Source organism: Haliotis rubra, unplaced genomic scaffold (assembly GCF_003918875.1).
Source record: "Haliotis rubra isolate DU_JTF1 unplaced genomic scaffold, ASM391887v1 Scf689, whole genome shotgun sequence".
Lineage (NCBI taxonomy): Eukaryota > Metazoa > Mollusca > Gastropoda > Lepetellida > Haliotidae > Haliotis > Haliotis rubra.
The window spans coordinates 210090-279269 of record NW_025767400.1 but is presented as its reverse complement, the minus strand read 5'-3'; the positions used below and the strand labels follow the sequence as shown (position 1 = coordinate 279269).

The 69180-nt window shown below is 42.8% G+C and overlaps 5 protein-coding genes and 1 long non-coding RNA gene across 6 annotated transcripts; 3 read left to right on the top strand and 3 right to left on the bottom strand.

Moving 5' to 3' along the window:
- Positions 1 to 3140: 3140 nt before the first annotated feature.
- On the bottom strand, positions 3141 to 20507 carry LOC124258245 (U3 small nucleolar RNA-associated protein 14 homolog A-like). The gene is given in 18 exon segments (XM_046692312.1): positions 3141 to 3462; positions 5057 to 5156; positions 6666 to 7079; positions 7081 to 7209; positions 7212 to 7813; positions 8773 to 8850; positions 9453 to 9576; positions 10675 to 10769; positions 10927 to 10998; positions 11000 to 11053; positions 11812 to 11844; positions 12560 to 12638; positions 13013 to 13023; positions 14484 to 14578; positions 16927 to 16994; positions 18061 to 18134; positions 19145 to 19219; positions 20373 to 20507. Coding segments are annotated over 17 exon segments (2352 nt in total). The 5' UTR covers positions 19202 to 19219; positions 20373 to 20507; the 3' UTR covers positions 3141 to 3195.
- Positions 20508 to 25511: 5004 nt separating this feature from the next.
- LOC124258244 (extensin-like) lies at positions 25512 to 26225 on the top strand. The gene has a single exon (XM_046692311.1). It carries the CDS (start codon positions 25512 to 25514, stop codon positions 26223 to 26225), a length of 714 nt encoding a protein of 237 aa, XP_046548267.1.
- Positions 26226 to 33504: 7279 nt separating this feature from the next.
- On the top strand, positions 33505 to 34989 carry LOC124258242 (extensin-like). Its single transcript, XM_046692310.1, has one exon. It carries the CDS (start codon positions 33505 to 33507, stop codon positions 34987 to 34989), a length of 1485 nt encoding a protein of 494 aa, XP_046548266.1.
- Positions 34990 to 39085: 4096 nt separating this feature from the next.
- Positions 39086 to 49240, bottom strand: LOC124258252. The gene is made up of 6 exons (XM_046692322.1): positions 49070 to 49240; positions 45107 to 45795; positions 43491 to 43617; positions 41593 to 41758; positions 39679 to 40396; positions 39086 to 39191 (listed from the first exon to the last, which is right to left on the bottom strand). Exons 2-6 carry the CDS (start codon positions 45145 to 45147, stop codon positions 39134 to 39136), a joined length of 1110 nt encoding a protein of 369 aa, XP_046548278.1. The 5' UTR covers positions 45148 to 45795; positions 49070 to 49240; the 3' UTR covers positions 39086 to 39133.
- LOC124258256 lies at positions 47309 to 59710 on the top strand. The gene is made up of 3 exons (XR_006893550.1): positions 47309 to 47416; positions 54857 to 54866; positions 59697 to 59710. It is a non-coding gene; the product is annotated as an uncharacterized LOC124258256 (long non-coding RNA).
- On the bottom strand, positions 55887 to 68698 carry LOC124258251. Its single transcript, XM_046692321.1, has 6 exons — positions 68534 to 68698; positions 64789 to 65484; positions 63667 to 63793; positions 58444 to 58609; positions 56552 to 57269; positions 55887 to 56064 (listed from the first exon to the last, which is right to left on the bottom strand). The coding sequence occupies exons 2-6, from the start codon at positions 64863 to 64865 to the stop codon at positions 56007 to 56009; spliced, it is 1146 nt and encodes a 381-aa protein (XP_046548277.1). The 5' UTR covers positions 64866 to 65484; positions 68534 to 68698; the 3' UTR covers positions 55887 to 56006.
- Between the last annotated feature and the right edge of the window lie 482 nt (positions 68699 to 69180).

Genomic DNA, 69180 nt, shown 5'->3' with positions numbered 1-69180 from the left:
ACTGACGGTGATCGTACTGCTGAGATAGCTGCGAAAATCTGGTACCAAATTACGCCATCTTGCAATGTCTTCCTTTGACCCGTCCGTGTGAACGTTTACGTCAAGAGAGTAAGTAAATAAGTAAAATTGTACTCCGCTTTTAAAAATATTCCAGCAATTATACGGTGGGGGACACCAGAAATCGGCTTCACTCTTTGTACTCATGTGGGGAATCGAGCTGGGGTCTTCGGCGTGATGCGAACGCTTTTACCACTTGACTACCCCCAACGCCCCTTACGCCAAGAGAGGTGAACGTCTTATATCGTGACGGAAGTTTGCACGTTTATGCGACACATTAGTGAGAGTAATGGATTTAACGCAGCTTTGAACACACAGTATTTCACTGAATCCCGGCATTTCGGCTTAGCGTGCAAGGACAACCCAAAGTGCCTCTGGTCATAGACGTTCAGCCACGTGAAAACATCGTGCAAACTGTAGTGCGGACACACCGGGACTCCTACAAACAGGGCAGTCTCAGTTTTCAGGTAAATGACCTGATGTGGATCTGGTATTAGCATTTCTGGTGCAGATCAAATCGTCCTTATACACAGTGGTTTAGTGTGTCATTATAGTGAGATTAACGTAACGAAGTGTAGAATGTTTTTAGCGTGTCAGCTCGATGTGGGAGTGAGTGAGTGAGTGAGTTTAGCTTTACGCCGCTTTTAGGAATATTCCAGCAATAGCACGGCGGGGGACACCGGAAATGGGCTTCACACATTGTGCCCATGTTGGGAATTGAACTCTGGTCTTTGCCAACGATCACTGACTTGGTTGACACATGTCATCCTATCACAATTGTGTAGAGCGATGCTCACTGGATTGTCTGATCCAGCATAGGCGGATCGGGGGGGAAAGGAATGCGCACCCCCCTTTTGCAATGAAAGTTTATCAAATGACCATTGAAACTCTCGTGAAATCGAGATAAAATGAACACACGCAAACACACCCCACCTTTCTCAAAAAGCTGTATCGGCCCCTGTCCAGACTCTATTATTTACAGAACGCCGCCATTAAGTTGCAATAATTTGCTGATTGCGCCTTAAGCAACAAACAATCCACAAGAAGTCCCTAAGACTGCGCAATACAACCGATTTACGTTCCTTCCATGTTTCATTTGTGCCAAACGTTATTTACATTTTTGTTATGCCATCATTAAATGTTTTTATTTAAGCCTAATCAAGCATAGTGATTTTGTTGTGGTTTTGCTTTATAAATCAAGCATTAACTCGATTATAAGTAGTTTTTGTTTTAAAAAAAACTAACTTCTTGCAATATATTGCAATACATATCTCAATATATGCTTTCGCATCGCAATATATTGCTTTATGAAAATTCTCTGCAATACCCACCCCTAGAAGTCCTTGAGCCTGACCAGTTGAACCACTAGATCACCAGTGTACCTAGCTCAGAGTCTAATCTAGCCCCTAACCCTCACTTGACTTGTGTACATGCACTGATGTGCCCATAAAATTCATGTTACCATAAATCCAATTGAATGTATCAGGAAGTAGAGAATGAGCACTCCATCATTGTTTGATCTGACACCTTTGACTCTGAGGTTGTGCAGGTACTCGAAACTAGTGAGGCAGGTGGTGTTGTTTAAATATGGTCAAGTACCAGCTACCTTACTCCGGATAACATATCCCACTACACAGCTTGCCTCAGTAAACAGGATGTTGTCAGTGTGCTACAAGTCGACAAGTGTTTTCCTTGTGGGACAGATTTATGCCTGTTACACACAATGCTTGATTAGGAGAGTACTAAAGAAATAGTGGTCCGAAATCATTCTGGATTTGTGATCCAACCAGATTGAGAGCCTTTTACACAACTTTAGTGCAAATTGGTGGTGTCCATGATCATTGACTCCTGCCAAGGCCCTTCAGTCCATTTGGCCACTTTAACATTGTTTCTAGTGAGTTTAGTTTGACGCTGCTTTTAGCAACATTCCAGCAATATCACGGCAGGGGACACCAGAAATGGGCTTCACACATTGTGCCCATGTGGGAAATCGAACCCAGGTCTTCCGCTGACGAGCATAAGCTTTAACCACTACCCCGCCGCCCTACATTGTTTCTAAATCTGGGAACGTGAACATTGCTAAAGGTCTCATCCTCATTTTGCAATGGCTGGCTGAATTTAGTTTTACACCGATTTTAGCAATATTCCAGCAATATCACGGCGCGGGGACACCAGAAATGGGCTTCACACATTGTACCCATGTGGGGAATCGAACCCGGGTCTTTGGCGTGACGAGCTAACGCTTTAACCACTAGGCTACCCAACCGCCCTCATTTGGCAATGGATGGGTTCAGGATGTGTTTCAGGCATATCAGGAAGTGACTGCTCACACTGGAGAAAAGCCCCTAGTGATGTTGGCACTGTTACTTGACCAGCCTGATGAGTGAGTCCAACAAGCTTGGGTATAGTGTTGGATTTATCATCCAAAACTGTGTTCTACTAGAGATATTGCTTGTGCGAGACCAAACGACTGTCGTTTTGACAGTAGATTTTGTACAATGTCCTGACATCATCAATTACATGACACACAATGCTATGACATCACAATGCATAGGGGATCCAGAGAGAGGTGTGTGTGTTGCAGGGGTGACACCCCCAACCCCCAATTTGTCCTGAAAGTTTATTAAATGACCCATGAAAATGGGTGAAAATGAAGTGTGCACCCACCCCTCTTCCTCAATAGTCGCACACCACCCCACCCCAAAAGCTGTATCCAGCCCTGCGATGAATTGGCATCGCTGCACTGCAAGTTTAATAGCAGTACCATGTTCAGAGATGTACATGAAAACTAATGAAGAGTGATTTTTCCTGATAAATAGAATCTCACCCTCGTGTCTACTGATATCAATTATATCAACACTGGTTGATAGCAGTAAAAATATCCTTGGCACGCCTCAGATATTTGTAACTTTATCAACTCATGCTTCTGGAATACCTACATAACTTAACTCTGCATTTGGAATTGTGGCGCCACAGACAACTGTGCCATTTTGTAATGACTATCATCAATCGGTTTGTACAGGTATACCAATCCAGGTCTTCCCTTTATTAATCATTCAGTATATTCAATCAAAACAATAAACTGGACTTTTTTTGTTTATTTATTCAACTATATACAATTTTCTTTAGATTTTTTAATTATTTTCCTTTCCTTTTCCTTTTGCCTGACATCTTATTCCCAGTTTGGCCAAACTTCATTGACTCAGTATTTTCAGACTGGTGTTTCTCTTTCTCAAAGATCTCCGATTTGTCAATGGGCTTGATAACAGAGCCCAGCTTTGTCAGCACCTTGGGTTGGATCATCTTGCGGAAGGCCGTTTCTGGGTTCCAGTTTTTCCCAACAGGTGCTCTGATGCTTTGTTCAAACTGTTGAGGGCTGGTGTAGGGGAATGGAAGTCTGGACACCTACAAGTAGAGTGTGTGAGTGTGTTTCAAAATGTCACCAGAAAAAGATTTTGAATAGACAAATGCCACTGTGTTGAAGATGAAGGGACCTACATTGTTAGTTCGAGTTCAAAATGAAAACTCAAGAAGGGATGCACAGGGACTGAGGTTTCTGTACATTCACTTCATTACAGTTCAACACAGTGAATCTCCGACCGCATCATACCAAAAGACGTTAAAATATGGTACTTGTTGGTCCCTGCCTGGCGCTCGGCATTAATGGGTACAACAAGGACTGGTCGGCTCGGAGTCAGTATAATGTGTCTGAGTGGGGTATTCATGCTTCACTGTGGCATGGTATCTCAGTGGGCTAGCACTTTAAAACCAGCTTCAGTCTGAGCTAGTACAAGCAGCCGCACATACACATATGAGCGAAATATTCTCAAGTACGACATTAAACCCAATTTCACCTCACCTCAACACAGTGATATATGACTGACAATAATCCAAGGTATCGCTCAGTTTGAGTAAACAGTGTGTTATGCTCAAGACCCTATTATCACAGCTGCATCATACGGAGATTTCACTAAAATTGATCTTCATCAACAGATCCTTGTCACAATAGGATACAAACAGAATGAAGTGGAGTGACATCTCATTATATGACTGCTGTGTAGATTGATGCTCATGATGACAGTCAGTGGATTGTCTGATCAGGATTCAGCTAATTACTGACTGACGTCATATGGCTGGAATACTGCTGATCACAGTGTTCCTTATTTTGTTCACTGATGTGTGAGTGAGTGAGTGTTATCTTACACCTAATTCAGCTAAGCTCCAACAATATTTTCCATCTTATATCATGTGAGTTTAGATTTACACCGCTTTTAGCAATATTCCAGCAATATCACGGCGGGGGACACCAGAAAATGGGCTTCAGACATTGTACCCATGTGGAGAATCGAACCTGGGTCTTCAGCATGAAGAGCGAACGCTTTAACCACTAGGCTATCCCACCGCCCCTCCCCAGCTCATAAAGAGAGATAGTTTTATGCCAATTTTAGCAATATTCAAGCAATATCACGGTTGAAACACACGAAATGGGCTTCACAGTAAATCACACATTGTACTCATGTGGGGAATCAAACCTGGGTCTTTGAAGTGACAAGTGAACACTTAAACTACTAGGCTAACTTGCAAAGAACCAGAGATCAAGAGCACAAGTGTAAAAACAGTATCTCAGATGTCATGGGAGATGGGTATGTCTTTGCTGAAATCTGCATATATATATATTTGTGATTAGAATCCCGGATCCAGGCATAGTCCGGGAACTGCCTTAGGTGGCTGAGACACATTCCATCATAAACATCTTCAGTCACATGACATCCAGCAGGTGCCAAGTTTGTCTCAATCCCAGGTAATTCCAACACACAGAAGCTGCAAGGGCTAAAGTGGGGATTGTGGACACCATGTCCGAGAGTGAACCATCAGCCATTGCAGTGCAGGTTATATCACTCACAATCTCTGTCATATTTTCTAATGCTTCAATTTATTAGAAAACCTACATGCAGGAGGTACCGTGTATTGACTCATCCGAGACTACTCCCCCTCGTACCTGATGTTTTGCGATGGCGTCGTCCAGCTTCTCACTGATGATGACATTCCCCAGATGTCGATCTCTCCTCGGGGCAGCATCAGGACCCTTCAGTGTAAATCTGAACACAAACATGGTGGCCGTCATCAATCAGCTCAGACAAAAGAAAACATCTGACACTTTATTTTGTGACCCCCAAAACAGCAAATTCTGCATGACTGCTACGTATTGTTGGAGCATGTTAGGAAGATAGGAAGAGGGCTATTTGTGACAATTCTATAAGTTGAAAATGATAATATGAAAATGATCAGACATATTGCAATGGACTTTTTTCTGTTTTTATTCACCTATAAGTGTTGGTTTGTAAAAATCTACAGATGAGTACGTTCATGACCTAAGTTATGTTTGTACTGATTATATCCTTCAAATCAGCATGGGTTCAAAGACCTACTTATGTTCAAATATAAGAAAAGCACTCATTGAAAACCTCTGAAAAAAACTTTTGCAGTTTAGCCTAATCATTGCTTTAAGTGCTGTCCCAAGTCCAAAGCAGAAGAAGCAAAAGTCTATTTCTTAATCATTATGAGAGAGTGAGTATGGTTTTACGCCGCTTTTAGCAATATTCCAGCAATATCATGGCGGGGACACCAGAAATTGGCTTCACACACTGTACCCATGTGGGGAATCAAACCCGGGTCTTCAATGTGACAGGCAAATGCTTAAACCACTAGGCTACCCCACTTCCCCTCAACTTCTCTGATACATTCCATGGGGTTTTGTAAAGTTTTCTTTATTTTTGTAAGTTATTCATTTATTATTGACCAGGAAGGGATCTAATTGGGGTCACTGAGAGAAAACCCTTCTGCCTGATAGTCTTTGCGTAGAATCGTGATCTCAACATTGCCAACAATCTAGCACAATATATAGCTTGTGGAAGTTTTAGGGCATATGTGACAGGGCTGTGTATTACTCATTCAAGGAAGTACTAATGAGTGAGTGAGTGACTAATCCACCCAAGGCATACGACCTTGTATGGTTGTCATCACCTCAAGGGAGATAACCAGTGTCAAACTTATTTGTTCAGTCTGATTATCTGTCAAGGAGCCAGAGCTACAGATAACATTTTGGGTCATTGCTTGTGTTCATCTCAATTGGGTATGCTTATTTTCCTTTCAGTAACTAAATACATTGTGCTCACCTCACTCAGACTCACTTGGGTATTTTGCCATTTTCCATTAATTTTAAAAATATAATAAAGTTTACCGGTAAATGTTAGTGTTTGTTATTTATATTTGATCTGTAATACGAGAAACAATATGAAATACTGCAAGTTGTCAAGTTCATGTCCTGAAATAGAACCTCTCAGTATACCTCAGTTATTTTATCTATCCACCGGTACGCAAGCTAAGATTTGACCTTTTCGTGTGTATGCATGTAAGATCACATTTATTGAGTATTTGCCAAAATTCAAGAGTACTTGTACGAAATAGACTAAACAGTAATTTACCCAGATACGCAGCTTATCTGTACCTCTGAGGAGCTCACTGATGGTGTGAAGAGTTTTCTTGTACAACACTCAATATCAACTACATATCTCAGGATATAACAGCAATAAATCAAAATACCATACCTCTTCTTCTTCTTCCTGGATGGTTTTAGTCCCGTCCCTCCCCACTCGCCCCAGCCTGGCAGCGTCAGGTCAATGCTCTTGGGTTGGTCTCGGTCTACAATGTTGGCCTTCTCCTTCGTGAACTCATCGACCACATCATCGTCAGCAAATGCCTGAGCAATTGTCATCCTCTGCTGCTCTTCTGGGTCCATCCCTCCATCTTCGTCTGTGATGATGTCAACAGCAGCCGTGTGAGATAGCTTCGTCTCCAGGGTAAACAGCTTCTTGGGGTCCACATACACATCTTCAGTTTTGGTCTTTTCTGTGGGTCCACTCTCAGTTTGCACCTTCTTTCCCCCCAATTTAGAATTTCCCTTCTGTTTTCCAGTCTCCTCAAAGCCTCCCTCCATATCCTCTAATGTCTTTTTTTCTGTTGAGGGACAGATCCATCAAATCCTCATCTTCATCTTCCTCATTGTCCTTCTCCTTAGAATTTGTTTCACCCTGATTAGACTTCTTTTTCTTATTTTTCTTTTTCTTTTTTTTCTTACCACTTATTTTTTTTCATCTGATTCTAAGGTTTTTGCAATTTGTAACCGTGACTTACTCAAATTACCAAAAATGGAACCTATGGTATCCCCTATCCCACTGTCTTCCCCCACTGCATCATCAATACTCTTGTCTACTTTCTTCCTCTTCCTTCTTCTTCTCTTACTTTTTGTTGAAGCTAGGACTTCTGTTTTTTCACCTTCACTCTCAGATTTTCTCTTCTTTGATTCCAAACCTGAACACCCTGTTTTAGAGAGATTACTAATATCATTATCTTCACTCTCATCTTCTTCTTGCACATCCTGGTCTTCCTCCAGCTCCTCTTCCTCTGGAGCATCCTGTTGTTCCTCCTCTTCACTGGTTTCTCCCTCAGACACAATGTTTTCCTGAGCGGTATTTGTAATTGTACCAGGCTTTTGAAACTCTGACACTTTAGGTCGTGCAGTCATCCAAGGGTTATCTCCCCTTGTCATGCCCAGTTCACTGACAATCATTTCTCCTTCCTCATCGCTGTGTACGCTGACGCCTCCTTCGGAGTCACTGTTGCTATCCTCCTCTAGCTGGGTCTTCTTGGTCAGCTCTTTGTTTATCTGTATCATGCTCTGTACAGCTTCTCGACTCTGAAGGAGAAGAGGTAATCAATGTAAATCATGGGGTGAGAGAGTGAGTTTAGTTTTACACCGCACTCAACAATATTCCATCTATATGGCAGCGGTCTGTAAATAATCGAAGTCTGGACAATCCAGTGATCAACAGCATGAGCATCGATCTCGCAATTGGGAACCGATCAAGTCAACAAGCCTGAAACCCTATCTCGTTAGTTAGCCTCTTCACGACAAGCATGGGTTGCTGAAGATGAACATTCTAACCCGGACCTTCACGGGTAGTATATCATAGGGCACTTGTGAGATCCAACCAAACATTCTTTCCCAGTTTACAGAAATGTTTCTCAAATTACTTGACTAGACTTTTGTACAGTTACGTTTGTTATTTAACACTCATCCATATTTCCGCGATATGAAAGTCTATAAATAATCGAGTCTGGACCAGACAAACATTAGTATTTTTGTCTGTTAATTTTATAATACATACATCAAAGCTATATCACCTAATAACAATCTTAATTACAAAGACAATACCTATACTCAAATATGACACATTGTCTCTGTAACGAGACACACTGGGATGGAAATTTGCAGTGTAGTCGAACCTTATCAGCAGAGTTCCTAAAATCAATTTTACTGTTTGAATGATCTGCTTTGTTTGATCTGTTGTTTGATCTGTTGTTTGATCTGTTGTGTTTGATCTGTTGTTTGATCTATTGTTTGATCATGATGATGGCCAATGGTATCTGCAAATGTAACACTTTTTTTGACACATAAAACACAGCTGACTTCACATAACACATGAAGTTATAAGCACCTCTGTTGATGTCCAGGGCCTCCTTTCACAAAGCACTAAGGTGATCTTAAGTCACTAAGGTAACCTTAGTGCATTGTTAAAGAATGGGAGTTATGGTTAACCTTAGAAAAGGTTGCTTTGTGAAAGGAGCACCTGGTAATCACTTTGATCTACTTACCCTGTCATCATACTTGCCGTATATCTTCTGTCTCTGGGCGAACTTGCTGCCACCTCTGTGTTTCAGTGTCATCCGCTCCTGCAACACCGAAATGACATTAAGGCCAAGAAATATTCTTATTGGTTCATCATCACCAGTGTCACTACCAAGCAGAAGCTTGTTCTGTATCATCACCAGTGTCACTGCATCTAAGAAGCCTGTTCTGTATCATCACTGTGTCACTACCAAACAGAAGCCTGTTCTGTTTGCTCTCACTCAATCGCCATTCTGCATCTAACACCCATGTACACTGCATCTGCTCTGTCTGAACATTATCCCATATCCTGTCTCTGTCCCAGCACACACTCATTTCCCATCTCACCCCCCAGTCTCCACCCTACCCAGTGCCACACCCTGTCTCCAACCTACATCTGTCTCTACCCTGTATCCACCCAATCCCATGCCACACCCTGTCTCCACCCTACCCCATGCCACACCCTGCCCCATGCCCCTCCCCCCATACCCTGTCTCCGGCTCCACCCTACACAGTCTCCACCCCCACCCCAAATCCTATGTCTACACAACACCACTCTGTCTACAGACAACCCTTCACCCTGTTTTCATGCCCCCTTGCAACCTGTCCTGAACTGTCCTTTCAATGCTTCACACCGGCCCCTCATGCACCAAGTTCCTGCACCCACCTGCACTCTGTCCCTGTCCAGCTGCTGCAGCTTCTCCACGTAGGCCTCAGGGTCAGTGCGCTGCAGCTCCTCCATCCGCGCCTTCTCCTGCTTCAACTTCTCCTTCTTCAGGATACGGTGATATCTGTGGACCACCAACAGCTTGTTAACATGAGGTCATCACCTCCACACCCATGACAAATGTTCCGATGTCGTGATAACAAACAGTCAACAGTATTCTAGATATGAAGGTTGGCTGCCCGCATCATTCAAACAGGCCCCAAATTGAAGTGAATGCTCCAAGCTATTGATTGAAGTGATCTCAGCGATACGCCTGTTAAATTATGGGAGTTATGATCATATAAGCACTAAGATCACGAACGAAAGGGACATAATAACAGGGATCGATACTAACACAACCTGTCTGAAGGTGCCATAGATTTTGTAGGAAAAACTAACTGTGGGAATCTTTACAAGTTAACACTATTCTGGGTAGTAAATGCTTGTGAGTCAACTGTATCACTGTATGAAGATGTATTCATATGCTCTAATAATGTATGTAAATATTCAGAGGAAATAATTAAAAGACCCATGAAGATCGGGGTTAGAACTGGTCTTCAGCAACCCATGCTTGTCATATAAGACGACTCTACGACGATCAGGTAGCCAGGCTCGCTGACTTGATTATCCGTAATTGTGCAGATCAATGCTCAAGCTATGATTACACAATGCCATTTTAGAAAGTGGTCAAATGTAACTTATGTTATATTTGGGATTACACTTTCTTTGTAAGTTACAATTCTAGTAGCTGAGCGGGTTAGGTGGCTGACTTTGCGTGCTGGCAATTAAGTGCTGAGGGTGTGGGTTCAAATCCCGAATGAGACTCAACCCAAGAAGTACTAGAATTTGTACTTTACTAAGAAAGGGTAATCCCCAATATAACATAAGTTAAATGCTGATGCTGTTGATCACTGGATTGTCTAGTCCAGCCACATAGCTGGAATATTGCTATAACAACAAACAAACAATTACAGGATTGTAAATTTTATAATAAATTGTATATTACGCTTACGGAGATGATTGACAGGTGCTGATGTCGGAGTGGGGTCAGAGGTCAGGGCGAATCAGAGGCCAGCAAGATTTGATTCAACTAAGCCTACAGCATGTTTCCACACATGGTCGTAGAAGAAGAAGAGAGGTGCATACCGTGAGATAGGATAAGTTTAAAAATTAGCTGATTTACTTTTTACTCTTGATCTTCTTCTCCCGCTTTGCCCTTGCCTGCTTGTATGTCAGCAGAGCCCGGTACTTCTGTAGTTCCGCTCGTCTCTCTCTCGCCTGAAACATCACCACCACCCGTAGAGGAACCTGTACATCAGCTACCCAGATGGTGGGTATTTGAGCAAGGCATTTAAATATGAAATGTGTAAGAGAATTGTCAAATATTTGCAGTGACAAATATTCATATGCACAAAACCAAGAAACAATAAACTACCTCCTCCAGACTCATGGCACTGAGAGCCCGCTCCTCTGCTGGAGTTAATTCCTTGTCATGGCTGCCAAGCGCTGTCACTGTCTTTCTGTAGCAGCGCTGCGATCTCGATCTCAGGGGGTGTGCGGGGCTGAACAAAGCACAGTCATAAATAATGCAAATAATAACAACAACACAAACACCACAGCACAGAAAACCGAGTCATCTGACTGTCTCTGCAGGACAAAGAGAGTAAAAATCTCCAGTCATGAAATTGAGAGTGAATAAGTGAATTTCATTTTAGACCTTGTTTTGCCATATGGATTGTGACACTATGAAAACAATGTTGTACAATCAGGTGAAAAGAGTGAGACCACTAAACAATGCTAAACATTCCAACCCCAATCACAGCAATCATGAGATAAAAATTCTGACACAGAATCCCATAGAGCCATGTTAACCTGAAGAGCTTGAGACCGTTGAGACCAATAATATACTGACTGAAAACAAATAAGGAAACACATGAAAGTACAAGTGTTCATTTATTCTTTTTCCAAGTTCTTTCACAAGCTTTGCATTGCATTGCGAGTGAAAATCTGAGAATAAATAAAGGAGCACAGAGATGAAGTGGTGTTGCCTTATTTATTTCCCTCAGTATGTTCAGAGCTACATGTACTGTAAACTAAGAGGAATGTGATATCAGGCAACAAAGCTTAATCAGGATTGCATGGATTGTGTTGGTCCATCATTCCAGGGAGTCCAAGGAGTATACTGACCATGCGGTGAAGTGAGGTGAGTTTAATGCAACGTAAGATGACCCCGGACCCATTTCCCCAGATCCTACTGACTATCTTCATGTAGCTACCTTAAATCTGGTCTTGACTTGGTCTGTAGTCTGAAGCTTCAAGCTGGGTTGTTGCAGGGGAACGAGACCTGCTCGGCCTGAAATGGATGATGAAATATGTTACTTGTTAACCAGTGTGTGACTCACAGCATTATCTCTATTCTGGTGTGCCTGCAGTGGTTTAAGTAAAATGACTCCACAATGCTGTGGGATTTTCTTATAACAGAAGTAAGCTGAGACACAGATCCTGAGTTCATTTTAAAATTAAGAGTGAGTGAGTGAGTTTAGTCTTATGCAGCGACTTCACAATTTTCCAGCTATATGGCGGCGGTCTGTAAATAATCGAGTCTGGACCAGACAATCCAGTGATCAACAGCATGACCATCGATCTACACATTTGGGAACAGATGACATGTGTCAACCAAGTCAGTGAGTCTGACCACCTGATCCCGTTAATTAAGCCTCTTATGACAAGCATGGGTTACTGAAGATTAATATTCTAACCTGGACCTTCACTGGTACTTTTTCACAAAGTTGACAAAGTAAGATTTAATTTTAGCTTCAGTTAAGTAGTAGCACTGCAAGGACAAGTCTTCTCATCATGTACCCATGTTGGAGTGAGTGAGTGAGTTGTGTTTTACATCGCTTTTAGCAATATTCCAGCAATATCATGGCGGGGACACCAGAAATGGGCTTCACCGCGTTGTACCCATGTGGGGAATCGAACCCAGGCCTTCGGTGATGAAGCGGGGCGCTTTAACCACTAGGCTACCCCACCAGAGGCTACCCAGAGAATCAGTGATGGGTGCTCACCTTTCTGTTCTCAGCGACAACAGAATTCCACTTGGTGAGGTCATCCTTGGTCTTCTCGTGAGGCTGTCGTTCTCTGGATCTGCAACAGATTACAATCAGGCTCGGTGAACTGAAACCTCACGGCTTCCAACATCAACACAATGTACTGGTAAGAATAACATCTGTTTAAAAATATTGAAAAAGAGTCACTTTAACAATGTCATAGCGATTCAACTTCATGGGAGGAAATCTTTCTGTGTGTATTTAGTTTTCACGCCCTTTAAGCAATACTCCAGCAATATCATGGCTGGGGACACCAGAAATGGGCCACATATTGTACTCATGTGGGCAATTGAACCTTTGTCTTCTAGGCGACCAGGGAATGCATGAACCACTAGGCTACCCTACGCCCCAAAGCTTTATATAATTTGCCATTTGGGTATGGTGCTGACAAGAACATAATCAGGACGATACCTGGATGTGATCTAACACCAAGTAGAACAGTTTAAGGGTGAAACATTATTTCAAACTGGCAGTTCCAGCAACACAGAAACAAACCATTTAAAACCCACTTTGTTTTTGTCATTAAAGTTGTATTTTGTGTATGATTTCAGCAGACAGTGGACACCCCAATGACACAGAAACAATATCCCAGTTTCACACAGACTTAAACAAACGGCATAACTAGAAATGGCTCCTGACCAAACAGCAACATCACCCTTCAAGGGAAGTAACTCTACATATAGACTAGCATCCACAACAACTTAAGTTAAAGAGACCGTTCATAATATATGGCTAGTGGGGTGATAATGATTTTTATGGCACAAGCATGTACAATGTTATTATTTTATTACTATTATTATTACATGATATTTATATAGTGCACATATCCACGTGACTGAAAATACCAAAAGTGCATGCTCAAGGCACTGGTATTTCCCTCGATCTTGGATGTCAATCTCAGCGGCACATCGTTGATTATCAATCTCAACTCCCTATACAACTCTTGCAGCCACTAGAGCATTGAGTTTCACGGCTTTCTCCCATCCTTACCAGGTACCCATTCACAGCTGGGTTGTGACACATAGTCACACTCACAGTACTTTGTCCAAGTTACACTGCACTTTGCTGTACCCGCTTGACTAGGTGTTTGCATGTATTCATGTGGCCACCATCTGGTCATCTACCAACGGATTCGTGGGTTCTTTTAAGTGCACAGGTTTTCATTGTACTGTACACTAGGGCGTTGTGACAACACTCAAACAGTCTGCACACAAGAGTTGACTCCAAGGTTTTTACACCCGGTCACAGGTGGCTTGATCCCGACACTGCAAGCTCGATGGATCACTAGCCTGACGCTTTAGCCAGCTCGCCCACGCGCACTCCCATAATGTGAATGAAGCCCCCAAAAAAATTTTGTACAAAATCAATGACCAGCACACACACACCCCACCACCATTTACATGTGTTCAAAATTGATGACACCCTCTCCCACCCAACAAAATGAGTGACCCCCTTAAAATCATCATCATCACCCCCAAACACACCCATAAAATTTTGAACAGTCCCTAAGGTTCAAACTGATTCCATCACATTTCTTTTGGGCACATCATCATGATAATACTCTATCCTCCTCAAACTTATACATATTCCATAGTTTCACTAAATCTTTGGATTAAAAGGGGCTGACTAGAACTTCATATACTTTTGCCAAACTGCAGCCAAATCACAGCAGGAGATATACATGAAATCAAAACCTGGCCTAACACAATGTCTGACAAACTATGCCATTCAACTTGCTTGGATCAACAAGGAATCTGACTGGTAGATGTATTCAAACTGGACTAACGACTTCTTGTTGCGCCATCAAAATGAGCATGGCAGAACACACTGACCTTTGTTTCCCTCGACCTTAGACAGTGGAACAGGGCGACCTTGGTTAAGCCTGTGGACAGCTTCGCAGTTGCTTCTTTAGTTCCCCATGACTTGTTGTGTTCTGTAGGCTGCCGATCAGCTCATGTAGGCGCACCTTCCTCTCAGCTAGAAGTGAGTGAGTTTAGTTTTAACGCCGCTTTTAGCAATATTACAGCAATATCATGACAGGGGACACCAGAATTGGGTTTCACACACTGTGCCCATGCACAGGCCCTCGTAATCTTCTTGCGAGGATTTAAGATTTTATAAAATATATAAAAAAAAAAAATTGAGATGACCCCTCGACTTCGAAATGCTTCACAATACAATACATTATGACAAGGCCGGACACTTCGGTGCACCCCAACCGACTGCTTTGCCGATTGCTTTCACGCTAACATCACATGCAATCGATTAAAACTGGATGTAGACATAATCATGGATGATTGGCCTATCGAGCATCACTCATGACACCTACCAATCCTTTATTGCTATTTCTGCAAGTCGATTGAAAGCCGATTTTGACCCTCAACTGAACGATCTTGACACAAATGGCTGACAATATATCCGCACAAAAGCGGGGGTGTGGTTGAAGCAAGCCCTCTGGTTGGTCAACACTGCTAAATCTGCACATTTTTATAAATTCTTGGGAATTTTACTTTCATCGACTGCTTGACTTGAAAGAAATGTAAGATTGTTTTCCAGCAATGGCTTCTCAAAAGAAAGCATCATTTGTAAATGTCTCCTTAACAAACATCAACCAACCATGAGGGCCTGTGTGCCCATGTGGGGAATCAATCCAGTCTTCAGCGTAACAAGCTACGCTTTAACCACTAGGTTAACCCACCACCCCTCAGCTGAAAGTAGTCAGTATTTGTGACATACATCTAGCAATATCATGGCAGCACATACTTTATCAAATCTGGGCCAGGCAGCCGTTGACAGCCTGATCTGTGTCTGACATTGTGAGGGTGTGATACATACAATGTTGGCTTTCAAGGCCTAACAAGGTAACCAAGAAACCTTTGTCCTTTGGTGTATCCTAAAGCAGTACACGCTAAGAATGACTTAGATGGTCAGACTTCGCTGACTTCGTTACTTGTCATTGTACCCCAATTGTGTAGATTGATGCTCAAGATGTTGATCACAGGATTGTCTGGCCCTGACTTGATCATTTACAGATCGTTAAGCCATGTAGCTGGAATATTGCTGAGTTTGGCGTTAAACAACAAACCAGCCAACTTCTTTGAAACCATGTGAAGCTGTCTTGTGTACAAGTGACTGGGGTAAACAAGCCACTAATGGGAGATAACTCATATAAGACTAAATTGTCTACTGAAGAGGAACTTCAAGACTGCTATTGATGGCTTTCATTTGGATTTTCATGTCTGACATAAATGTATCATCTTATTCATCACCACCGTGTCAAATATTTTCATTAGATTCAGAGCTGTTGATCCACAACTTTTCACTGAGTAAATAAGCAAATGTCAGGTAGCCTGGGGTTACTTGAGTGAGTGAGTGAGTTCAGTTTTAAGCCCGCACTCAGCAATATTCCAGCTATATGGCGGCAGTCTGTAAATAATCGATTCTGGACCAGACAATCAAGTGATCAACAGTATGAACATGTGTGGCTTCTTGAACTTCTCTCTGGCTAGTACAAAGTGAGTGAATTTAGTTTTATTCAACTGTCAAATATGAGCATTTTATGCCAAAATTGTCAGAAACTAGACTTTAGTACAGGTGTATCTTATTTCTGATGTCAAAGACATATTGATTCATTGATCCTGGCTCTACAAGTGACAAAGACCTCTTTGACATTTGCTGTGATATCCTGTGGAACATCCAATGTAACTGAAACTTCAAAACACTAGAGATTGCTCTAAAATTAAAACAAATACTTCACTCACTCACAGTAATCATGGTGATGAAGATTGGGAAAAAATCAAACCAAACAATCCAGTGATTGATACTAAGAAGAACCGGGATTAGAACTTAATATGAGGGTTAGCACTAATTCATGAGGGCTAGTACAAATTTCAGACATGATAGGGCATTTTATCTTTAACCTGACGAGTAAAGCTTTTGAGTTTAGCTTCAACCCAAGCTGGAATCCATGCCATCTGGAAATGATGATATGTCATCAGACAAGTCCCATAAGTGACCATTCTACCAAAAGTTGCCTCTTAGTCTTAAACTAGCAGAGGTTACTGAGAAACTATAATGCGTTGTTTGGTTGGTTTGTTGTTTAAAGTCTCACTCAGCAATACTCCAGCTATATGGCAACAGTCTGTAAATAATCGAGTCTGGACCAAACAAACGAGTGGTCAACATTATGAGCATTGCTCTAGGCAATTGGGATACCAGGACATATGCCAACCAAGTCAGCGAGCCTGACAACCCGATCCGACCCAGACTGCCCACTTGACATGGTGAATTGCAACCTTGTATGGATGTTATAATCATGAAGTTACCTTTGGCCTGGCTGAATCCAAACTCTGACACCGCCTCTGTGAGAACTGTTCTCTCTGATAGCTTGGACCTCATGGAGAAAAGCAAACACCTGATCAGTTGTAGGGAAACAGTGTCCTCCTCTAGGAGTATGACAGAACTACAGATAAGTTTTTCGGTCATTGAGTTATGTACTTGCTAGTTTTCATCTCAATTGGGTATCCTAATTTTCCTTTGAGTAACCAAATAAATTGTACCTACCTCACTCAAACTCATTTGGGTATTTTGCCATTTTCCATTAATGTGCAAAAATATAATAAAGTTTAAATGTTAGTTTACGTGTTTGTTATTTCTAACTGATCAGTAATATGAGAAACCATAAGAAAACTGACTGAAATAGAACCTCTCAATATACCTCATTTATTTTATCTATCCCCAGTAACACCCAAGCTCAGATTTGACAGTTTTGTGTGTACGTGTAAGATCAAATTTATTGAGTATTAACAAACATTCAAACGCACTTGTACACAACAAACATCATAGGAATTGAGTTTTCACATAAATATTGCATTTGCATAATTTACCTCATGAATATAGGAACATCATTTAACAGCAAACAAACCATAAGCTCTGTTTTGGTAAATGGTCAGCAATTGACCGTTATGTTTTTCAGTTATACCTTTATGTCCGTATCCATATGCTATAAACATGATATAAGTGCTTGTTTTAATATATACCAGAATTGGAAATACATTGCCTGCCTGACCACCACCCAGGAAGTGTTTTATTCAACACAGACTGCCAGATTCTCAAATTCACATGCAGACATGCATATGAAGATATTTTGTGGGCAGGTAAGTTTTGGTCATGGCTGGCAAGTTTTACATCTAACCAGCCCTGTGGTCTAGCTGAAAGGTTTGGGAGTTTCATACCCTGATATAGCTGTGTCACAGCATGCTATATTACAAATGGAGACATGACCAGACATCAGAATTTCATGCAGCATATGCTCTCCTGATGTAACTATCGTTTAGACAAATCTGCTTTACAAAAAACAATTCTACAATGTCTAGTGAATGATGGTTAGTGTCATCTAATGGCTATCTCCTGTGTACTGTCCTGCTTATCTCTCTATGAAGCACATTGTGATGAGTCACCTTCTCTGTCCGTCCAGAGCTGATATGGAGTCCAGCAACTTGGCATGTTTCCGGTCAGCTTCAACATGATCCTCCTGTTGTGTGGAAAAACGTTCAAGGTTTAAATATATAATTCATGTGTGTTTCAAGATTTATGCAAGGATACACTGCAATTTGTTAAAGTCTTGCATGTTGCTAGTTGGTTTTCAATCACAAAATAAATGCCATATCTCCATAGACATTCCCAAAATGTGAAAGTTTGAAGGGATAAATTTATCAACACTGGTTACAACAAAACTAGTTCTGTCTGATATCATAATAATCATGATAATGTGTGGTAGGAGACATCATGGTAGATCTCTACATTTCTTTACAAGGAGAATCTCACCTGAATGTCTTTTGACATAATTATGATAAAATACAGGTCACCATCAAAATCAAACAGGTCACAAGAGCTGATAAAAGTTTGAAATGATGCAGCTTGCCAAATAAATATTGATAAAATTGCTAGTAGACACACACTGTCATTATATTTAACATCCAAAATCATTTCACTACCGTTCTAGTTTATCATGGTATCAACAATGTCCTTGAGTGTCAAATTATAGCTAGTCAGCATCAGAAGCAGTGAGATCAGTAATGTCAACTGATGATGGCATCCTAATAATTAAATTATTAATATCACAATGGCCTGCAAAGCATTGTGACTGTGAGGTAATTTCATCCAGGTGAATCTCCTGTGGCAGGGGTGGAAATAACTTTAAAATTGCTAGTGTACTCCGGTACAGTGGCACATGTAAAATCACTTGCCCTCATCATTTTTCCACTATACAAGCCGTTTTCTTGTTGATTTTTTAAATAAACAACATAATTAATATTGGAAAGTCAACTGGACACCGGTACAGTGTGATATACAAATTTGCTTGCCCGACAGAAAAAAACACTGGACTCGGGCGTCGGGCAATGGGTTATTTCCACCCCTGATTGTGACTGTGAGGTAATTTCATCCAGGTGAATCTCCTGTGGTACAAAGTTTGAGTTACAAAAATGTTTCTGTTACTCTATACTGTTATCAATGTTTGAAACTGAAAGAAAAAATATTTGCCTCTTCGTCGCTGGCATTGAGAACATGATCTCCTGTTATAAAGTCTTCTTCATCCATTGTGGCTTCAATCAGGTCCTGAAAACAAATTAAACATGTTATATCTTGTTGCTTACAGAGGGAGACAATGCATCAACTTCAAAGCCACAGTAAACATGTTACCATATCAACACATGAGGGTCTGTGTTACCTATGATTGTTTTCAAATTGGACTGGGTGGTCAGGCTTGCTGACTTAGTTGATCCATGTCACGTCACATGTTCATTATTATCTATTAACTGTGGCATCAAAACAAACATTCTAAATAGCAACACTGCATTTTACACCTAACTTGCTCTTTCAACAGGTTCACAATACTTACTTATAAGTTATATTTGCAAAACTCTTTCAACACGCTTTACGCCTTTAGACTGTGAATCAGAGTAGTTGTGTTTTGGGGAAGTGAATTGCATCCCTAGTTTGGTCTCTAACATATCTGTTTTCACCCAGAAGATGTAGATTATCTGTGTGGCTAAACTAAATCATTTTTGGGAAACAGTCGTGGAAGTAAGAGAGGCAACTTAAAATTGGGACCACCTTGGTGGTACACTTCTGGGAAGAAAACCCCATGGAATTTATAACGAAGAGCATTGCGTTTAAAATAAAACCAACAAGTCACTGGCATCTCATCGTGGAGAAAGGACTCAAAACAACAATGCTTCAATTTAGTATATCACATGTTTATAGCAAATGTATGCGCTGATCTGTACTATTCTCCGACGTGCCAAGATTCAGATAAGGGGAAAGATTTCTGCCCGTAACCCCCATATTTTATAAATCATACTATGCCTAAGAATATAGGCCTAAGTTGTTGTTTTTTGTATAAATAGCCCAAACCTAAACCCTCGAAATAATCCTGATACTGTATTATAGAATACATTTCATGTGGGGTTTACCCAGATATAATTGTGACACCAAGAATTCCTTTACACACAAACAAATAAAAGCCTAAATAACATCGACAACATCAGACTAACATACCTGAAAAACACTCTTGCAGTAACACTTGAAAGTTGAAACTCATTCAATAATTGAAGCGTGGGGGCATGGATCATTGGATGTGAGAATTCCTACTCGCGATTATGTATGCATTATTTGAGATAACTACACCATCACGACCATAAAGTACCTCATTTCACTTCACGACAAGCCAAATATCTTCTCAAATTATTTCTTTATATTTTCGACTTACCGAGATTTGGAAAGAACAAGTCAATTCTGTGCGTAATCACTGCAACACGACCCACATGGTAAATCGTCCACCATATTGTAAAAACAGTCCTCGTTTTGGGTTGTCGCAAAATACCTTCTACTTTGCTGTTGTTGGATGTTATAGATTTAAGTAAGAAAACAACTTATAACTGGCCATAGTAAACATGAACATATCACTAGCATTGTTTGAGATGGTGTTTGTAAACGCACACACCTAGTTTCACCATGTCGCAACTACTCAAGGGCAAGTAACTCACAATAACAATTTCAAGCGTATTTCACTGTAGACGTGATCCATTATTACATGTCTGTTCAAGTTCAAACCCTGCCAAAAATATTGTTCATGACATGGGGAAAAAATTGTAATACATAATTCAATGTAGTCATATGGGGTGTTTCTTAATGCCAATATAATGAACGATGATTTTATTTTTCAAAAGCCGCCAATTTAGGTAGTCAGTGTGGCCATTTTGTCGTGTGGCCATTTTGACCTGTTCCCCAACCTTACGTTCTGTTATCGCCTGACCTCGACTATGCATTATAGTTTCACCGTAAACACGAAAAAAATATTTATTTTAAACAATAGGTCAAAGAAGAAGTTCCCATAACGAAACGATCTCAGCTTTACGTTTACCTCGAGGTTTCAAACAAGCTGTTGTATTTCATTCTGCTGCATATCTCTCCTAATGTCGATCACGTTACTTCAAATCTACACTTCTATTCCACTGAGAGGACATTGTGGGAGCTTTGCCAGGGCGAGTACTATGTTGTAATACGTTTCTCAACCAATAAAGAACGCCGAGCATACATAGCTCTATAAGTCTGTGCACGAAGCTGAACATATTTCTGAAAGCAAACCAAATCATTCTTAGCCTGTTAGTTTTGAATGTTTCGACAAGAAAACACTGCAAAACATGTACACCACCCTGCGTAATGCTGAAGGGGTCGTTGCCGGCACGTTGTCGGCTGTGCAGTTTCTGTATACAGACATGTACCCTAATTATAATCAGATTACAGAAACGTACCCTAGGACGATTCCATTCTGCATTGTGCGGTTTTCTTGATAGAAACTGTCACACTGTTGTATTAGATGCATTGAAATGCGGTATATAAGAGCATACACAGTAACGAATACTTCGCGGTGCACAGCGTATACCACTCGCAATCGGCTTAACAGGAATAACTACACACAGTTTCGGTATTGGGTTGCGGAATATAGACTCGTCCGTTGTGTAGGGTACCGGGTACGTTTCTGTAGTTTGACTTTGTTAAGGGCACTACACGTCTGTATACAGAAACGTACCTGGGGTACATATCTGTAGTACCTGTGCAGACAACGACCCGACCCCTTCAGCCTAAGTAATTACTGAAAGTAGCCTTTTCAAGTTGTGCACACACATAGAGATCTTTACTTACTGATTGAATACAGCATAAAATCTGCTGCAGTGAATAATGCCCAGCACGAAAGTAGAATTATTTTTGAGAAAAATATTAATTTGTGTACAAAAACTCAAGAGAATGTTAAATCAGCTAAATTATCAGGAGCACTGGTTAGGTGTTTGATATCAAAATGAAAATATATCATGTCTACTTACAGTACAACCAGAAATTATTGAGAATTTAAAAATTGTAATTTTTTCATTTTTTTCACTCATTCACGTATTAAATGTGAATATTAGCAGAACATAACTCCAGATTCAAAGACAGGTGAACAGTTAGTATTTTGTCAAGTCACCATGGGCAGCAATGCAGGCTTCAATGCGGCGGGGCATACTACTGATCAAAGAAGTTAGGAAGTCGTGGTCCATGCTGTCCCAATATCGGACCACCTCTTCTTTCATTTCAGCAAAATTTGTCAGATATTTCTTTTTGACGCTTTCCTTCATAAGTCCCCAAACATTTTCTATTAGATTTAGGTCAGGGCTATAGCTTGGCCAATCTAATAATGTCATATTTTGGATCCGAAACCAGGCCTGTGAATGCTTTGAATGATGTTTTGGGTCGTTGTCCTGCTGGAAAATCCAAAACTTTCCATAGAACACGTGAGCAGATGGAAGTAAATGTCCCTCGAGAATATCTGTGTACCGCTCACTGTTCATATTCCCTTCAAATACACAGAGGGGCGTTGCCCCTAACACAGATATGCCACCCCACACGTTAAATTTCGGATTGTACTTTGGGCGCTGATACAAAGTTTTTTCAGTTTGTTTGGTCCAGAGTTTCAGTGTATTAGGAAACAGCCACACAAAATTTTTATCTAAGAAAATCACATTGTCCCAGTTAAAATTTCTATGCTGTAAGCACCAGTTCAACCTTCGCTCCTTTTGTTCAGGTTTCATGATCGGTGATGGAATTCCTCGACTTTTCTGCCAACCCATTGCATGTATCTCAGTTCTAGTTGTCTCCTTACAGACAGCCACAGTTCCTCTATCAATCATATCAAGCCTTAAGTTTTCTAAACTCTTTCGTTTGTTTTTAGAAACAAGAATACCAAGCCGCCTCCTGTCATCGACAGTCAATTTTCTGGGCCTACCTGCACCTCCCTGGTGCTCATTGCCATATCCATCTGCAATATTTTTCAAAACACGATAAACAGTGGACAAAGGGATGCCTGTTCAACGTGAAATCACTTTAGCTGATCTGATGTCCTTGATATAATACTCTAAAACAACTTCCTCTTCTCTAAATCATCCATACTGATGATCACTGAAAATGTCGTCTGCTAGCAAGTAAACAAAGGGGGATAACTCTTCACAAACTAATGAAAAAGGATTAACTGAGTTGTCTCTCTTGAATGAAACCAAGCACTTGATAGCTGGTCAAGGTTGTTTATACGAGAAATCCAATTAAACATATTCCTAAAATTCTCAATAATTTCTGGTCATACTATATATGGATGTTTATAATTAGGTAATTAATTTTCGTCATTATTTTTCTTCAAAACTGACCAGAAAAATGTCTTTCATCTTTTGTCCTTTTACAGTGATGTAGCATATTGGACTACGGGCGTCCCAATCGTGTAGGGCTCTGCAATACACTGACGTGTGTATACTTGTGCATGTATATCGAGTGTGTCCTTACACGTGTGTCTGTATCTTTTGTCTTTTTTCAAAGTGATGAAAGTAAACACAATGAACCACAGGGCTACGGGCGTTCCAATCGTCCCAAGGCCCTGCAATGGGCTGTGCAAAGTTGCGTCCCTTGCGCACACCAGAATCCAAAGATTTTTGGGTTCGAATCCTAGTCCAGCCCAAATATGTACTATCTATGTTTGACAGAACCTATGCTCTTGGGTTTCTCCACAACTATCACCTCCCACTTTAAGCTTTCTACAGTGGCATTCCGAGATATAGCTTGAGTAATGTTCAAAGAAGTGTCACTCACTCACACACTCATTTAACACATAACACATTAAAATAATAAAAAACAAAAAACAAAAACACACAAACCCAAAACAATGTTATTGCTGAGAAACAAGTACCAAGCCTTCAGTAAGGAAAGTCTCATTTCTGTGATTACTTTCCAGCACCATGCACGCACCTGACGTGTGTTGACCTTAGGACGAAATAAGAAGAAACTAAAGAATATAATTCACTGATTTTATTCTAAAATGTTTCAGTGGTAAATGTGAACGATACACAGACGTCTCAGACATGAAAGTACATTACAGTTTTCACATATTTTTCTATAAAGCTGTACAACTGATGGATATATAATATGTACAATCACATATTGATACATTACTGTGGGTGACCCAAACGGTCATAAAAGGCTATATCCATGATTCAAAAGGCTATATCCTTCGTTAAAATATGGTAGGTGGTTTCTATATTCTTCCATGCACTTTGTGAAAAGTGGCTCTTCTGCCGTTTGTTTTTAAGTAATTCGTTTCATTGTTTGAATAAATAGATGTTGAAACAAAACATGTTGTTTGTACGGCATGTTGTAACTTTTTTTTATGTTCTTCCCAACCCCCTCACGCCACCTCGTCACCCGTCTTCCCAAACCCCTCACACCCTCCCTTTTACCCGCCAGCCATCCCACACCCTCACTTTTACCCGCCATCCCAAATCCCACACCCTGTCACCCCTTCCCAAACCCCACCCTGCTCACCTTTGTCTTTCGAAAGAAACTACTCCCTCTCCGACCCTGTCACCCGTCTACCCAAACTCCTCAATTTCACCCTGTCACCCGCCTTCCCAAACCCTGAACCCCACCTCGTCACCCGCCTTCCCAAACCCTGAACCCCACCCCTGCCTTCTCCTAAAACCCTCACCTCCTGACCCTGTCACCCTGCCTTCCCAAACCCTCACCCCACCTCGCCATCCGCCTTCCCAAACCCCCTGAACCCCACCCCGGGCTTCACCCGTGGTTCCCAAAACCCCACTCCTGACCCTGTCACCCGCCTTTCGCAGACACCCTCACCCCACCCTGTCACCCGCCTTCTCCCAAACCCCCACCCCACCTCACACCCATCTTCGCACACCCCTCACCCCAACCTGTTACTCTGTCATCCCTAACCCCTCAACCCCCACCCTGGAACCCGCCATCCCCACTCACACCTCCTGTCACCCGCCTTTCCCTCACCCTCATCCCACCCTGTCACCACCATCCCACCCCTACCCCTGTCACCCGCCTTCCCTCACTCTCACACCTGTCACCTGTTATCTTCTACCCCACCCTCCTGTCACCTGTCACCCAACACCCCCACCCTGTCACCCATCTTCCCTCACCATCACCCTAACCCTGTCACCCCCCACCCATCTGTCACCCATCTTCCCTGTCACCATCACCCCAACCCTGTCACCCTACTCTCATATCACCCCCAACCCTGTCACCCCCTCACTCACCCTGTCACCTGCCTTACCCCCTCACCCCCCTTGTCACCCATTCCACCCTGTCACCCATCTTCTCCCCCCTAACCCTCTGTTACTCACCACTCAACCCTGTCACCCATTATCCCACACCCCAACCTTTTCACCCACACATACCCCACACCCCACCCGCTATCCCACACCCTACTCCTGTCCACCCTGTCACCTCAACTCAATTCTGTTATCCTCCATCCCCACCTCCGCACTCATATCTCCTGTTACTAACCCTGTCACCCTATCCCAACATGCCAACCCTGTCACCTCAGCATCCCACACTCCCACCCAGCCATCCCACACCCCACCCTGTCACCCGCCTTTTCCTCATCCCCCGCACTTGTTACCCCATATCCCCAAACCTGTGGCTACCCACCATCCCACACTCCCATCCTGTCACCCAGTCATCCCACCCCCACCCTGTCACCCTTCATCCCACTCCCCATCCTGTCACCCACATCCCCACTCCCACCTTCTATCCCCCGCTTTCCTCACCCCATCCTGTCACCCATCATCCCACACCCCACCCTGTCACCCGTCTCTCCCTCACCCCAACCCTGTTACCCTCTACACTCCCCATCCTGTCACCCATCATCCCACACCCCACCCTGTCACCCGCCTTCCCTCACCCCAACCCTGTTACCCTCACACCCCATCCTGTCACCCCACACCCCACTCTGTCACCCTTTCATCCCACCCCCATCCTGACACCCCATCATCCCCTAACTCCCACCCTTTCCCCTGCCCCCCTCACCCTCATCCCCACCTCCCACCTGTCACCCCACCATCCCAAAGCCCCACCCTGTCACCACATCCCTCACCCGACCCTGTTACCCTCTACACCCTCTTCACCCCACCCTGTCACCCGCCTTTCCCAAACCCCTCACCCCACCTCACACACCCGCCTTCCCAAACCCCTGAACCCCACCTCCATCACCTGTCTTCCCAAAACTCCCCACTCCTGACCCTGTCACCCGCCTTTCCCTAACCCCTCACCCCACCTCGCCACCCATCTTCGTGACACCCCTCACCCCAACCTGTTACCTGTCATCCCAAACCCTCAACCCCCACCCTGGAACCCCTCTTCATCCCCACTCCACACCCTGTCACCCGCCTCTTCTCCCTCACCCTCATCCCACCCTGTCACCCGCCATCCCACCCCCACCCTGTCACCTGTCTTCCCTCACTCTCACACCCCTGTCACCCGTCATCTCCCTCACTCACCCTGTCACCCGCCTTCCCACACTCCACCCTGTCACCCGGCCACCCAACACCCCACCCTGTCACCCACACCCCCCACCCTGTCACCCGCCTCCCTCACCTCACCCCAACCCCTGTCACCCATCATACCACACCCCCACCCTGTCACCCGACTCCCACCTCTGTCACCCTGCCTTCCCTCACCCTCATCCCCCACCTTGTGCTTTCATCATCTTCCCCTCACCCCCAACCCTGTTACCTGGCCATCCCCTTAACCCTTGTCAACTGCCATCCCACACCCCAACCCTGTCACCAAATTCTCATCCCACACCCCACCCTGTCACCCGCCATCCCTCACCCCGGACCCTGTTACCTCGGCCATCCCTCACTCCCTAATCTCTGTTACCCATCATCCCCAACCGAAGTCACCCACATCCCACACTCCCATCCTGTCACCCACATCCCACACCCCACCCTGTCACCCTACATCCCACCCCCATCCCGTCACCTGGCCATCCCCCACTCCCACCATATCCCCCTGCTTTCCCTCACCTCTACCCTGTCACCCATCATCCCTCACCCCGACCCTGTTAACCCCACCCCCCTTCACCCCCACCCTGTTACCCATCATCCCACACCCCCAACCTGTCACCCTCGCCTTCCCTAACCCTGACCCTGCTGCCCCTCACTCCCACCCCGTCACCCATCATCCCACACCCCCACCCTGTCACCCGTGTTCCCATAACCCCAACCAACCATCCCAAAAACCCACCCCCCACCTGGCACCAGCCTCATCCCCACACCCTTCACCCCCCACCACAATCCGTCTTAATTCCCACCCCAACCCGTCACCCGCCTCCCTCACCCCCTACCCTGTCACCCGCTTCATCCCCCACCTCTCACCCCACACCCGTTTATCATCACCCAACAACACACAACCCTCCCACTCCCACCTTACACCCTCCCCCAACATTTATTTATCACACCAGCAACCCACACTCCACTTGACCCAACTATTATTCCATGAGATTTTAGATCCCAAAAGGAGCCCAAACAAATTACAACAGAAACAAATTGTTTTGTTTCCAACCTGCAGACACGCCTGATGATCACAAACCATTAACCTTGAGAAATATGAGGGAACACCATCACCACCAAACCCCATTAATAACATACCATTCTTTAAAATATAAATAAATCCCACGAACAGTAGCAGGGGTACATGTCGACCTGAACAGGGTCGCTGCTAACGCCTTTGTACCTGAAGTTGCAGTACAATGTGGAAAACTCATGTCATTGTCTCCTAAATATTCAGCCTAACTCCTAGCCGGACAGTCAGTCAGTAGACCTCTTAAAACAATTATGTAATTTGTTTTCGAGTTAGCATTTACGATCTATTTCGTTGCAAGCATCCCGAGCACCATCAAATGTCACCTGTCTGTAGCTGCTGATGTACCGTACACATTGGGCCCCCCCATGTTGATGGAGACTTCAGATGAATGTTCTTGCATGTTTCCAAGAATTGACGGCTTCAGTCGCCTGATCCAGAAACCACCCGCTTCCAGCTGAAGCTGACATGAAATATTGAGGACAAGGTGGGGCAACCCAGTATCCAGAAGGGTTCTTTCTGGCGTCGATGCAGGGCCCACTAGCTCCCATGAACCCAGACTGACACCACAACCCACCACAGCCAACGCCTCTCCTGGCTGACACTGGTATTGAGAACGAATATCAGCTCGGCATAGAGAATGTTTCAAACCCGACCGGACCTTCACTGTGCCGCTGAAGAAGTTCAGACTTGTCCTGCAACAGATGAACTCAAGTATACACCAATCAGAATTTAGCCCGTATGAATAAATGTATCCCTATTATTACATCAGTGTGAAAACTGAACGTTGGTTCCTGATTTGAACTAGTTAATGTTATGTATCATATGAGACAAAGTCGAGCTGCCTTTTGAGAGATGAAGTAAAGATAATTACATCGTTATCCCTGGTATGTCATACAGACCCTGAAGCATAAGCCCAACGTAAGTTAGAAAATGTGGCGAATCTAGATTTCCACAGCTCAAGTTCTCTGAAATGAAGAAGTCCTTTTCAGGCCTCTTTCATTATATTGTGGTTTTTTAGCATGAGCGTTTTGTCTGTAAAATATGTTCATTTCAGAGACTGGTTGTTAGTCTACCCTGTCCCCGACAAACAAGACGAGAAGATGGAAGGAAATCAAATTTCTTTCTGTACTCGGGCGTGTGAACAATGTAACAATTTAATGCTTTATTAACGTGTTCTTGCGACGGGAACATACATGACAAGGTAACTCCTCGATCATGAGAGCGCTACAGGGCGCCGGGAAAATAATCGACACGACTGACTGAAGTACACACTTCAATTCCAATGGTCATTTATTAAAATCTCTCAGACCACAGCAACTCCCCGCCTATGTGATACATTTGCTTTTTTTAATGAAATGATCTTCATCAACCACCGCTTAAGAGGCTCAATCTTGCTGACATGTCATCATATCCTACTGTGTGGATCGATACTCACGATGTCAATTTTGGACTGTCTCGGTCCCGAATGTTTACGGACTACGGTATAATGGCTGGAGAAGTGCTGAGTGCGGCGTTAAACGACAAAGAAATGGTTCGAACACTCAATAGTCCCTGGACAAATGGTGTAAATTTCGAAACAAGAGGATTTAGAAACCTTTATAATGAAATTGGACAACATGCAGTTGATGAGCGGAGTTGACAGAGTATACCCAACTGATCACATAAGAAATTCGATAAATAAATTAATAAATTGCATATTATTCATGCTAATAACTCACTGTCTGTTTCTCGCAGGATCCCAGTACAGAACCTGAGCATCATGCGTTGTCACCAGCCACGACCACGTGAACTTAGCCGATATGGCAGATAACTCTTCACCTTCCTCACGTCCTGCTATGTCTCCGATTTTAACCCAACTATCAGCTCTTATCATGGCCTTTATCCCAGGAGGTTGGTTGTAGAGCTGAAATACGACCTGTATAGTGTCCTGGCATCGTGGGGAAATATATAGACTGACAAAACAGCGGGAGTGAGTTGAATGCAGCTGTGTATCTAGGCAGACAGACAATAGCGTCACGTGATACGCAGATCCAACTTCATCGCGTGACGTCATGATACTGTGACTGCTTTAGTTGTGACGTCACGCATTTATAATCGAGCTCTCTACCTGTCCCTGATCAATATTACGTAGTCCAAAGATACGTCTTTGCGTAGTCTGATGACTGAGGACGGTTGACCAGAATTTTGTCTGATTGTTGTTAGACACATTATTCCAGCTACATGATTCGGTCTGTAATAATCGAGACGGGAATCGGACAACTTCCGGTAACTGACGTCCTGAGGTGTCGTATTCATCAAACCAACTTAAGTCAGTTTTAAATAACTTAAGTTTTCCTCAAATCAAAACAACATAGTGGTTCCCTGAGTATCATTCTGAGCATCATCTGGACACAGTGACATGCAGCATCCATGGCAGCGAGGTTGACCACCGTATCCTGTCGGTCACCGCCTCTTACCACCAGTATGGGGTGCTGAAGTCGACCAGCCAAAATGGGTATGCAGTAATTTGGAATGGCACTGATCATGAGTTGGGTTTTACGCGGCTTTTAGCAATATTCAAGCAATATCACGGCCGGGGACGCCCGGAATATGTTTCACACATTGTACCCATTTGGGGAATCGAACACGGAGCTTCGGCGTGACGAGCTAAAGCTATATGGTCACTGGGCTACCCGCCGCCCTTGACACTGAACGTATAGGGTCCTGATCCACAAAGCTGTTCGTAATGTTAATACGACCTGTCGTAACTCTATTGTTTATCATAGGCTTACGAATGTCGTAGCTCTACGAACTTTTTTGTGGATCGGCGCCCTGGACAGGCATTTTAATGTTCATCGAAACACAGTATTATCAATTTGGAAATGTTATGTTCTGTAGAGCATCATCTGCCAGAACCTGTGACAACCGGTTTCTTGTTTGTGCATGTACGGAATCTGCCACATTAAGAGGGCGTACAGTTTCTGGTTAGGACCAACGAATGGCAGAACCGCATGCAACAGATTGAGGGATCACAACATCCAACCCCGACACCCAACAATATAAATAACCTTTCTCCTTCGTCTCCGTCAGGCACGTCCAGTTTGGTGTGGAAGACAACACCTGACAAGGCTGAACAGTATACCGTCTACAGGTGAGTCCAGTCAGGTTCATCTGGGCAGCTCTGATGGCCCTGCAAAGGTCGACAGGTTTTCAGAAAGACGTCGGGTTACCCGGGTGGCCAATTCCGCCTGCAGAGTTGCGTCCCTTGGGCACGTCAGGAACCTATGATGGTTTGAAGCCCAGTTCACTATATACGTTTGTCAGCACCAAAGCCATGTTCGTAACATCACATTGCTGTCGAACACTGCACGCCCACACGCTGCATGTATTGTAGCGAACATTTAAAGCGCCATGGCTCTGTTGTACTGCCATGGCTGGCCGCTTCTCAAGACGTGTCCCCAATAAAACATCTCTGGGATCAGATGATAGGAAGTCTATAACAGGATCAGAACCAAGCTTGTAACGCATGCAGAGTTGGACAAGCCTTTGGTTGAAGTTGTCACAGAATTTGTTGTAATAAAATATTGATCAGACGAATGACCAACCATTATATTAATAACAACATTTTACACCACTTTTACATGAAGTGTGGTACTTTTCCGATAGTATATGTCATTATTAGGCACTGAGATATGAAATGTTAGCATAGTTATATGGAAATATCGACGCCTTCATTGCAGTGTTATTAGACTCCTTGATTACCAGAACCAGATCTGGACCGAATTCTACAATACAACGTTGAGCACAGAGAGATCTTGGATGGGTGACCGTGTGTGACAGCTTGACTACTCAGAGCTTCTGGGACTTCGAATTCAGTCCTGCCCTGCAACGAAGCACACATGTGATACATGTGGTCTCACCTTGGCAAGTGAGTTTGTTCAAAAGTGCTTCTGTTCACCCAGCAGAATGTGACTATTAACCTTCTAGAGCCTAGCAGCTTGGGCTATCCGGGGTAATAATGATCAGGTTGTGCACTTTGAACAGATATATAGCCTGGAAGTGGCGCGATATGAATGTCTAAAATCTAAGCCTCAAAACATGGGCGCTGCTTAGTCTGCCACCACTTTGAAAGGTTGTTCTTATAGAAATTACTGTTAGTAACTTTGTCGAATAATCTTGAGCATAACATCAGTACCCAATATGGATGATAACTTGAGAGTAATATAAATGACAACAGCTAAAATTTTCTGGAGCACTGGTCAGTTGTCAGATTTCTAAACATCACACATGACGGGGCAAACGTTCCACTCCTAAGTATTCAGCTGTCTTGTATACACTAAACGCCAAAGAAACGTTACCCTCCTGCCTTTATGAATTACATAAAAATTATCAAAGATTTGTTGGAAGGTATTAGTTTAAAAGAAAGTTGAACAAGACAGCTTTATGCAAATCACGAAAAATATTTTCTCAAATGCATTCATATTTAGGTGAAACGAGCCATTGGGATGGTGCAGGTGGGGTCGACATACAATGCCGTTGCCAACGCCCTCGGATGCCACAGTATCACGGTTATAAGACTTATTTAGGGCTTCAGACCGACTTGGGTCACCGCAGACTGACCAAGAAGTGGACGTTCACGCATCACAACGCCAGCTGAAGATAGGTACCTCAGTCATTTGGTAACGTTTCTCTAGGCGTTTAGTGTATGGTAATTCTAAAAGTTTAATGTCCAAATCGTCTTATGGTCGTATTTTGCACAGGTTTCCACACCTACAAACGAGTCAGAAGAACACCCAGGGAAGAGTATATGCTGGGAGATACGACGAAGAATGGAACTGCACATATGTAGGAGAAAATATATCGTGTCTACTTATATATAAACTGTAATTAATGTTCGTCATTATTTTCTGTCCAGTTATAGAGGATGTTTTTCATCTTTTGTCGTTGTACAAAGTGATGTAGCATTGGACTACGGGCGTCTAAGTCCCCGGTGCTGCAGCACACTGACGTGCATACTTTGTGCATGTATATAGAGGGTGTCCTTACACGTGTTTCTGTCTCTGCTGTCTTTTTACAAAGTGATGAAAGTAAACACAATGTACCACAGGGTACGGCAAGTTGTAATAGTCCCAAGGACCTGCACTTGGCAGTTCAAAGTTGCGTCCCTTGCGCACACCAGAATCCAGTGATGTTCGGGTTCGAATTAAGGGTCGATCCAAACGTTTAGTATCTGTCTGACAACATCCATGCTGTAGGGTTTCACCACAGTCATCACTTTCCACATTAAGCTCTCTAGTGACACATCGGGATATAACTTGAATCATGTTCAAAGCAGTGTCACTCACATACACACTCATTTAACACACAGCTCATTTTGGCTGAGCCTCCTCCGACTGGATGTGTTTGTGGAGACAGGTGGCTGGAATACCTCTCCTACGTTTAACTAGTGTGTGTAGACTGTAATAACCCTGTGTGAAAGTGACTTTAGCTTCCACTTTACTTAACAGTGCTGTGAAAAAAAGAAAAAAGAAGAAAACAACAAAAGAAAAATACAAAACACAAAATCATAAAACCCGAACACAAGAAAAGTCTCACTCTTGTGATTACCTTCCAGCACATGCAGTCATAATCTGACGTGTGTTGACATTAGGACGAAACAAGAAGAAACTAAAGAACGTATTTTATTGTTTTATTCTAAAATGTTTCATTGCCAAATGTGAACGATACACAGACATCTCAAACTTGAAACCACATTACAGTTTTCACACATTTTTCTATAAAGCTGTAAAACCGATTGATGTATAATACATGTATTTTCAAATCACATACTGATGCATTATTGTGTGTGACCCAAACGGTTATATTTTCCCACATTCCTCAGCCCACCCCTACCCTGTCACTGTGTTCCAATAACTTTTACCACTAACCTGTCACCTGTCTTCCTCACCCCCACTATGTCAACCGTCTTCCCACAACCAACCCTGTCACCTGTCATCCCACCCTCACCCCTTCTGCACCCTGTCATCCGTCTTCCCTGCAACCATCCCTGTCACCAGTCTTCCCACAAACATCACCCCCCACCCTGTCACCTGCCTCCCCACAACCCTCACCCCCTACCCTGCCATCCGTCTTCCCTCACCCCCACCCTGTCACCTGTCTTCCCACAAAACCTCAACCTCACCTCTGTCACCCGTCATCCCTCACCCTTACCCTGTCATCCGTCTTCCCACAACCCTCACCCCACCCTGTCACCTGTCTTCCCACAACCCTCACCCCCACCCTGTCACCTGTCTTCCCACATCTCTCTCACCCCCCAACCTGTCATCCGCCTTCCCACAACCCTCACCCCCACCCTGTCACCTGTCTTCCCACAACCCTCACCCCCAACCCTGTCACCTGTCTTCCCACATCTCTCACCCCCACCCTGTCACCCGTCTTCCCACAACCCTCACCCCCACCCTGTCACCTGTCTTCCCACATCCCTCACCCCCACCCTGTCATCCGCCTTCCCACAACCTTTCACCACCCACCCTGTCACCCAACTTCCCACATCCCTCACCCCACCCTGTCACCTGTCTCTCCCTCACCCCCATCCCTGTCACCCGTCTTCCCACATCCCTCGCCCTGTCATCCGTCTTCCCAAACCCCCACCCCCACCCTGTCACCCATCTTCCCACAACCCTTTATCCCCACCCCCTGTCACCCGTCTTCCCACATCCCTCACCCCCCACCCTGTCATCCGTCTTCCCAAACCCCTCACCCCCACCCTGTCACCCGTCTTCCCACATCCCTCACCCCCACCCTGTCACCCGTGTTCCCATACCCCTCACCCCCGCTCTGTTACCTGTCTTCCCATACCCCCCACCCCCACCCTGTCACCCGTCTTCCCACAACCCTCATCCCCACCCTGTCACCCGTCTTCCCCACAACCCTCAACCCAACCCTGTCACCCGTCTTCTCAAACCCCTCACCCCTGCTCTGTTACCCGTCTTCCCATACCCCCACCCCCCACCCTGTCACCCGTCTTCCCACAACCCTCATCCCCACCCTGTCACCCGTCTTCCCACATCCCTCAGCCCAACCCTGTCACCCGTCTTCTCAAACCCCTCACCCCGCTCTGTTACCCGTCTTCCCAAACCCCTCACCCCACCCTGTCACCCGTCTTCCCAAACCCCTCACCCCCACCCTGTCACCCGTCTTCCCAAACCCTCATCCCCACCCTGTCACCCGTCTTCCCAAACCCTCACCCCCACCCTGTCACCCGTCTTCCAACATCTCTCACCCCCACCCTGTCACCCGTCTTCCCATACCCCTCAGCCCCGCTGTTACCCGTCTTCCCATACCCCTCACCCCCCATCCTGTCACCCGTCTTCCCACACCCCCTACCCTGTCACCCGTCTTCCCACAACCATCACCCACACCCGGACATGCCTGATTAATCACAAACTTTTAGCCTGAAGAAAAACGAGGTGGGAACATTACCAAAATTTAACTTCATTATCAACATTACATTTCAAAATTACAAAAAATCCACGAACAGTAACAGGGTTGTATGTCAGCCCTAACAGTAGGTCATTAAAGGTGAGTGAGTAGATTTAAACAATATGTACTTGTTTTCGAGTTTCATTTTAATCCTGAGCAACATCACACGTCATCTGGCTGTAGCTGGGGATGCACCCTTACACAGGGTCTCCATGTTCGATAAAGGACTCGCAGTTTCGTTTGATTCTTAGAAACGGTGTTCAGATGGATGTTCCAGCGCACCTCAAAGGATCTGATGGTTCTAGTAGCCTCATCCAGAACAACCTACTTCCAGTGGTAGTTGACAGAACAATCCAGGACAGTGTGGACAACCCAGTATACATATTTCGACGGGTATTCTCTGGCGCGGATGGCCCCAGACAGGCCTCAGAACCCGCCACAGCCAACACCTCTCCTGGCTGACACTGGTAGTTGGTGCGGATGTCAGCTCGGCATATGCGGGAGATGAACTGGGTGTGTTTAAAACCCCATCGGACCTTCATGGTGCCGCTGAAGAAGTTCAGACTTGTCCTGCAACAGACAGACTTAAATATAATCTAATCAGAATTGAGCCTGTACGAATGGGTGTGTCGTACAATATACTCTATATGAAGTTGGTGTGATTGCACAACTGAACGCTGGTTTCTGATTGGGACTGGTTAATGTTATTAATTATGTGAGATAAAGTCGAACTGCCTTTTAGGGAGATGAAGTATAAACTGTTACATAATTATCCCAGAATGACACACTATAGGCAAAATACTTTACATTGAGGGAGTAAATCAAATCTATGTCTGTACTCGGGCGTGTAAAGGATGTAATGATGTTATGCTGTATCAACATGTACTTGCGAGGGGAACAACCGTGACAAGGTAATTCTTCAGACATGAACCCATTACAGCGTATCGTGAAAATAATCCACATGACTGACATCAAACACCTGTCAAGATCCGATGTTCATGGTGTCAATCATGTGATTGTTTGGTCCCGATTTGATTATTAACAGACTACCGTAATATGGCTGAAGAAATGCTGAGTGCGGCGTTAAACGACACATAAATGTTTCAAACACACAGTCGTCCACAGCTTCGTGGACAAATGGTGCATGAATGTCTATACAAAGGGTTTCAAAACCTGAATAAGCAAAATACTATACGACATGCAGCTGCAGGAGGAGCAGAGCTGACATAGTATACTCAGCTTATCAAATAACAAATCACATGTACTCGATGCTTATGGTTCAAACTAACTACTGGGGGCGGTGAGGTAGCCTAGTGGTTAAGGCGTTCGCTCGTCACGCCGAAGACCCGGGTTCGATTCCCCACCGTGATATTGCTGGAATATTGCTAAAAGCGGCGTAAAACCAAACTCACTCACTCACTCAAACTAACTACTCACTATCTGCTTCTTGCTGGGTCCCAGTACAAAACCTGTGCATCATGCGTTGTCACCAGCCATGGCCACTTGAAGGTGGCCGATATGGGCAGATAACTCTTCACCTTCCTCACGTCTCCGACGGCCCGGCAGTCAGCATCTGCGGGATGTTCCATGAGCCAAGTTCGGGGATCGAACCCAGAACTCCGATTTTAACACAACTATCGGCTCTAATCAGGGCATCTATCTCTGGAGGCAGGTTGTTGAGTTGAAACACGACCTGTATTGTTTGTCCTGGCATCGTAGGGGAAATATAGACTGACAAAATAACGAGATCGAGTTGAATGCGGCTGTGTATCTAGGCAGGTAGACAACAATAACGTCACGTGACACGCAGATCCAACTACATCGTGTGACGTCATGATACCGTGACTAGTACTGCTTTAGTTGTGACGTCACGTGTTTTTAATCGAGAAAGCAGCTCTCTGCCTGTCCCTGATCAGTATTACGTAGTCTGATGACTGAGGACGGTTCACCAGAAATTGTGTCTTATTGTTGTTTAACGCCATAGTATTTCAGCTACGTGATTCGGTCTGTCAATATTCGAGTCGGGGATCAGACAACCGAGCATCAATCTGAGCAATTTGGACACAATGACATGCAGCAACCAAGTCAGCGAGCCTGACCAACAGATCCCACAGGAATCCTTTTACAAGTATGGGATTCTGAAGTCGACCACTCTTCTCCAGCAACTCACGCTTGTCGTAAAAGGCGACCAACGGGACTGGGTGGTCAGGCTTGCAGACTTTGATCACACGTGTCATCATATCCCATTTGAGTAGATCGATGCTGATGATGTCAATCACTGCATTGTCTGGTCTAGAATGGATTATTTACAGACCGACGTCATATAGCAGAAGATTGAGTGCGGCGTTAAACAAAATATAAATCCTTGCACAATCAACGCATTCTGTCTTTGATATCAACTTCAACAGTGAACCGACAGCATCGAAACAATCGTTTCTTTAACGCTCGTGTTAACTTGGGACAATCTGTTTTCACCAAAACCAAAGCTAGTTAAGCTATCATGAATGTAAGCATCATTTCAAAGGTAGACTTTGCTACAGTTTTCTAAGGTTATGGTGCCACGTTTTACTCTATAACAGTACTTGCAAACGCGTGTAGAAATGTGTTTTCATCGTGTCCGATAAACTATGAAATCTCTCGTGCTGCTTGTCGTCCTGTCCTTCGGGTCTGGAGACTATCTGGACGACATCGAGGTTTAAATGTCGTCAGAGGCGACTAGTGGGATTGGGTCAGGCTTGCTAACCTGGTTGACACATGGCATCGTATCCTAATTGCGTAGATTGGTGTTCATTCTGTTGATCACTGACAGGATTATTTACAGACAGCCGCCATATAGCTGGAATATTGCTGAGCGTGTCGTTAAACTAAAACCATTCACTTACTCTCATGTATGTTTTGTGGAACCTTTCTCCCTCCAGAGAGTTCTACCAGTATTCTAGACGAGACGTCTGTGGTAACAAGCCACAGAACTACCTCTGTACAACATTGCATGCCACATGGCAGTATTTCGATAGTTGATCAAATATACTGAAAGCCATTAAAAATGCAATTTGACATACATACTTCCTTTACTCACACTAATTTCAACATATATAAACCTCACTGGCAGATATGTTTTAAGTGAACATCTGTGAATAATTTCATCTGAAAATGTCCAGTCAACAACAACATCAGTGACGCAACAACAACATCACACAAAGGAGGGGTCACTTGCAGTCAATATCGTGTGTGTCCACCGTGCGCTGCAAGACATGCTCACAGTCTTTGGGGCATTGAAAGACACACATTTCTCAGGAACAGCTGTTGGATGGTCTGCAGCCTCTGATGGTCTGTGGCAAGGCAGCAAGGCGTCCTTGCACCTTTTGGGCGCTGAAATGACGTTGACTTGTCCCAATTGTCCTCCTTGCCTAATCATCAGCTGTTTGGAACCGATTTCGCAAGTGTGAAACTCGGATATTGCGGTTTTATCGAGCTGTTATCACAGGTGGTGCACCAGGTCGCGGCCGATCAGCAACACTTCCGGTAGCTCGAAAACGTTGTCTGAGTCGACTTACAGTGGATGGATGCACATTAAAGTGCCTGGCAATCATCACATCTGAAGCACCGTGGATGACCATACCGATAACCTGATTCCTTTCGTCTTGTGTCAAGTGTGGCATTTTCTCAAAGTGATTGAGTTCCTCAATTCCTTGTGCTTTTACAGGGCCTGGGTGCAGGTAATGCATGTGCACAACGTGTTTCATGAATGTGATTGTGTTTCCGAGAAATGTCACAGGTTCAGTTTTAAGTATCAAAGTTCATGTGAGAGGAATGCTCCGGGACTCGAACTCGAAATGGGCCAGAATAACAGCCTTTTATCCCTACATCCTCTGTATCGCAGGAAAAAATCTTCAATAGAACTTTTGTAAGTTTCAGGACAACAAATACCAATTGCGTTTTTAATGGCTTACAGTATATCTGAGTTACTTACAATAACAGTGGGTACGTCTCATATCAGTGTTAATAAATTCATCATGGACTTATCTATTTCAGTACAGAATGTCAATAACGTAATAAAAATTCAAATTCGATTTATTTCTTGCAAGGTTCCATTGACTGCGTCTACACGTCAGTGAGCAGCATGGACTTTGGCACCGACACCGACACCGATACGGCTCCCCTGCAACAACAGAAGCTAAGCACGTTAGATAAGAGTACATATGTTTCAAGGTTGACACTGGATTGTTTCGTTCATTGGGAAATAATGGAATTGTTATGTTCGTTGTAATACCTGCATACTGATTAGCTGAAGTGGTCACGTGTCATTGCATTCTTTCCCAAATACATCTCTCTCACCACTGCGGACTTCCGCGGAATCTCAATTACAGTCGAGGGAATTCCCTTTCTGCTTACCCCTATCGTCATTCACAGGACATTCGGCATATTCCGGATCCGTTACATTTATACAGTTTGCATGTCAGTTTTTCAATTCATGCCTCAATGAATCCAGTGTCTACCCTAAATGAATGGAATGACACGTGACAAATGCAGCTAATCAGGACGTAGCAATTTCAATGAACACAACGAAAGTATATGTATTAAGAAACGATTTTCCAAATTTTGACGATTTCGGTATTAATAAACATACAGAGTTGGGCTCTACTTACCTGAACTCTACGCTACTTCCACCCTCACGGGGCCCAAATATCGGGATGGTGTACTTCAGGGTCCACTCCATCACACGGCTGTCGCACACAAAGGTCGGGGCTCCCCACTTCCCTTGTTTATAATCAGGAACTTTATACGTCCATGTTTTCATCTGGGTCAGAGTCTTGGCATTGGGTATTATCTTCATCCACGGCTCGGCATTGATTGTCCTCAGACCAGACACAGCCGTTTTCCATACGTTCTTCTCATCCGTGAAGACCGACTCTGTCATATTCCTCATGGACGAGGACTTCACAACATGATCATTTGGGTTCTTATCAGAGGGAGATATCTTCTTGGTTATGTACACACTTTCAATCTCCTTGTTGCTAAGCATGATGTAGGCATCGCTGGCAACTATCTGAATATCGCCAAGGACATTGGCAGCGACTTCAGCAAACAGTTGGTCTTTGTTCAGGCTTTGCTGGGGATACAACTGACTACCATGTCCTGGTTTGAACTGAGTTTGAAGAAAGCTGCTGAGGAATTGTCCTAGACGAACTGCTACTCGACCTTGAGGTTTGAAATGCTTGGTTAACTCCTCGTTGTAAGGGAGAACAAGGTCGCTTGAAGGCTTGGAAAGGCAGTTGTCGGTCGTTATGTTCAGGACCTTCTGCTTGTCTTGGGCAGTGTTGTCCGTCAATACCGTTTTGTCCCTTTTACCGATAATGACTTCATCTATGGAAGCAAATTCATTTTAAATATAACTTTGATAATGTTTGAATAAACGGTACTGGCACTCAATTTTAGGTACCAACTATTCGATATATCGTCGGAAATTCAATTGTTTTGAAAGTTCGTCAGTCACACATGCTTGTGATATCTAAAAAAATAAATAAGATTAAAATGTTAGTAGTCATGAGAAGCAGTACTACTTATTATTGTCTATGATGTCACATAACTTGTGACGTCATGCATTCTTGCGCTGTTCAGTTTGAACGTGTGAGTCTCACAAAAAAAAATACAGTTCAATTATGTCCATACACGTTTCAACGTTGTACAATACTATCCTACACATGCAAAACTTTATTCCTTCTATTGTCTCCAAAGGTAATGGACAGACCTTGCTCATCTGTTTTCGATGTCAGAATGTCCCACAAGATTGGAAACATATAAACACAGATATTTTGCAAAAAACTTTATCTCAAACTTTGTGTATGTCAGTGATCTGATGTCGTTCAATATTAATCAATAGCCTGTTCCTTTCCACAGATTTATCTACCCGAGCATGAAATGAATAGACCAGTGACAACGTTACCGTAACATATTTAGATCTGCGGATACGTAACAACACAATATCAGGATAAGGTTCGCCTTATATATACTGAGCAAAAAAATAAGGGATCACATGAAAGCACAAGTGTTCCTTTATTTGTTCCAGGTTTCTTCACAGGCTATGTGATACAACACTTTTGAAGAAACCTTGGAAAAAAAATACTGCATGTGATCTCTTATAGGCATGTGTAGAACAGATGGCCGTCAGCTTTTGGCACATGCATATTGTGTGGTGCCTATGTAACATGGGCCATTATTGGATGCCAATACTCTGCTATGAAGCTGCAGACATTCGCAGGTAGTGTGTGAACGTAATGTAGGTTAATCAATTCCATGACAACGGACTGAAACAATGTGACACGACTGGAAATTGAAACCATGTATGTACTTTCGTTAGCAAATTGATACGGCTTTTTCACTGAGATTTGTTAACTTGCCATAGGGGAAATACAAGGTTTAATGCAAGAACACATGGTAAATGAGTTTGAATACGTTTTAAAGTTATTTTAGCCTTCGCGCAAACTGTTTTCTGTCCAGAAAACTGGTAATTCTCTTGCATTGATGTATATATATTTACAAGAAACGAAACTGATGCTTACCTATTTTGACACATTCAAATCCAATTTTATAGTCTCGAAGGGTTCCCTGTTCAATGTCCACACCTTTGAAAGGTTCCGTCTGGGTGTCGTTCTTGTAGCGGTAGCCTGGTGCGCACGCACACTCGTACCCGCCACTGCTCAACCCGAATCCACTTAGTGGCCTGCACTGTTGGGAGATGAAAGTCTGGACTTTAAAAGTCACTGAATAGTACTTTTAGATTAAAGGGAAATATGGAGCCCTGTACTTGAAACGTCACTGAGTATTAGTTTCAGGTTTAAGTGAAAGATGAACTGCTGTAGTTGAAACTACCCAGGCTAGCAATTCTCGAAACGTTCGTAGCCTTACGAACTTCTTAAGCCCATTCTTAACACATTGGCTACGATCAAAGTTAGGAATTCTTAGGGCTACGAACGTTTCGAGAATAAGGGCCCTGAATACTAGTTTTAGCTTTGACGGCAAGATGAAACTCTGTACTTGCACCTTCACTGAATATTATTTGAGTACCAAGTACATCCAACAATTGATGTGATTAGAACAATAGAATAAAACATATGCACAAAGATTATGATTCCTTCGTATATCAGAACCGGAATTAAAGTCTAGTTTTGAAACGACTACAGCATACCCAGGTTCGTGGACATCTTTTAAAGTGTTAAACGACTCCGACTTCTATCATCTTTCAAAGTGTCATTTGTGCTCTATATCCACGTTTAGCTGATACGCCGTAATATAACCCTTACACTGTTTACAGGGCGTTGCACTCAATTCATTGCAATATACTAGGCTCCCACTCCCACCTAAGTCGTTTCCTCCACTAATAATAATAATAATATAATAATAATAACGGAGATTTTTAGTGCGCCATTATCACACACACAGACCCGTGCCAGATATATTAGGACACATGACGTAATTTCCATAGACTTACATGTTATTTCAGTGTAGCATTAATAATTTTCATGAAGTGAGTTTAGGATAGATCTTTGTAAAAGTTGACAGGCAAATTTGAAATCATCTCAGCTCTGCGCACATAATTTAAGTTGAGTTTTCCGACCACTATTTAATAAATGACATCACATTTATCAACTTACGTATGGTTCCGCAATGCACGATCCCATAGGCCGCCATGTTAACGGAGTTCGCGGCACTTTACACATGTTGATTAAATTGTTGCCATTTGATAAATAAACAATGGAAACTTAAACAGAAATTACGTGTTTGTAGGCAAGATGATTTCTCACAAATGTGCAAAATGTGACTTGGATCTTACGAAAATTAAATTCAGAAAATTATTTATGCCACACTAAATTAGCATGTTAGTCTATGGAAGTACGTAAAGTGTCCGAATATAACTGGCACGGGTCTGTAAATGCTGAAGGCGCTAAAAAGCATACATACAATCCATAAAAAATGATAAAATAGTAAAAATAAGAGTACATTGGAATTGATGAAAAATATTGATTTTCGAAAAAAGGCTTTTGAGAGAAAGAAGGTTTACAAATACATTTTGAAAGTTTCCAATGTGGGAGACTGCCTTATATGGAGAGAGAAATCCAAAGAGTAGGACCAGCGTACTGCCAGAGGAAGAAAGGAGAACTTTGGGAAATGATAGTCGATAATGGTCTTGAGATCTGAGAGTTCTGGTAGGGGAGTACGCAGTAAGAGGTTCAGAGAGATACGAAGGGGCTTAATTATATTGACGTTTATATACTGACTGAGTTTGGTTTTACGCCGCTTTTTTAGCAATATTCCAGCAACATTACGGCGGGGGACACCAGAAATGGGCTTCACACATTGTGCCCATGTGGGGACTCGAATCCGTGTTTTCGGCGTGACGAGCCAAGACGTTTATATACAACGCAAAGAAGTTATAAGGGAAGAAGTGACTAAAGCTTACCTCTGTTGTGCCTTTGCAGAATGCAATGCCAGCAAAGTAATTCAGGGGAGGATTCCCCATGGAAAGGGGACACGGATTGATATCGAGTTTGGTATAATCTATGTCGACTGTGGATACAGCTACAAACCTGCAACAAAACGGTGCAAGCTCTGATTATCTGATGTATTCAATTTGGAAAGCGGTAAAACTGTTCTTTACAGTAACCGATGATAATACTTGACTGCAGTGGCGGATCCAAGTAGTAGGGGTGTTCAGGGGATTCGAACCCCCCTTTTGAAAATGACTTAAGATCACATTGAAGATTTTTTGGGGAGTTGGCGGAGCCAATCGGGGGTTCAGGGGGTTCGAACCCCCTGAACCCCTCCTTTCAAAATTCTTGGATCCGCCCATAGACTGATAACCAGTGATCAGTGATTGGTCAAGGAGTATGTCGACAGATGATGAATGGCTGAGAGTTTTCAGAAATAAAGGATGAACCGAGGTGTTACGACGTAAATTGTAATAAAAACGCAAATTGTAATACTTGCAGCAAATTGTAATAAATTTGACCGAAAAACAAACACCCGCGTATTTAAGAGTGATTAAAACTGTTATTACATTTTACCGCAACGAAAATTATTACAATTTACGTCAGTTTTTATTACAATTTGCGTATTACAATTTACGTCAATTTTTATTACAATTTACGTTTTTATTACAATTTACGTCAAGTTTATTACAATTTGCTGCAAGCATTACAATTTGCGTTTTTATTACAATTTACGTCGTAACAGCCCCTTTCCTACAGGCAATGGGTAGCTGAAGAACCACTCTAACCCACATGTTCACGGTCTTCAACAATGAATAAAGGAAGGAATGCGGTATTTTACAATAAACTAATAAATATATAGAACGACCTACTAGTAGGGCTGGGACGGGTAACCCAGATACCCGGAACGGGTGGGTAATGAATTGGACCCGGGTACCGGTCTCTATACCCGGACCCATTATGATCATGTGACTAATAGATTAACCAATGTAATATGTTATTGTTTTTTATCAAAAGGTTGTACTGTCTTTAATAATTTAGACATAATTTACAGTCACTTCTTTTGAATATGATACATGGTTAAGATATTGAAACACTCGAAATTTTAGCCTCCGAGCTGAAGAATATATTGCCATTTCTTGCAAATTTGATATCAGGAATTAACATAACGGGTATCTGGGTAGGGTAATAGGGGGTGGGGTACCCGAGTAGAAGCTTTGAACTCGTCCCAGCCCTACCTGCTTGTGCATTTGGGTGTTTTGTATTGAAGTCGAAGATGTCATGGGAGCAGAGAAACAACTCGTTCCTCGAAGTTCAATACAAAACATCCAAATGCACTAGTATGACGTTGTATATTTATCATATACCCTCTTACCTAGCATTAATATGTTACTTAATAAAACAAATCAGTAGAACCAGCAGGGGTGCAATACGGAATCTGGGGTGCAATACGGAATTTGACAATGTCATCCGTATTGCACCCCTTTATCACTATCCTAAGTTTACATGGGTATATAATAAAGAAGAGGGACAACACAAGGACATATGGTAACTGCACAGAAAGGCAGAAAAAGAAGGATGTACTTACAGCGGTCTCCGTAGGTGCTGCCACATTGTATAACGGGGCATATAATCCGTTATAGGCGATACCACACTCACAACCCATTTATTTGTCCGCCCACAGTCAAAATAGGGAACCGTGAACCTAACGGGCTCATTTTTATCGTAAACGTTAGCATGATAATTTGGTCCGTAAAAACGAAACGTGGAATTTTTACTGTCATCTCCATCGGTACCTATTCCATACACGTCCTTGGATCTGACGTCTGCTTCGTAGTCACTTAGCCAGAGACTATACCATTCGTCGGTGGTAGACCCAATGGCAAGCTGTGTGTAGTTACGAATGCTTCAACCCTAAGACGACCCTGCATACGGTTCGCGTAAGGTCCAAATAAGGGTAGTGTGAGGTTGAAAGGCTGGGTTCGGTAAAAGTTTGGATACGAAGTGTTTTTATCATAATAGATCCCAGATCCCACGATATCATCCGGTCCGGAAGTGACGTCACTCATGGCGGAGAGATATGTGTAGACGAGGTCGGGCTGTTTTCCAAAGTCCGTGGTCTTATTCAATTTCTGGTAAATGATGGAGAAAAGAAGGCGCGGTTCAAGGTCATTTTATATGCTTCCATGGCCAGCGATCGATTGGCAAACATCTCCCCTGCTCCATCTCCATATGTCGGTATGTGCGTGCGAGCGCTGGATGGAAGTCGTAACTCAGCTGGAGAAAACAAACATGAAATGTGACAACTGTTTTCAACTTCTTGGGTAACTAGAAATCAGATAGAAGAGCGGGTGGGTCGGGTAGTCTGGTGGTTAGAAACCGAAACGTGAGTCTCATTAACCAATTCAGACAATGACCTACCTTTCAGGCGATCCGAATTTTCTCGTTTGAAAGTGAAAAGACACAGAGTTACAAACAACTATGGTTACATGAAATTCCAATTCCTTGTTTCATAAGAAAATGATATTTACAAATGAATTTTAATTTTAAACTTTAAAAAAATCGTATTTATATTTTATGCCGAGGTTGATGTTAACTAAGACGTCACAGACTGCCACTGTTTGAAGAGGTCGTACAATGATTCACAATTCATCTGGCTGACTGGCTAAACCTGTTATGTATTCTTTGCGCTTATTAAGTGTATTTTTGTAACATACAATGTGATTGATATAATATCAAGGCCGTACAACACCGTTAAACTTTTTTAGCGGTCGAGCCTCGTTTTGAGATTTCCACAATTTCCAGATTTCCGTTTGTCAGAGCACGCTGTACGACAGAGTACGCTGCACGACGTGTTTGCAAGGATTAGAAGGAGCGTAGTTTTGCAATATACTCCGCTTTTAGCAATATTCCAGTAATATCACTGCGGGGGACGACAGAAATGGGCTTCACACATTGTACCCATGTGGGGAGCCAACGCTTTAACCACTAGGCTACCCAACCGCCCGTACATACAACCTGCACCTCTTTTCTGTCTTTACTTTAATATTTCAAGAGAAACTGTATGGTCGAAATATGAATGGTCGCCAGGATCTATTGTTCAGAAGCACTACATAACTGCTTTTGTCCACATTTCAAAAGTAAACACGTATGCGAAATGCCACATTAAGTCGAATTGAAATTACTGTAACAGACTAAAACTATTTGTGTAATGTCAAATGTTAACTTAAATACAAACAAGGACATGGGTACCGATCCACAAAGCATTCGTTACGCTACGGCATTCGTAAGCCCGTGGTAAACTATAGAGTTAGGACAGGTCGTAACGTTACAAACTCTTTGTTGATCGTGACTGGTTCTGATAAGATAGGATCTATCATTTCGCAATCCTAAACCAAGATTTTGACATATATAACACAGATCTACCATGATGTGTCAAGATTGAATGGTGCAAGAAAACAATAAGAATCGTGTGGGTTCAAGTTAGGGCTGCGCAATATAACCGGTTTACCGGTATATACCGGTTCAGACATGAAAACGATACGTATTGCGATACGCTGATCGAAAACCGGTATTTTGACATGCATTCGGAAAACTTCGTAACACTCGGAAATCTTCGGATGTTTCCGTTTTATAAATTGTACCTTTCCTTTTTTTATTTGTGCCAAATATTATTTCCATTTTTATTTTGTCATGATTAAAAGCTTTTATTGTGCTTAATCAAGCATGGTGATTTTGTTGTGTTTTTGCTTTATAATTCAAGCATTAACTCGATTATAGGTAGTTTTGTTAAAAAAGAACATCTTGCAATATATTGCGATACATATCGCAATTTCTGCTTTCGCATCGCAATATATTGCAATATGAAAATTCCCGGCAATACCCAGCCCTAGTTCAAGTGTAGGAACATGGAATACGTCACATACTTCACTTGCTTTCAGTTGGTCTCGGTTACAGTCCGTAAATTGCTTTAGGTCCTGATATTCACTAGACACCTGGACCCGTGAAGATCCGGGTTATAATTGGTCTTCAGTAACCCATGCTTGTCGTAAGGGGCGACTAACGGGATCGGGTGGTCAGGCTCGCTGACTGGGTTGACACATGGCATAGTATCCCAATTGCGTAGATCGATGCTCATGCTGTTGATCACTGGGTCGTCTGGTTCAGACTCGATTACAGACCGTCGCCATATAGCTGAATATTGCTGAGTGCGGCGTAAAACTAAATTCACTCTGGGAGAGGGCGCCTGGGGACTGGTCAGACGGGTTCACCAAACTCCCGAGGTTTACCAGTCGGTCTGTGTGAGCATTCTTCCACCAGAATCAACTGACCAGAAAATGTGAACACCCATGATGACCCTTATTATGTCTGGCGTCCACGTGTACCAATGGAAATTAAGATTTGTCCTACAAAGGAAATGTGTTTGCCATATAATACACTTTACAACTAGGGTTGAAACGGAGCCGACATGTCAAAACGTTTAAAAATAAGAGGTAAACTAAAGCGCATCGACTCAGTCCTGTAGATCATATGTGATCATTGGGAGAAAAACAAGACCGGATTCGATTGTTTCAATTTTTCACGTTACTATCACATTAAACATTACAATTTGGGTTTGTTGTTTAACACCATACTCAACAATAAGCCGCCACATAATAATCGATTCTTAACCATACAGTCAAGCTGCAGGAATTTAAATCACGAGCATCGATCTCTGTAGGTGAGATATGATTGCATGAATCACCTACTCACCGATCATGACTACCCGATCCCCTTAATCGCTGCTTACACCAACCAGGGCTGCTAGAGATCAGCTGGAACACTTACCTTCAGGGGAGCAATGATAATCTAGGTTATAGTATGAGCCATACTGATTATAGCCATCGAACCAGGGGCTCCTTTCACGAAGCAACCTTTACTAAGGTTAACCTTAACTCCCATTCTTTAACATTGTTCTAAGGTTACCTTAGTGACTTACGGTCACCTTAGTGCTTTGTGAAAGGACGCCCCGGGATGCATAAATCCTCTTTTAAAATCAGGTGAGGTGAAATGGGGTTTAACGTCGCATTTTAGAACAGATCGGTCATATGACGACGTGCATGCGTGTGTATGTGTATGTGCGGCTGCTTGTACTAGCCCAGACTTTAGCTGGCTTTATAGTGCTAGCCACTGAGATACCATGCCGCAGTTAAGCATGAATACCCTACTCAGACACATTATACTGACTCCGAGCCGATCAGTCCTTGTTGTACACATTAATGCCGAGTGCCAGGCAGGGACCAACAAGTACCATATTTTAACGTGTTTTGGTATGACGCGGCCTGGGATCGAACCCGCGACCTTCCGCTCTCCTTTTAAAATCAGGACACACAGAGACAGATATTGGAACCCTTACCGTCAAGGGAGCCATGAGAATCTAGGTTATTGTATCACCCATACTGAGTATAGCCATCGGACCAGGAAGCATAAATTCTCTTTTAAAATCAGGACACACACATATTGGAACTTGTTTCACGTGGATTACTCTTGTTTGAACAAATACTGCACTTACAGTAGCCTTTACGGTGGCAATTAGTTGCATTGACAGCGTCCATCCACTTCTTGATGTCGTCCAGAGAGTCCCCAGACGCCAGGGACAGAGCGACCAGCAGCACGAGAGGCTTCATTGCGTATTGAGACACTATTCTTGGATCATGGAGCCTTATGTTCTATATGTGTACAACCACGGGCGTGGGAAAAGACGGAACGCCGTCTGATAAGATTGTACCTACATATTGCTTAGGATAAGCTTGAATAGGATATATGAGGGTTTTAAATGACTCATACAGATACGTCAGTTAAAGTGTGTTTTAGAATTTATAAAACGGTTGAGAAGTGGTATTATAAGGGCAACCGACTGAAAACTGTTGAGTGTTTAGGTGTGATCTTTACATCACGACTGTGTTGGTGAGCATCCTGTGAAACTCTTGCAAACCAAGCATCGAAAGCTTGTTTTCCTATTTGACAGCTGATGAAATGTTACCCAGATCTTCTATATTGTCCATATTTGATACTAAAATTACACCAATTACATGTTATGGCAATGGAATATGGGGCTTCACGTTTCGTGAAAATGCAGAAAAAGTCCAGAGTAACTTCTTCAAATAATGTCTTCGTTTAAGTAAAAGATCTTCATCAAATGCGGTTCTCGGTGTACATTACTTTGGCTGCTGTATAAGATGAGTGAATGAGTATGGTTTTAGGCCGCACCCAGCACTATTCAATCTATATCTCGGCCTTCTATAAGATACTGGCTAGCAATTCTCGAAACGTTCGTAGCCTTACGAACTTCTTAAGCCACTTAACACATTAGCTACGATCAAAGTTAAGAATTCTTAGGGCTACGAACGTTTCGAGAATAAGGGCCCTGGTGTAGGTTGATTCATATCGACTCGACATGAAGTCGTCATGCCTGTTATAACATGCATTACGCGCAGGCAGGCAATGTAAACTGGGCTTCACATGTCAGAATGTTGTTATTTCAAACTGGTTATTCATATGCTTGGATTTTTCAAGAATGTGGAAGTGTATCGCAATTTATGATTTAAGATATTCAATCTTGGTATGGGAACATATAGTCATCTTCATTCCTCAAAACGAATCCTTCTTATAAAACGTAAAACTGTTTTTAAAGAAGAAAAGTACTAAGTGCTGATATTGATAGAGATTTGACTAAAGCACTTGCAAAGTTTAGACGTCTGTCACATATAGTATAAAATTAAAAGAAAATGCGTTTTAATACACTGCTCATTCTGATTTTTAATGTAAGCGCTATAATGTACAGTTGTTGAAGATGAGTTCTACTTTGTGCTTGTTTGTCCTTCCTATAAGGAAAGTCGAACAAAACTTATGCCAACGTTTTCATTCTACACAGCAAAATTTTGTTCAACTCATGTCTTGCACAAATGTAAACAAAACCAAACGTTTATACATTTACTTGAAAAGAAACATGGATGTTTGTAGTTTATCTCCCACACCAAATGTACATTCATATCCATATTTTGGAATATGCATGAATTGCTTTGTATTTGAACTATAGTCGGCTTCCAATAGTGAATAAAGTCTCTCTCTTTCTCTCAGTAGACTACCTTGTCCAGGGTTGAACTGAGTTGGAAGAAAGCTGCGTAGTGCGAGACGAAGATTTAAGGTGCTAGTCATTGCCTAGATTACCTATACTATGTAATTATACAAATGCATGAATATTACCTTGCAATTCTTTAAATTACTAACCTGAACACAAATCTTCTGTCCCACCGATCTGTCTGCCCCATCATCTGATATTTCAGTGAAGTGTGGTGTCAAGTACAAGATGAATAAAAAGTCCACAGTTTAAACAAAGCAAGAAAAACAAGGCTTGGTATAGAACAAACAGGGGACAGGGGACAATGAACATGAACTAACTACCCCCCCTTACCTTGTTAGTAGACTAATCTTAATGCTTGCAAGGGCTGCGTTAAGGGAGGGGGAGTTTAGCATTACGGGGCTGTTAGCAATGTACCAGCAAACATTACACAAAGCTAGAATATCACGGCGGGAACACCAGAAATGCGCTTCACACATTGTACTCATGCTGGGAATCGAACCAGGGTCATAAGCGTTTCGAGCGAAAGCTTTAACCACTAGGCTACCCCACCGCCCCTGTTGCGTCAAGGAACTACGGTCCTAGGTATACGAGATCAGTAAAGGTTGTTGTTTTTCTTTGTTGTGTTACAGTGCATATATTTCTTCATACATTTTTATATTTTTCACAAATTATTCATAACAAAGAAAAGTCGTATACGTTCAAGTTGCAGTGCATGGTGTGTCTTGTTTATAGCCCCGCGTATCAAGAGCAGTAGTAGGCAATTAGCAAACGCGTCCACGCCAACCTTAAACTAATTAATCAAAGATGAAGCTAGCGAGCTGTGTCGGCTCCGGCCTTTCTTCTCGGGTACATCCCTTGGTCAAGCACAGATAAATAGTCTCATCCCAGCAGGAGCATATCTACCACCAACTAAGTCGTAATCGAAAATCAACTTTTGTTGAACAAGATCGAGATTACCATCATGCCATCCTATTTGTCCTGTCGTAAATGCCATTGTCAGGCGCTGACAGATATTTTGTTAAGCAGCTGGCGCAAGCTGACCGTGGCTACACCACAAAGAAAATCAAACCTTGTTAGGTAATCATCTTCTTACCACCCACCTCGTGTAGTATACTTTGTCAGCATAGGGTAGATAACGCATATGGAAACTTCAACTTTATAGAAACTTGATAATGACAAACGAGTAGAGCTGTGGGGTATAAAATCCTGGGTTCTTCCATCTCAGGCACACTTGCTTGAATAAACCCTGGATCTCACAGCTCTGGCTCCTTTCTTGTTTCAAGGTAAGAAACATTTAAACTTTAGTCTTGTTTAACTTGTTATTTCTTTGCAATTATCGTCTAGAAAATGTTAGAGTTAGGTTAGAAACATTCCTACAACATTGGAGCGCTTTGTCATTGCAAATGCTAGTTCTAGATAACCGATTAATTATTAGGCACTACCCAGGGATATTTATTTATGCACATTGCGTCGTGGGCTCCTCAAGTTTATGTTATTCATGTACAAACGAATAGTTCTTTTCTATGTTTCGACACACATGAGTGTATTCCCAGTCTTTTGTCTTGTTTTATTCATTTGCGTGTTAGTTCTGTATATGCAGGTTAGATTCCCGTTCAGTAGCCTAGATTCTAGTTGCTTAGTCAAAAAAACAGTTCCGAGAGTTTATACAATCAATTCCAGCAAAGACGAAGTTTATGTATTTTACTGTAGTCCGCCGATCAAATGATAGTCGTGTAGATTTACCTCAGATACGCGCTCACATGATAGGTATAACAGCCAACATTTGTGTTTTGATATTTCACCAACACTATAAGAATTTGAATAATGATGTATTAAACGTTCCGTTCCGCGTGCAGTTGTATACCTTACAAAACAGTTTATACGCGAATCACATTACCGTAATCAGTGGAACATGGTATTGTCTACTCTTCATATTACCAGAAAATATACATTCAAATCCGTGTAGTTTGCAAGTACAGTCTTCATTTCGTATTTATTTAGCTCCGTAATTTAAGAAATACGCGTAGCCAATGACAACAGCGCCGTCCTAGTACATTATTACATATTCATTTAACTAGGTTACTGTCTTGTTTGGTAAAGCACAAAAATGTAGCACTACAGCATTACATATATTCTAGGTCATGGCTTAACTCCGTTATGTCGAAATTACACGTTGCCAATAGCAACACCACCATCGAAATACACTTACCGTAGTCACCCAAATAATTCGTGATAAAACAAGCTTAAGTGGTAGGACTCTAACTAAAACTAGGCCTTCTGTCTCCGTATTTACAACACTTTTATATCTCTCTAATATCCCTTACCGTATCTACTGAAATTATTGTATTGAGAAAATATATGTTAACATTACAGTTAGAATGCATACAGTCAATACCGGAGTTAAATCGTATATGTCAAATCTGAGCACTTCGCGCCGCTTACCGTATTTGCTCAAGGCATGTATGACACAAGTCATAAATCGTTACCGTAGTTAATGCATTAAGCGCGACATACCGTAATAATAGTAAATTCCTACCGTAGTCAATACACTAAGCGCAACATACCATAATAGTCATAAATTCCTACCGTAGTTAACGCAATAGGCACTACATACCGTAATTGTCATAAATCGGTACCGTAGTTAACGCATTAGGCGCGACATAACGTAATAGCCATAAATCCGCACAACAGTTAATGGACTAGGCACTACATGCTGTAATTAAACTGTTGGGCGCTCCACTCAGTACTTGTTCTTTGCAATTGTTGTTGATGATTAATTCATCCGTCAGGTTATGTTATTTATCAGTACCGTAGTTACTCAAGAAAATGTTATTATTTGTATTATGTTTCTGTAAGCAGTTACCGTACATAACCCTGTTGTACCACACATTGCTTATATTACCGGACTTAGATATAAACTGTATTAGGATATCATTGATTACTATTTCTATTATTGTATGTCATTATTATGTATGCACTGATGTATATTGAATGTCATGCAAGGACACTTGCTTGAATAAACCCTGGATCTCATAGCTCTGGCTCCTTTCTTGTTTCAAGGTTTCAGGGCTCGCTCCCTATAGCTAATTCCCCAAATCGAGGCCTGACAGCACCTTTAGCACACCTAGCACTAAAGGTCGTCCTAACAGACCACAAAGCTGTCTTAGTTGTATAAAGCTGCACTCATAAATTTTCCAAGTACACTGTACATGTATACGACAGAGGTGTGCAAATAATCGATTATGGACCAGACAATCCTGTGGTTGACAACACAAGCATCAAAGCAATCAGCAATATACCAAGTACATGTATACGACAGAGGTGTGCAAATAATCGATTATGGACCAGACAATCCTGTGGTTGACAACACAAGCATCAAACCAATCAGCAATATTCCAAGTACATGTATACGACAGAGGTGTGCAAATAATCGATTATGGACCAGACAATCCTGTGGGTGACAACACAAGCATCAAAGCAATCAGCAATATTCCAAGTACATGTATACGACAGAGGTGTGCAAATAATCGATTATGGACCAGACAATCCTGTGGTTGACAACACAAGCATCAAACCAATCAGCAATATTCCAAGTACATGTATGTGACGGCGGTGTGTAAATAATCGATTATGGACCAGACAATCCTGTGGTTGACAACACAAGCATCAAACCAATCAGCAATATTCCAAGTACATGTATGTGACGGCGGTGTGTAAATAATCGATTATGGACCAGACAAAATCCTGTGGTTGACAACACAAGCATCAAAACAATCAGTAATATTCCAGCTATATGACGGCGGTGTGTAAATAATCGAGTCTGTACCAGACAATCCTGTGGTTGACAACACGAGCATCAAAACAATTGGGATACTATGACCTACAGCGAGCCTGACCTCCAGATTCTATTAATCGCCTCTAATGACAGACTGCTGAAGACTCGGATCTTCACGGGTTCAAGTAAAGATAGCTCTGATTTCAATGACACGCATTATTGTAATTTTCTCAAGAGCTTGATGTAACTGGTTTTTTTCTCTCTTTATTTCGTGTCTAAACATATACATGTAGGCATACTTATTGCCAGAAAAGTCGAATTAAAAAATCTCACTGGAGAAATATGCACGTCATGTGTTATCTTGAAACAAATAACTGCCCAAAATAAACTTCCTTCTATTCCTGTCCTAACAGTTCAAAATCGACAGATGTGAGATAAAGATGAACTAATGTGTGTGGTAGAGTCATCTGGTAGACCATATAGAACTGGGAAAGTATACCGTTACCAATGTTTCATCCACTATTATTCAAACATCGTATTTCGCAATCCTACGGCCTATATTGTGACCCTGATAACGATTATGGTCTCTCACTTTCTAACCAGGTTAAGGACCCGTGGAGATCCGGGTTAGAATTGATCTTCAGTAATTCATGCTTGTAAGAGGCGACTTACGGGTAGGGTGGTCAGGCTCGCTGAATTGGATGACACACGTCATCGTATCCCAATTGCGCAGATCGACGCTCATGAATACTTTACAGACCGCCGCTGAGTGGGGCGTCAACCAACCAACCAACCAATTAACCAACCAACCAATCATCCAGGTTACAATCGTATAGGATGTGCGTTATTTTTGTCTGCTCGGCTTAGTTTTCATTCCCATGTGAAATAATGCAAAGATTACATATCTCAGTTTACCCCGCCGCTGTGGAAATGTGTGCCCAGATGTGATAACCAAATACTGTTACCCTTGCACATTTCAGTTTGATCTTTCTTTCTTTAGATTTATTAGAAAATGTTTTCCAAGCAAGGCAACTCGACCTACATCATATATTAAGAAATTAAATTGTAAAATATCACGTTTAGGGAAATACACATTTTGTCACCCGCCCACTCACTTCCTGATTGGGGTTGGAAGTGAGAAACGATTACAACCTGGTTCGTCTTATTGTTAGGCCCTGACTATATTCCTGGATTGTCTAATCACGCATGAGTGATTTCTCCATGGGTTAGTGTGAGCCATGGAGTCACTGAATACCTGGAATATTGTTGAGCGTGGCGTTAAACTAAAACCATTCACTTACTCTTCTGTATGATTTGTGGAACCTTTCGCCCTCCAGAGAGTTCTACCAGTATTCTAGACGAGACGTCTGTGGTGACAAGCCACAGAACTACCTCTGTACAACATTGCATGCCACATGGCAGTATTTCGATAGTTGATCAAATATATGAGTTACTAACAATAACAGTGGGTACCTCTCATATCAGTGTTAATAAATTCATCATGGACATATCTATTTCAGTACAGCATGTCAATAACGTTATAAAAATTTAAACTCGATTTCATTTCTTGCAAGGTTCCATTGACTGCGTCTACAAGTCAGTGAGCAGCATGGACTTTGGCACCGACACCGACACCGACACAGCTCCCCTGCAACAACAGAAGCTAAGCACGTTAGATAAGAGTATATATGTTTCAAGGTTGACACTGGATTGTTTCGTTCATTGGGAAATAATGGAATTGTTATGTTCATTGTAATACCTGCATACTGATTAGCTGAAGTGGTCACGTGTCATTGCATTCTTTCCCAAATACATCTCTCTCCCCACTGTGGACTTCTGGGGAATCTCAATTACAGTCGAGGGAATTCCCTTTCTGGTTACCCCTATCGTCATTCACAGGACATTCGGCATATTCCGGATCCGTTAGATTTATACAGTTTGCATGTCAGTTATTCAATTCATGCCTCAATGAATCCAGTGTCTACCCTTAAATGAATGCAATAACACGTGACAAATTCAGCTAATCAGGACGCAGCAATTTCAATGAACACAACGAAAGTATATTTATTAAGAAACGATTTTCCGGTATTGACGATTCCGGTATTAATAAACATAGAGAGTTGGGCTCTACTAACCTGAACTCTACGCTACTTCCACCCTCACGGGGCCCAAATATCGGGATGGTGTACTTCAGGGTCCACTCCATCACACGGCTGTCGCACACAAAGGTCGGGGCTCCCCATTTCCCTTGTTTATAATCAGGAACTTTGTACGTCCATGTTTTCATCTGGGTCAGAGTCTTGGCATTGGGTATTATCTTCATCCACGGCTCGGCATTGATTGTCCTCAGACCAGACACAGCCGTTTTCCATACGTTCTTCTCATCCGTGAAGACCGACTCTGTCATATTCCTCATGGACGAGGACTTCACAACATGATCATTTGGGATCTTATCAGAGGGAGATATCTTCTTGGTTATGTACACACTTTCAATCTCCTTGTTGCTAAGCATGATGTAGGCATCGCTGGCAACTATCTGAATATCACCAAGGACATTGGCAGCGACTTCAGCAAACAGTTGGTCTTTGTTCAGGCTTTGCTGGGGATACAACTGACTACCATGTCCTGGTTTGAACTGAGTTTGAAGAAAGCTGCTGAGGAAGTGTGCTAGACGAACTGCTACTCGCCCTTGAGGTTTGAAATGCTTGGTTAACTCCTCGTTGTAACGGAGAACAAGGTCGCTTGAAGGCCGGGAAAGGCAGTTATCGGTCGTTATGTTCAGGACCTTCTGCTTCTCTTGGGCAGTGTTGTCCGTCAATACCGTTTTGTCCCTTTTACCGATAATGACTTCATCTATGGAAGCAAATTCATCTTAAATATAACTTTGATAATGTTTGAATAAACGGTACTGGCACTCAATTTTAGGTACCAACTATTCGATATATCGTTGGAAATTCAATTGTTTTCAAAGTTCGTCAGTCACACATGCTTGTGATATCTAAAAAAATAAATAAGTTTAAAATGTTAGTAGTCATGAGAAGCAGTACTACTTATTATTGTCTATGATGTCACATAACTTGTGACGTCATGCATTTTTGCGTTGTTCAGTTTGAACGTTTCAGTCTCACAAAAAATACAATTCAATTATGTCCAAACATGTTTCAACTTTGTACAATACTATCCTACACATGCAAAACTTTATTCCTTCTATTGTCTCCAAAGGTGATGGGCACAGACCTTGCTGATCTGTTTTCTATGTCAGAATGTCTCACAAGATTGGAAAAATATAAACACAGACATTTTCCAAAAAACTTTATCTCAAACTTCGTGTATGTCAGTGATCTGACGTCGTTCAATATTAATCAAATAGCCTGTTCCTTATCACACAGACCAGTGACAACGTTACCGTATCATATTTAGATCTCCGGATAAGTAACCACACAAGATCAAGATAAGGTTCGCCTTATATATACTGAGAAAAAAAATAAGGATCACATGAGAGCACAATTGTTCCTCTATTTTTTCCAGGTTTCTTCACAAGCTATGCGATACAAAGCTTGTGAAGAAACCTTGGAGAAAACATAAAAGAACACTTGTGCTTTCATGTGATCTCTTATAGGCATGTGTAGAACAGATGGCCGTCAGCTTTTGGCACATGTATATTGTGTGGCGCCTATGTAATATGGGCCATTATCGGATGACAATACTCTGCTATGAAGCTGCAGACATTCGCAGATAGAGCGTGAGGTTAATCAGTTCCATGACAACGAACTGAAATAATGTGACACGGCTGGAAATTGAAACCATGTATGTACTTTCGTTAGCAAATTGATACGGCTTTTTCACTGAGATTTGTAATGTTGCCACAGGAGAAATACAATGTTTAATGAAAGAACACAAGTTTAATGAGTTTAAATATGTTTTGCTAGGTTTTAAATTTATTTTAGCCTGGATTCTGTCCAGAAAAAAGTGGTAATTCTCTTGCATTGATGTATTTATATTTACAAGAAATGAAAGTGATCCTTACCCGTTTTCACACAATCAAATCCATGTTTGTAGTCTCGAAGGGTTGCCTGTTCAATGTCCACACCTTTGAAAGGCTCCGTCTGGGTGTTGTTCTTGTAGCGGTAGCCTGGTGCGCACGCACACTCGTACCCGCCACGGCTCAACCCGAATCCACTAAGTGGCCTGCACTGTTGGGAGATGAAAGTCTGGACTTTAAAAGTCACTGAATAGTAGTTTTAGATTAAAGGGAAATATGAAACTCTGTACTTGGAAATTCACTAAATATTAGTTTTAGTATTGAGGGAAAGATGAAACTCTGTACTTGACACTTCAGTGAATATTCGTTTTAGCTTTGAGGGCAAGATGAAACACTGTACTTGACACTTCACTGAATATTAGTTTTTAGATTTGAGTGCAAGATGAAACTCTATACTTGACACTTCACTGAATTTTAGTTTTAGCTTTGAGGGCAAGATGAAACTCTATACTTGACACTTCACTGAATATTAGTTTTTAGATTTGAGTGCAAGATGAAACTCTATACTTGACACTTCACTGAACTGTAGTTTTAGCTTTGAGGCAAGATGAAACATTGTACTTGACACTTCACTAAATATTAGTTTTAGCTTTGAGGGCAAGATGAAACCCTGTACTTGACACTTCACTGAATTTTAGTTTTAGCTTTGAGGGCAAGATGAAACACTGTACTTGACACTTCACTAAATATTAGTTTTAGCTTTGAGGGCAAGATGGAACTCTATACTTGACACTTCACTGAATTTTAGTTTTAGCTTTGAGGCAAGATGAAACACTGTACTTGACACTTCACTAAATATTAGTTTTAGCTTTGAGGGCAAGATGAAACACTGTACTTGACACTTCACTAAATATTAGTTTTAGCTTTGAGGGCAAGATGAAACTCTATACTTGACACTTCACTGAACTGTAGTTTTAGCTTTGAGGCAAGATGAAACATTGTACTTGAAACTTCAATGTATATTCTGAACAGCAAAAGAAATGCAAGTCTGGCTTTTTGTCAAGGTTTTTGATAGAAGACAACCAAAATCATGTCTAATCATTTATTCTATAGAAAACACTGTCAATTTAACAGTTGAAAGTTGTTGTTGACATTGAATTGCAATAAGTTCAAATTGATCACAGTCCGTCAAATGGAGATACCCCTGAACGCGAAAAGTGACAGTCTCCTTAGTAGCGCGAGTAGCCACCTTGAGCTTACACACAGGCCGTGCAACGTGGCCTCATTGAGTTCACTAGAGTCTGAAAGATTGCCTGAGGCAACTGGTTCGGCTCAAACACCAATCTGTATTCCAATTGTGCAAGTGTGAGTGGCTGTCTACCTGCCCCAAACCTCCATCCAATTTCGTCCCAGAATGTTCAAAGGGAGCCATATCCGGGAAAGAGACGGCCATGGAAAAATGTTAACGTTGTTCTGAGCCAGATGATCCATCAACACCCTTGCTGTGTATGGGTTGCTGGCGTTGTTGACGTGTCAAAACTGGCCCCACATATGGCCGTCGGCAGTGGATTCCAGCAGCCCGAAAGACGACGCCTAATCGTATCGCTGGACACTGCTCCACTTGACCCAAGAACTAAGGCTGCTGTTACTGTTTCTGCTTGAGTTCGGTACTCTAGATGAGTGACCCGGATGAACCGATCTTGCGTATGAGTTGCCACTCGTTGCCGTCCGGTATGGGGACGATCTGCAGCAACCCCGGTTTGCTGATGACGTTGAGCAAGTCGTGTTATGTGGTAAGATGACAGCCCAATTGCCTAGCTACAGCGGTTGCAGAGCTACCTCCGTGCAACTTTCCAATGGCCATTCCACTCTGCTCAGTCGTTAGTCTAGCCATCGTTTGTGTGGCGTGTACACCTCCTAGCGTCAATACTGAACTGTTTTTTGACACAAACATTTATAAAGAATACCTCAGAGTGAAATTCATGCTTTCCATCCAGAACCGTCGACGCACGTGCTAAAATTATGGTTTTGCTGCACTGTTGGTTCGTATGGACGTCAAATTGCATGACATCATCTCATCTGGGATCATTACGTCACTTTACCATGAAAGTTCCATAAACATGACTGACTGACTGACTGAGTTTGGTTTTACGCCGCTTTTAACAATATTCCAGCAACATCACGGCGGGGAACACCAGAAATGGGCTTCACACATTGTACCCATGTGGGGATTCGAACCCGGGTCTTCGACGTGATGAGCCAACGCTTTAACCACTAGGCTACCACACCGCCCCCCTATAAACATGAACGCTTACCTTCATGAAATTATATTTTTTCGAAACTTGCGTTTCTTTGCTGTTGAGTATATTAATTTTAGCTTTGAGGGCAAGATGAAACACTGAACTTGAAACTTCACTGAATATTAGTTTTAGCTTTGAGGGAAGATGAAACTCTATACTTGACACTTCACTGAATTTTAGTTACAAGTTTAGGTAGTGCCAAGTACACCCAACCATTGATATTATCAGAACAACAGAATAGAATATATGTACAAAGATTATATTTCGTTCGTATATCCGAACCGGAATTAAAGTCTAGTTTCGAAATGACTATAGCATACCCGCGGTCGTGGAAAGTTTTCAAAGTGTTAAACGCCAAGGGCTTTCATCATCATCTTTCAGTGTCATTTGTGCTCTCTGTCCACGTTTAGCTGATACACCGTAATATAAACCTTATACTGTTTAATGGGCGTTACACTTAACTCATTGATATGTACTTTCCTCACGCTCTCACCAGAGCCGTTTCCTACACTAAAACTAACTAAATAATAATAATTGTAATAATTATCTCTAAATCCTTTGAGCTTTCTGCTCAACAGAGAGGAGGGTAACCATCCCGGACCTCCTCAGCACAGATCCCCAACACCGCTTACTCATCTCCTTTACATGGATGACATCGAGCTCCTTGCCAAAGGAGATACCAATTTGAAAGAACAGGTTCTCCTTGTCGAGTCCTTTTCTTATGATATTGGCATGACATTTGGACTCGACAAAGGTAATACTCTTCATTTGAAACGTGGCAAGGTAGTTAATGATGGATCGGTCAAGTTAAAAGGGGTGGGAATTATTGAGCATCTTGTGGAAGATCAGGCCTACACCTATCTTGGAATGCAAGTACGAGACAAGCTCCAGAATGCCCAGATTCAAGAAAAACTTCGGGCCGAGTACAAATCTCGTTTGAAGAAAATCTGGAGCTCAGAGCTAAATGCTCGAAACAAGGCCAAAGCCACCAATACCTTTGCTGTGCCAGTCCTTTCCTATTCCTTTGGAGTAGTTAATTGGACAAAACAAGACATCCAGAGTCTTGACCGTCTGACCAGAAGGATCATGTCTGATAACAGAGCCCACCAACCTCGTTCCTCTCTTAACCGTTTATACATGCCTATCAATTCTGGAGGTCAGGGTTTGATTAATGTGGAGGCTCTTCATGATAGAATTTTATTGTGTACTTTTGCACATATTTATTTATCGGATAATCCTCTGGTGATGCATGTGAAGACTCATGATGAAAGCAAGGAATTCCACAGCTATTTTAAGCGTGCCAAGGTTGTTGGACAGAATCTGAAATTTGAGGATGATTTTGCTGATGGCGATGTACTGCTGGACGGTACAGTGATGGGAGTAAACCAGGTGAAGTCCTTCACCAAGTCTCCCCAGAGTCGGTCTTTTGTGGAGAAACTTTCTGAGAAGGCATTGCATCGTGTGTACATGCAGTGTGTTAAACAGAATAGCAATCCCATCGACTCCTTCGCCTGGATGAAGTCGGCTGGTCTTAATTGTGATTCCTTTTTGCTGCTCAGGACCAGTCAATTCCCACTCGCAATCGCCTAAATGTGATTCTTAAAGAAAATATCAATATGAAATGTCGACTTAGCAATGAATTCACAGAGACTGTCCAATACCTTGTCAGTGGATGCCCTTCCTTGGCACAAACATCATATTTTAAACGACATGATGGCATGGCTCGTTGCTTTACTACCGTCTCCGACATGCCTGTGGCTTTGACTCCGAGCTCCATCCATGGTACGACCCTGAACATGTCCAGGGCGTCATGGAAAATGATGCTTTCAAACTTCTCTGGAATAGGCCCATATACAGCCTGAGGAGAATTCCAGCCAACCTGATCTTGTCCTTTTTGATAAAGCCAATGAATTTATATATATCATTGAATTTTCTGTCCCTTTGTGATTGGCAAGATTAAGGAAAAGCATGATAAATATGCGGACCTCGCCTTTGAAATGTCTCGCTTGCATCCCCAGTACAGGCTCCCCATTGTTCTCGGTGCTTTAGGTTTGGTACCTCCTGATCTCTTGACGCAGATCAGGAGAGTGCCCGGGTTATCCACCGGGAGCAAAGCCCTTCTGACACTCTGGGTAATGCAGAAGGCTGCAGTGTTGGGGAGCCTTCATATTCTCCGGAAAGTTCTTGGTGGGTTCGACTAGGCAGCGTTTCCTGGGAGAAGTCCCATTCGCTGTCTGGGCTGCGTGTAGAGGGGGCGAGGGCCCTGAGCTGATGATGAGCCTTACCAGCCTGACTGTGCCAGCATCAACCGAACTCTCTCTGCTGCATATTATCTTTAATCTGTAAAACATAATAATAATAATAATAATAATAATGGATATTTTTAGCTCGCCATTATCTACCCACTGTGACATACTCAATGCGCTACATAAAGCATACATACAATACATACAAAAGGATAAAGTAGTAAAAATAAGTATACTTTGAAACAGATGACAAAAAGATTGATTTTTAGAAATAGGCTTTTGAGAAAAAGAAGGTTTACAACTTAATTTTGAAAGTTTCCAATTTGGATAGGGAGAGAATTCCACAGAGTTGGACCAGCGTACTGGAAAGACCTCTTGCCAAAGGAAGAAAGGAGAACTTTGGGAGAGGCGCTATTGGCCTTGAGATCTGAGAGTTCTGGTCTGGGAGTACGCAGTAAGAAGTTCAGAGAGAGATACGAAAGAGCTTGATCATACAGACATTTACATACAACGCAAAGAAGTTATAAGTTAAGAGTGAGTGAGTTAGTTTTACGCCGTTTTAGCAATATTTCAACAATATCACGGCGGGGGACACCAGAAATGGGCTTCACACATTGTACCCATGTGGGGAATCGAACCCGGGACTTCGGCGTGACGACCGAACGTTTAACCACTAGGTTACCCGGCCGCCCCTTACAAGTTAAGAAGTGACTAAAGCTTACCTCTGTTGTGCCTTTGCAGAATGCCATGCCAGCAAAGTAATTCGGTCGAGGATTCCCGATTGAATAGGGACACGGGTTGATATCGATTTTTGTGTAATCTATTTCGACTGTGGATTCAGCTACAAATCTGCAACAAAGCGATTATGCGACGTATTCAATTTGCAAAGCAGTAAACATATTCTTTACAGTAACCAATGACACATACATGACTGAATACGATAACCAGTGGTCGATGATTGGTCAAGGAGTATGGCGACAGAAGATGAAAAGCAGAGGATTTACAGTAATAAAGGGTGACCCGATGGGAAAGTACATCAAACCGGCGTACGTAGAGCTAAAATATGTAGATACGACTGAATGTATCATATATAGGGTATCATGTACCGGAGAATGAAAGTCTATACGCTACAACTTTAAACAGTACTTCCTCTCCATCTTCTCAGTCAGTTATGTGAACATCGCAAACTTTGCCGTGGTTGGAGTAATTTCTCACTGCAATGCATTATGGATCAACTACGTAATGGGGAAGTCTCCAGAAAACTACCACAAGCCCAGGCTGTCACAAGCTGTGTTGTTCTAAGAACATATGCTCTATGGCTCTATGGCGGCGGCATGTAAATAGTCTGGACCAGATAACCCAGTGATCAACCTCATGACCATCCATCTACGTAATTATGCCAAGTCATCGACCCTGACCACCCGATCACGTCAGTCGCCCCCCTTCCTACAAGCAATGGGTAGCTGAAGAACAATTCTAACCCTCATGTTCACGGCCTTCAACAATGAATAAAGGAAGTAATACCGTAATTTACAATAAACTAATAAGGAAGAGGGACCACACAAGGTGAGGTGAAATTGGGTTTAACGTCGTGCTCGAGAATATTTCGCTCATATGACGACGTGCATGCGTGTGTATGTGTATGTGCGGCTGCTTGTACTAGCCCAGACTGAAGCTGGTTTTATAGTGCTAGCCCACTGAGATACCATGCCGCAGTGAAGCATGAATACCCCACTCCATACCGCTCTCCGGGCGGACGCTCTAACCACTACACCACGGAGGCGGTTGACCACACAAGGACATACGGTAACTGTATAAAGGCAGACAAAAAAGGGTTTACTTACAGGGTACCCTTAGGTGCTGCCACCTTGTATATCGAGGCATATAATCCGTTACAGGTGATACAACACTCACAACCCATTTATTTGTCCGCCCACAGTCAAAATAGGGAACCGTGAACCTAACTGGCACAGTTTTATCGAAAACGTTATCGTGATAATTTGGTCCGTAAAAACGGAACGTGGAATTTTTACTTTCATCTCCATCGGTACCTATTTCATATACGTCCTTGGATATGGCGACTGCTGCGTAGTCACTTAGCCAGAGACTATACCATTCGTCGGTGGTTGACCCGATGCCAGACTGTGTGTAATTACGAATGCTGTCGTCTTCAACCCTAAGACGACCCTGCATGCGGTTCGCGTAAGGTCCAAATAAGGGTAATGTGAGGTTGAAATCCAGGGCTTGGTAAAAGTTTGGATACGAAGTATTTTTATCGTAATAGATCCCAGATCCCACGATATCATCCGGTCCGGAAGTGACGTCACTCATGACGGAGAGATATGTGTAGACGAGGTCGGGCTGTTTTCCGAAGTCCGTGGTCTTATTCAATTTCTGGTAAATGATGGAGAAAAAGAAGGCGCGGTTCAAGGTCATTTTATATGCTTCCATGGCCAGCGATCGATTGGCAAACATCTCCCCTGCTCCATCTTCATATGTCGGTATGTGCGAGCGAGCACTGGACGGAAGGCGTAGCTCAGCTGGAGAAAACAAACATGAAATGTGACAACTGTTTTAAAACTTCTTGGAATCAGATAGAAGATGGGGTGGGGTGGGGTGGGGGTGGGGTAGTCTAGTGGTTAAAGAGTTCGCTCGGGTTCGATTCCCCAAATGGGTACAATGTGTGGATCCCATTTGTGGATTTCTGGTGACCCCGCCGTACGCGTAGTACTACTGGCATATTGCTAAAAGCGGCGTAAAACTAAACTCGCCCACATTCTGGCAGCTGAGACGTTTTTTGTGGGTTATGGCAAGTCTCGAGGTACGAGTGTGCCTGAAAACTTGGATCCCTTAAGATATCAGGATGCGCGCAAGGATGGTAACAATTCGTTCTTTCGATCGTACATACGACCCGCACCTCTTTTCTGTCATGCTTCAACTGTCTTTTACTTTAACATTTCTTAACAAGCAAACTCAAGAGAAACTGTGTGGTCGAATATGACTGGTCAGCAGCACGTATGCTTTTGTCTATACACGTATTTCAAAGTCAAGCGCGTAGCAAGCCAATTTTTTCGTGTAAGCCCGTTAGGTTGAAAAGCTTTATATTTAAATAGTATTGAGGCTTGCCCAACTTTTTTAGCAAAAATCATGTGTAAGCCCGGGCTTTTTTTCATAATGGTAAAGTAAACACATAGAGGTATGCGAATTGCGTCTATCTTGACTGCCAAATGCCACGTTAAGTCGAATTGAAATTACTGTACCAGACTAACACTATATGTGTAATGTCAAATGTTACCTTGTAAATGAAATCGTTGATCGTGACTATGGTTCTGATAATATAGGATGTCTCATTTCGCAATCCTGAGGCCAAGATTTTGAGAGAGATAACACAGTTCTACCGCGGTGCGTCATAGTAGTACAGGAAAACAATGGTAAGAATTGCGTGGGTTCAATTGTAAGGACATGGAATACTTCAGTTGCTTTATAGCTACAGTTGGTCTCAGTTACAGCGTCCGTAAATTGCTTCATGTCGTCCAGATATTCACTAGATACCTGGACCCAGGTAAGAATTGGTCTTAAGTAACCCATGCTTGTCGTAAGAGGCGACTACCGGGGTCGAGTGGCCAGGCTCGCTGACTTGGTTGACACATGGCAAAGTATCCCAATTGCTCATGCTGTTGATCTCTGGATTGTCTGGTTCAGGCTCGATTATTTACAGGCCGTCGCCATATAGCTGGAATATTGCTGAGTGCGGCGTAAAACTAAATTCACTCACTCACCCTAGACACCATGGACAGGGACATTTAGCTTCGGGGACACCAGGGAGAGGGCACCTTGGGAATTGGCACTGGTCAGACGGGTTCACCAAACTCCCCGTGATTTACCGGTCGGTCTGTGTAAGCATTCTTCCAACAGAATCAACTGACCAGAAAATGTGAACACTCATGAGAGCGGAAGGTCGCGGGTTCGATCCCCGACAGCGTCATACCAAAAGACGTTAAAATTTGGTACTTGTTGGTCCCTGCCTGGCGCTCGGCATTGATGGGTACAACAGGACTGGTCGGCTCGGAGTCAGTATAATGTGTCTGAGTGGGGTATTCATGCTTCACTGCGGCATGGTATCTCAGTGGGCTAGCACTATAAAACCAGCTTCAGTCTTGGCTAGTACAAGCAGCCACACATACACATACACACGCATGCACGTCGTCATATGAGGGAAATATTCTCAAGTACGACGTTAAACCAAATTCCACCACCGCCACCCTTATTATATCTGGTGTCCACGTGTACCAATGGAAATTAAGATTTGTCCCACAAAGGAGAGAATTAAGGATGTTCCTTCTTGCATCTGCATGATATTTCATCCGCCATCGCCTCAGTCCTGTAGATCATATGTGATCATTGGGAGGAAACGAGACCGGATTCGATTGTTTCAATTATTCACGTTACTATCACATTAAACATTACAATTTGGGTTTGTTGTTTAACTGACTGACTGAGTTTGGTTTTACGCCGCTTTTAGCAATATTCCAGCAACATCACGGCGGGGGACACCAGATATGGGCTTCACATATTGTACCCATGTGGGGATTCGAACCCGGGTCTTCGGCGTGACGAGCCAACGCTTTAACCATTAGGCTACCCCACCGCCCCTTGTTGTTTAACACCATACTCAAAAATAGTTCCCTTAATAATCGATTCTTAACCATACAGTCAAGCTGCAGGAATTTAAATCACGAGCATCGATCTCTGTAGGTGAGATATGATTGCATGAATCACCTACTCACCGATCATGACTACCCGATCCCCTTAATCGCTGCTTACACCAACCAAGGGCTGCTAGAGATCAGCTTGAACACTAACCTTCAGGGGAGCCATGAGAACCTAGGTTATAGTATGACCCATACTGATGATAGCCATCGAACCAGGACCTCCTTTCACGAAGCAACCTTTACTAAGGTTAATCTTAACTCCCATTCTTTAATATTGTTCTAAGGTTACCTTAGTGACTTACGGTCACCTTAGTGCTTTGTGAAAGGACGCCCCGGGATGCATAAATCCTCTTTTAAAATCAGGTGAGGTGAAATGGGGTTTAACGTCGCATTTTAGAATACTTCGGTCATATGACGACGTGCACGTGTGTATGTGCGGCTGCTTGTACTACCCCAGACTTAAATTGTTTTATAGTGCTAGCCCACTGAGATACCATGCCACAGTGAAGCATGAATACCCCGCTCAGACACATTATACTGACTCCAAGCCGATCAGTCCTTGTTGTACCCATTAATGCCGAGCCAGACAGGGACCAACAAGTACCATATTTTAACGTCTTTTGGTATGACGCAGTCGGGGATCGAACCCGCGACCTTCCGCGCTCTCCGTTTAAAATCAGGACACACACAGAGACAGATATTGGAACCCTTACCTTCAAGGGAGCCATGAGAATCTAGGTTATTGGATAACCCATACTGCTTATAGCCATCGGACCAGGAAGCATAAATCCTCTTTTAAAATCAGGACACACACAGAGAGAGATATTGAAACTTGTTTCACGTCGATTACTCTTGTTTGAACAAACACTGCACTTACAGTAGCCTTTACGGTGGCAATTAGTTGCATTGACAGCGTCCATCCACTTCTTGATGTCGTCCAGATGGTCCCCAGACGCCAGGGACAGAGCGACCAGCAGCACGAGAGCCTTCATTGTGTATTGAGACACTATTTTGTGGATCATGGAGCCTTATATTCTATATGTGGCCAAACCACGGGCGTGGGAAAGCACGGAACGCCGTCTGATAAGATTGTACCTACATTTAGCTTAGGATAAGCTTGAATAGGATATATGACGGTTTTCAAATGACTCATACAGATACGTCAGTGAAAGTGTGTTTAAGAATTTTTAAAACTGATTAAAATAATACTGATGCCCAGGTGAGTCCTGTCTTTCAGGTGTGATGGGGTAGCCGAGTGTGTTTGCTCGTCAGGCCCGAGTTCGATCCCCAACACAGGATGGTTTACTTCAGCGTCCACTCAGTGACACAGCTGTCGCACACAGAGGCAGATATCGTCTTGGTTATGTACACACTTTCAATCTCCTTGTTGCTAAGCATGATGTAGGCATCTCTAGCAACTATCTGAATATCACCAAAGACATTGGCAGCGACTTCCGCAAACAGTTGGTCTTTGTTCAGACTTTGCCGAGGATGCAGTTGACTATCTTGTCCTGGCTTGAACTG

Bases quoted from the DNA above. Each gene is read 5' to 3' on its own strand.
- LOC124258244 (XM_046692311.1), top strand. From the start codon at position 25,512: ATGCCAACCCTGTCACCTCAGCATCCCACACTCCCACCCAGCCATCCC.
- LOC124258242 (XM_046692310.1), top strand. From the start codon at position 33,505: ATGTCAACCGTCTTCCCACAACCAACCCTGTCACCTGTCATCCCACCC.
- LOC124258252 (XM_046692322.1), bottom strand. From the start codon at position 45,147: ATGCCCCGTTATACAATGTGGCAGCACCTACGGAGACCGCT. The intron at 41,759-43,490 runs GTAAGCTTTAGT...ATCTCCCAACAG, and splicing joins TCTGCAAAGGCACAACAGAG to TGCAGGCCACTAAGTGGATT. The intron at 40,397-41,592 runs GTAAGCATCAGT...TTGCTTCCATAG, and splicing joins ATTTGAATGTGTCAAAATAG to ATGAAGTCATTATCGGTAAA.
- LOC124258251 (XM_046692321.1), bottom strand. From the start codon at position 64,865: ATGGGTTGTGAGTGTTGTATCACCTGTAACGGATTATATGCCTCGATA. The intron at 63,794-64,788 runs GTAAGTAAACCC...GCTTTGTTGCAG, and splicing joins GCAGCACCTAAGGGTACCCT to ATTTGTAGCTGAATCCACAG. The intron at 56,065-56,551 runs GTTAGTAGAGCC...CTGTTGTTGCAG, and splicing joins GGAAGTAGCGTAGAGTTCAG to GGGAGCTGTGTCGGTGTCGG.